Below are 51,045 nucleotides of genomic sequence, written 5' to 3' on the forward strand. Positions count from 1 at the left end.
ATTCTACCATTTAGATTACGTTGAAAAAAAATATCTTTTTTTTACACAATATTACTAAGGTTCTAAAAATTCAAATTTTATCCAGAGAAGTTTTAGTGTTATTAAGTAGAAGCAGAAATTAATTTTGTAAAAAAAAATTTTAACAAGTTCTGTTTAATCAGAAAATAGTGTTACTTATTTTATATTCTGTTACAAGGTTTAATGCGCCATGTTGTCCTTTTATTTTTAACGTTAACTTTATTAGGTTAAGGTGATACAAAGCAATTCGCAAAATGAACATGTTTTTTATAAATTTTAAAAAAAGTATTAATGTGTATTAATGTGTTATTAGCTTAGAGAAATTGTTTTAATTTTAATATTGATTTTCTATCAATATTTGATATTAATCTTTAATGATTTGTAAATTTACTCACCGAAAATCATGCAATTGGTCTCGTGCCACATTACAAAATATTATACCAATGTTTTTTTAATAATTTCACTGTGTAACATATCTTTAGATAAGAACTTTTCGATCTCACTTATTTTTAATATACCTTATTATGTAAAGATATTAGATATTTGTGGAATATTAAAATTTATACGTCTACAATAATAATACTCATGTAATACTATAATATATCACTAAACAAATATATGTATTAAGATTGTTTATGATTATTGTAAGTAAGAAAATCAAGTTAATATAATGCATGAGAGAGAAAAAACATTCACAATATTATAATTAACTTTTTATTCATTATCGTGACTTGACAAATTTCTAACTCGAGCGGGAATCTCGGGAAATTCTCTGCTCATTAGCCATTGTGACGTAATCAATCAATTTACTGTTATACAGTACGTGCTTATATATACGTAGTGTATCTAAAATTATAATTTCCATGTGCATTCAAACGAAAGCACCTTTAGTCACTTTAAATGTTCTCCATAGTCTATTTGAACAAACTTAAAACACAGTGTCAATTAACTGCAATTTATTTCAAGACTGTGATGTGATTGATGTTTCATCACCGGAACAGTTGATATTATCACTGGAATATCTTCGTATAAAGCTAAATGAAATTTGAAAATGACTTGCACCTGTAACGAAATATATAGATTTAGATATAAGTATAGGAAAACGTTTGTGTAGATGTTTGAGTGGTAGAGAACTAATTCGTTTAAGCACATAGACGCCCACTGCAGGACATAGGCCTTCCCCAAAGATATTTATAGGCGACATGACCGCGCCACGCTCGGCAGACGAGTTGGCGATCGTACTATGGTCGCAGAGGACGTTCCTTCCCATTCTCAGGAAACTTGTTTGTGGGCAGGGGCAATCCTATTTGATTAATGAACAAAATTTGAGTTATATATAAGATTATTACCTATCATACCAGCGACGTACAAAAGCAAGTCTCAGTTATCTACGGCTAGGCTACCATTCTTCGAGTGGGCTGTCACTGTAGAGTACTAAATAGATAATTCTAATCGACGACTCATTAAAATAAAACTGAGGAGTATCAGTCTAAGAAATTTACAGAAAATAATAAAGATTTATTAGCATTAATGTAGCACCAGATATACGCGAATTCATTGCAGCTCTGTATCAGCTATATCTATTGTCAAATTTTAAACACCAAACGCGCAGCGAATACGTACGTTGGAGAACATACAAAAGGTACCAACATCGAAAACGTACACAACTTTCGCTGCGAGTAATTAACTCGAATACTCTTGCACGTAAAATATTTTATTGTACAAAAAAATTGGAAACAAATCTACAATATTAGGTTAAATCCGATTCAGATAAACGACTTGTGAAACACTTGCGTATAAGTTTAGTTTTTCTAAAGTACCTCGATACTGCATTTCTGTGTACAGATATTAAAGTACAGATATTTTGATCAGGCGGGGAAATATTACATATTCATATTTTTACCTTACTCTTAAATATTGAAAGTACGGAATATTAAAATCCGCTTATTTTATTATTTAAAAATTAATGACATAATACCGACCCTTAACACATAAGAGATTTTTATCATTGGATTCGTTATGTTAACACTGGTTGGTGGTGTATAAGGTACATCCATACAAATTCGAACGAACTCTTTGATTCCTTTAGACAAGTCACAATGTTCCGCTTTGATTATTTTCCTCTCTTCGTTAGCAAAGCCCGTTGATACGGTGTACTCTATTTTCTGAAACAAAAATTAATGAAATCACTAATAAACTTATTTTGGTTAGAAATATTATAACCATTAAAATAAAACTGTATAGTTTGTCAAACATTCTAGACCAACTTATTTATTCTTGATCGAATATAACTCCAATCAATTCATCAACGTATTATTTTTTTTGAAAGCTATCTATTCAAATTTAGATATTTGATAACTGTTGGTACCTTACACTAAACATTGATTTGATGTTTAAGTTGCAAATGTCAGGACAGATCAAAGATACTTAGCAACATCATGTTGTGCTTTAAAGGACAGCATATTAATTCATTTTATAACTCTATTTATAAAAGATCGTTATTTTTCATAACACTACCTTATGTTTACCATGCTAATATGTATTTTAGTTTGAGTCTACAGAAACATCGATACTTAAAAGTAAAGACAGTTTTAAAATTAATGAATAATGCCAAAGTTTAATTATTAGTGTTAATATTCTATTGAAAGATAGAGTCTGGTAATAAACTGTATCATTAAGTTATTGTCAAATCAAAATTCACCAAATAATGTTACGATGTTAGATGTTAAATTTGAGTATTGAAAATCTTTTAATTTATAAACGACAACCTCATTTGCCCCCCCCCCCTTTAAAATAAAAAATCAGAGATTCAAAATAATAATGATTACCTGAACTAACGTAACGGTAATTTTTCTCATTTTAACTCCTTTTTCATTATTAATATCTATGTCAAAATTCAAACTTTGTTTTGGAGAAAAGCATCTGTTAGTTTTAAAATATATAACCAATTTTTTTTCTGAAAATGGGAAAGATCTAGTCATTTCAAATATCATAGGTACCTGTAAAATAAATTAATAATTATTTACTTAAACATTTATAATCTAGGATTTCGTTGGCAAATACCATTGTTATATATTACAATATAATAATTATTTTATTGACAAGGGGTCTTTTAAAGCTATACATAAATAGCACACTCGTTTAAATAATAAAAAAGAAATAAAAAATTCGTATAGTGTACTTTACACTAAATTTTAAATATTGAAACTTTTATACATGAAGACCCCAAAGTAATATTTGGATGGGCCGTATATATAAAAATAATTAAACATACCTTCATTAATTCCAGGTGATTCAAATCTACACTGTTCATAACGACAAGTGGTACATTTTTTATTTTTTTACGATTACAAGTCGCTTTACATTTTATTCTGATGAAATAGGATACTTTTGCTATAGAACTTTTGAAAGTTGATGGTAAACCATTCGGAAGATTAAAATGGAATTGAAAATTATTTATTCCCGGGTGTATTATTCCTAGAAAAATATTACCATTATATATTATTCATAGATATGATGTAAAATATATCATTCCGGCATAACTTACCATTTACTTCTTCGAACAAATTAACACTTATCTCTAGAACCATTTTTTTCTCAGCATAAACTCTTAAATAGGGAACAGTAGGCATCACTCTCGACCATCTTGCTTTGGTTATGCCTATTACTTTAAATTCAATATCTGGAAAAATATTAGTATAAAACATCTATCAAGAAACAATATTCCTGTTTTTAACAAAGCTATATGGTTTTTAGTTATCATTTATATTGTAAATTGTTAAAAATGTAATTATAGACAGGCTTTTTTGTTGATTTACGTTGGGGGCAGAAAATTTCAAAAATGAAAAAAGTAACTGATAAAATTTATTGAAATTTTTATGGGTCAAACTGTCGAAATACAATGTAATCTATGATTTTTTTTTTGTTACCGCGACGCCTCATGAGAAATTTTCATAAGTTGAGACTTGTCTAATAAATGAGCTACTTGTGCTTTTAGTATTGACGAAAAAATGATTTAAATTTGGGGACTGATTTAATCTTTATGTAGCTAAGTAAATTGTCAAGGAAAGTTAATTAAATAGTTACTACTACACAACACTAAAGTTCATAATTAATTTTTTACAAAGAAATGTTGTTATTAAACAATAAAGAAATAACTTCGATTTTTTCCTCAAAGCACAGTGGACAAGGGTTGAGCAGAGTACAAAATATTTTTTACTACTTTCGAGAATTATCGTCTATGGATAACTTCCGTCACTAACCATCACGATGAATTCTTATAAAAAGAATTTCATAGAATTCAGTTTGCGCCTGTTATATTATCAGAAGAATACTTTGTCTTTCTCACTTTTTAATTAAAAAATATTACATAGACTTTTACATTTAATTTTGTGCACTTTTTTAAACTCGAGGGTCAGAGCTCCAGTCACAGTATCCCCCGTATATAATATTCCACTGTCGCCACTGTTTATAGTTACATTACAGTTTTGCCACACCATTATTAATCTTAGACAATTATAAAATCAAAGAAATTCTTTTCAACACTGTTACGACAAACGTCGTTATTATTGTCTGACACGTTATCAAAAGATAATTTTATAATGAAAATAGATAAGACTATCAAAGATTTATATATTTCCATTTCTATCAAAATTGTAATAATTTACTATTTATTCTAGGTAGCATAAAGTATAAGCATAATTAAATGTGTTCATTGTCTTTAGCTGTATAGCTGTATCGGTTTACATATCAAATATTTGAATAAAGCAAGTAAATTATTATTTACAATAAAATATACAGATTGCTTACATATTTGGTCATTTTATTTCAATTCCAGAATTTACCTTCAAAAATTCTCACTACGGAGATTACTTCTATTGTAGAGTGTCAGGCCTGTCAAGATTTTTGTAAAAGATTTCTTTAGATATAAAATACTGACGAAATATTTTTTTCGTTTTGAAATCTAATGAATCGTTGAATCGACTTTATTAGCTTTTATTTGCGCGACGGCTTATAAAGCATCTGTGTACCACTGGTATAACAATTGCGTTTGCTTATATTCGGGGACCCCCGGAAGCCCACGCGCTTATTAAAAAAAGGTCTTAGGTTAGGCGCCCTCTACTCTTTAACGCTTCAAACCCGAATTTTTAAAAGCTATTTGGCAAAGGCAAGCCAGTAAAGTCCGGTCTATAAAAATCTTTTATTTGAGGAAGGAAGAAAGAAGTCTTAGTCTGGTGTTTGTTTCCTACTACGTGTAAAAAACGTAATAAAAATCCAAAATACCCACATCTGATGCTTTTACAAGCTGATGCTTCTCTCAGTTTATACGTTAAAGTTACCATTAGTAACATTTGCCGCAGTATTGATATTTTCGGGGATATATGTAAAATATATACCTAATAGGGATTGCGCAGTCCGATAATTTAAAATAATTATAATTAAATAATATACAAATTTTATAGCACACGTGGTGACGATGACATCTTTGGACAGTTACAGAAAAAACATTTAAGGCGTTGAATAAATTAGAACGCTGTATCCAAATAAACAAAGAAGCACAAACTAGTGCAATGCATGCGTAATAGGATCGGCGAAGTCTACGTGACAAGGCTACAAGTTATTACAACATAGACAGAAACCATATCAATACGAGAACTTAGTTAAGATTCGAACCCCCATTACGATTACTAAGTATATTTGATTATATCCACTCAACGGCTACGTAACTTTGTCGCAAAATTTCAAACCACAGCTGTCAAAAGTGACATTGGCCCACATTTTTGAACGGTAGGTATTAAATTGATATTTTATTTCTTGAGAATTTAAAAAGGCTAAAGAGTCGTTTACGAGATTTTATAATGCTTTACAACCGTTATAATATTATTAAAAAGGGAAAAAGTCCTGTATAGCAAAATTTTATCGTAATGGCAACATTATGCAATTGATATTCTATTTAATAAAAGTAATAAATAGGGTAGACGTATTTTATTAATTTTCATAAAATATTAAGATGGTATATGCTAACAAAATAGCCAGTTACACCCAGGCTAACACGGCGCAGTGCAGTCAGTATTCATTTTTTATTAAGAAGCTGTAGTTTTATTAAAAAATAATGTTTTATTTAGCAGTCTTTGTCGTACTTCTATTACATCCAGGTGAGTTTGGGAATATAGTATTCTTTACGTTAATACAAAATATTTATCGAACGTTTTATGAAAAACTAAAGTTGTTTTTTGTGCATTTAATTTTTTCTTGTTATGTACTGTTGGCAGTTGATAAGATTTTTTTAAAATGAAAATATTGAAAAATGTACAGTAAAATAGTAGCGCAAAGTTACCAGTGCCTTATTTTGAGCAAACTCTTTCGACTGCCATCTTTTATTTATTTTTTTGCCTACAAAATCGCCGAGCTCTAACTTATTATACATTTAGTATTCCATTGTTATGACACTCAATGAAGGCTTAGGAATTGAAAGAAAAGAACAAACCACAGGAGTTCGTTTTTACGAAAATGTTGATACTGACATTTTGACGTTTGCGTTAATTTAATATTAAACAAAAATTACCATTACACAGCTTTCAATTCCAAGACAAATCCGTTGGTGATTTAACGCCATTAAATTCGATGTAATGACTTGATAACTTAAGCTTCAAAAAATAATTTATGTAATTTAACTTATTAGCTATCTCAAGACATCTGCCACGACACGTGGACTTGGATGATGAAGAACAACTGTTGTACCGGGCTGCTTATGACACTCCATCGTACGACCACGAAGAGTACCACGAAGACGAAGACAGTTCCATGGTAAAACTGGATTTACTCAAAGACGCCTTATGGGCCATCAAAGCCAAGGTCAAGGAACTGAAGGCATTCAACAAAGCTCTTGCGGCTAATGTATTGTCTACGAAGCTCAAGCTAAAAGATCTTATTGCTAGCGGTTTGCTTGTTAAGAAACATGTGCATGGCGAGATAATAGATAAGAAAAAACCCACATATAACTATCAGGTGATGTACTCTATGTCATCAACTTATGTGTAAACTGTATTCTTTATCTTATTAAGTACAGAAACAAAATTTCTGATTTATAAATGAAATTTAAACCACAGAGGCCATTTTAAAAATAAATTTAAAACCTAAAGAAATTTTTTGGTGATCGTAATTTTTATTGTTGGTAACTCATTTAATCTGAATCGACTAAAAGAATACAGTTAACTTTAATAAGTAATTGACAATTAAATAATTACATAACATATATAAATTTTAATAAGTCTACGTGAGAATATGTGCGTATAAAACTACAACGCATGAATGTTTTTTTTATTAACAAACGTTGAATTGCAAACATTTCATTTAATGTATTAGTTGTGTCCCTATCCTATCATTGTTTTTTCTTAATTCTTGCAAAATAATTCAATTATAAATTATCCTTCCGAAAACATCACAAAGCTATGCAGCTATTGAAAGATTAAATAAAAAGGAATATACAATTTAAAATATAAAATATACAATTTTACTTACGACATACCTACAAATTTTATTTTCTTTAAAAGTATTATTCGTAATGTAAACGAATTTTACAGGCACCTCCACACCAGGAATATGAACCCTACGCACCGACACATTACGGGAATAACCCGTACTAAGAAAATTCAGCAAAAATTTTTGGCGCTGATCAATTAATTTCATCTTGTGATTTAATATTCAAATTATCTTTATGTTATATGTTCTTGTTATTTAAAGATAACTAAAGAAGCGGATCTGTAATAGTTTTTATAAGTTAGAGAAAAACTATTTTTTTTTCATCTTTGTTTGTACTTGAATTGTAAAATTGTATAAGAAGATAATAAAACGCTGTGCAGTTTAGAATTTTTTCCACCCTATTGAATTGAGAGCGCCCTACTTAAAGTCGGTGGCGGGCGGCAAGTTAACGCGCCGAACACGTCACTGCTTCGCAAGAAAGTGCATTACATAAATTAAATTGTTAATTGGGAAGGTCACCAGCGGTAGGTATTCGCCAGCGAGCAGTGCAGCGTAGTTAGAGTGAGCGCGCGCGCAGGACACACGTGTACTAGAAGTGAATCGCTTATTCCAGTTCGGAGTTCGAATCAGGATCAGAGGGCCTCGCTTAGTTTTACAGCGTGTCTGCAGTGCCGCCCAGACAGACCGAAGAGATAATGTTACCATAATACCATTCTCGTCATCGATAGTTCCCAACGAAACCATGTTCTGGACAATTCTCTATATTGTGGACATGTCCTTATCGATACAATAAATTAGCGGTTTGAGTGTAGAAATATTGTTTTGTGGCGAGATGAGGATCAATTTTATATGGATTTGCCTTTTGGTATGATTTTATATTCCATTAACAAAGCAAAAAAAAACTTTATAAACTGTTATTTAATTTTAATAAATGTAGTATTCACTTTGCCAATCTTTAAATTTTAAGCAGTAATTATTTTAAAATTAATCTTCTAACTGCATTTCTTATTCTATGTACGATCCAACGAGTGTTTCATTTATTAATATAAAATAAGAAACAAAAATTACTATTTTAAATATAAACACAACACCTATAAATAATCAATGTACCGCCCACGGCCCACACTTTATCTCGCTATAACTTTCAATGTCAAAGTTTGCATTTCATTATATGAATACCAAGCCACCTTCATTAAAAGGAACTGTTGGTTAAATAGAACTCAAACCTTGCTACAAAATGTTAATTATCGCAATGTAAAATGATCATTCAACTATATCATTCAAAACTAATTTGGAATTATCGCCCAAGCGGAGCAAAAGTTATAACTCTTTACTAAGTAACATATTCATCGATAACAAAAAATATAACATATATTTTTTTAAATATTAAGACATGTATCAAATAATAACAAAAATAACATATTTAAAAAAATATATTTCTTAATAAATAAACTATCATTAGTTCTTTTCAATATTGTTAAATATTTTAGAATAAAGGACAAAACGCGTAATTTTTTTTTAATTTATTGGTTTCTCACACTATTTTTCTAATATTTGTAAAGAGCCTACCAAGACAACCTCCGCCACTAGCATCTACAATATATCCACGGACTTAATTCCTCGCTCGAAAAAGACGTAGTAATTTGTTCTCCAGTCATTATGAGTAATTCATAAACATTTGAAACATCGACAAAATTGACGCAAAAAAGAAATTTCATACTGGAAACTAAATAAATCCCGATGACATGTAAAATTATTTTTTAGTGTTTATTTATCTTTATCATCATGTCAGTCAAAAAAACGCTGCATAGCACAGGCCTCCTCCCAAAATCGTTCCAAGAATCAATGGATTATTCAAAGCCATCTTTTCTACCAAAACGGTAGTAATTAAAAATGAATCAGTTGTTGGTGAGTGAGCTACGGCTGAGATACAAAGAAACTGTGAAAAGTTTAAAGAATAGTTGAAGCTATTTAAAACTTAAATCTTTTAGAAATGAGTGAGAACTTACTGTATCACTTAATTTCAGCAGTTAAATAAAAAATAGTGATGATAGAATCAAAGCAACTTTGATACATAACAAAAGGATAAATCGAGAGATTTTAAGGTCGAAATAAAAATTTCATGTTATTTATAGGTAAACAAAACAGATTTAGATTCCAAAGGTACAATCGCATTCGAAAGTTTATTTAATTAATTTTAAATGTCTTCTATCAAAAAGGTGCCAACCATCGACCTCTATCAATTTGTTAAAAGAAATTGTATATAAACGTAAAAATGATTTAAATTTTCGATATGTTTAACCCAATTATCAAAGGTTTTCAATTAATTATTGTAAAAAAAGAGCAATGCCGTGTGAGGCATTTCCGTTAACAGTCCTATTGACTTAAAATCTAAATTTTCACGGGTGATTCAGCCGCAATATTTAATAGTTTCAATATACTAAAATAACTCAGTTTATTTCAATTAGGTTCAGACAACTCTGACCGTAGACTTATATTCAGCAAAAATTTCGACAAAAACTTATTTAAACACAATTAAATTTACATTATAAGCATTTTTAAAAAATGGATGATTAGTGAAATAGATAAAGATGACAATTTTGTTTTACCAGAGATAACTCAAGAACCGATGCAGAGGTTGAGTTGATACAAAATATTGACGAGACGGATGGGTTTGGCGTCTTTAGAGATTTTTTTAAAATCTTATAAGTAGTTTAGTACAGGACGAGACTTTGTCTCATTTCAGTAAATTACAGCATTATCACAAACAGAGTTTAAGATTTGCGCTCTTACTTAAACTGAGAAATGAAACATGGGCGGGATTGAAAAATTTGTGGCTATTGTTTAAAATGGACTTGCCACAGGTCATAATATCAAACCCTTGTTACTCCTTATTTATAGTAGACTTCCTTTATTTTGTTGTAGGGAACCATAATTGTTTTACAACATAATTTTTTACTTAATGAGAATTGACTAAATGCGTAAAGTTCACGTTCTCTATGTACTAAAACTATTTACGACTCGTTACGTTTATATATTCAATAGCCTCAGTTTTGCAATAATTGCAGTTAAAAAATCCTCGAATTGCCAAAGTCACAAAGTCACACACAGTCAGTCTATTTTAGAGTTTTTTACAGATAATTTTTATGGAGTAATGCAGCTTATCGATTTAATTTTTCTAATACAGAAAAGAGCTTGCACGCATAACTCACAATCAAACATGAGAGACAAACCAAAGATTATCTTTGTGAAAATGGTCCCGCTAACAACCTGCCTGACGATGATTTCATTCGATCAAATTAAATATTCCTTCTCAAAAATATACCCATGTTATAATAGAAGGACATTTATGTAAAACTTTTTTACTCAAAGGCAATATTCTGTTTACATTACAGTTAACGACACAAATCGTCTTTTTATAGAGATGAAGATAACGTTCCTGATTGCTCTATTTTATGTAATACGGATTGACCCATTAAAGGTATAACTTTAGCCTAGAATATCGCAAAGCTACATTAGCAACAGGCTCAGCAAATGCGTCAGCGATGGTAGATAGAATAAGAGTCTTGGAATGAAAGGTGACGAACGCCCTCCTTACGGGTAGATCAACAACCTAAATAGGACCCATCCTATTCCGATTATCTCCGATCCTCGTGGACGAGGAGTTATAAGAAAAAGGCTAACAATTTTATTTAATTTTTTTTTTATTACACAAATTTAGTGGGTTACTAATTCTCTCAAAACAAGCTTCCACGTATACAATAATGATTAAGGTATAAATAAATGGAATAATAATTAAAAACAATGATCCAACACTAAAACGATCGAACTGTTTGTCATTCATGAAAGTAAATATATTTCCTTGAAGAAAAACCTACGTTACGATTGTTAGATGAAAATAAGCGAAATGAATATATCGCCTGAGTTTTTTTATCTAAGCGATGGTTGTAATGTATTTAGACTTCGTGACAACTATTAAGGGAAATGTAGATATCCATCATATTTAGTAGACGGATAAACGTTAGAGAGAGATAAGAGTCTAGTAAAATAGTTGTTATTATTTCAATCACCATGAATTAGAATCTGAATCAAAATCAACAAATTCTACTTCTAATCTCTGAAGGAAAGGTGACAATACATTTACTACAAAATATTGAAAGGTACTACAAAGATATAAAGGGATTAAAATTTAAGACAGAACTTCGGTAAAAAATAATTTTATAAATCTGTTTCTTATTTATCAAATGCAAATGATATTCCATTTTTACTTTTAAAATAAAAATAAAATTGTTTTCCGTACATTATAAAAATTCTTTTTTAACGTTTATTGCACTATTATAAATTGATTCCTAATCATAATAATATGCGAAGATAAAATTTAAAAGTATTAAAATATAATAAACGAGTGTCTTGATATTTAAAAGGCATTAATTATCATTTAAATATATCACGTACATCACAAAGGCGTTCATTGAAAAGAACGTTGTAGGTATTTTCAGGAAAATACCTCGCACAGCAAAACAAGTCACAATCGATTTTATGTTTGCGCGTAATAAATGTCAGCTTGATCTTTAAAGAAGTACTGGATCACAAGATCAGACTAATTTCGGTCCATATGAGGGCGAAACAGGTTTAAGAGAATTACTTCCTTATTTTTTATGAAAGTTATCTCCACTACAGGCGGCAATAAATAGTTATAAATGCATTGGGCGTCAGATACGTATTATCGCTTAGGAATAAAATTATTGGACAGTGTCTTACCAAGATAAAATTTTCTTTTACACACTGGATTTCAACTTTGTATATTAAAATAAAAGAGTAGCTTCGTCTCCTAACATACACACATTGTTACCAGAAACTAAATCTCTCATGTATATGTCTGTACATTTATTATAAAAACAAAAATATATACAGATAGATATGTATATATATATATATATATATATATATATATATATATATATATATATATATATATATATATATATATATATATATAAATGTATTCATATATAAATATGTATGCTGTAACATACATATAATATGTAACTTATGTGTAACCTATATAATGCTATATTTTTGATTTATTTAATAACATTTTAAGTTAAAAAATAAAGTTGTCATTGTACCAGTTAATCCTTTGATTAAATATAAATATGTAATGAATTTAATTTAACTATTGGGATATGTATCGGTGTATTGGTTACTTGTGTAGTTAATTTAAACTTATCGAAATTCGTAACATAAAATTTCATTAATATATAATAATATATTTGTTGAATGCCATTATAACATCTTACACTTTCTCTAAGTGTGTTATAATGAATGACATGATACACATCGTAAAACCATCAGTCGCCAAACTTTGAATCTGTTACCACTAAAGTTGTAGATCTAAATAAAGGCGTATTTAAAAACTTAAAGAAGAAATGATTAATAGCTGTTATAAAAATTATGCTAATGTGGAAGTACCTAATAACGAAAGCTACACATCTTCCAAAAATACATGACCATTTTGTACACGTACCATCTGTACCATTCACACTAATGTAAGTTAACATATCTATATTTTGGAAAAAGGTAATATAGCATAAAATAGCAGTTAATATTTTAAACGTTTTAATGTTTCAGTTAAAATGTTAATTGAAAAATCATTAAGCAAAAGGCTCGAACTTTGACCTATTTAAAGAAAAATACATTCGCACTAAATTACGTTGCATTTTCTTTGTGATCTCAAGTTCGTTGTCATCGTTCAATTTATTTGCATTTGACTTTAAAATACCGCACGATCTGGTAAATCAAAACTGGTTTTCTCGCCTCGCCCTGCTCCATCAATGTTAACCTTATAAAGATAAATGTATACTTTATAAAGACAAAGAACGAATAGAATTAATGCATGTTCCAAAAGCAGAGCTTTTTTAGTTAATTTCGCATTTGGTTGTCGCTGTGCGTGACCTAGACCGTGCCGTCCGTCCCTGTATGCTTAAATCGTGACGAAAGAAGCCGTTTTCAGAGATATCTGCGATCTGCATTTTTTATTGTCCTCTGACATAGTTGCGACAATTCCACAACGATTTCGCTTCGTGCTTCTCGTATTATTCGCAGCAGCATTTTCATAATTCTTGTTTGTAGCAGTTAGTAATAAAAAACCGTATGGATATTCAAAGTTTAATGTACAATGTACAACGTGTGTCGTATTTAAGAAAACTTGAACACCATTTTTAATTAGGTTTTTTTATAACTTTCAAATCAAACGTCACGGTACTTTTTAAGAGATAAAGCATGAAAATTTTAATATTTTCAAAATTATGATTAATTCGAAAAAAATATGTCACCAAATATGTATTACAAAAAAGAGATGACACCCAAAATTACATATTCCATGTAGTGGAGAAATCTTCATTATCTAAACGGGGTTTTAAAATCTTTATTAAGATAAACATACAGCATGTAACGTTAAATACAATTACAATAAACGTTTGTTTGTCACAGAAAATTAAAGATCGAGATAATAAAATAAATCAATTGCACAATTAATTATTGTACAAATAAAATATTGTTCTTGCACATGTAAATATGCGATTTACAAATTTTTTTAAAAACGACAATGTATAAGGCTAATTACAAAGATTAATAAAAAGTAGTTGGAGGTCACCATGTCCGTTTGCAATAAAGTATTCAATATAATAATAGAGATCTTGTTCAAGAATCGCATAGATCTTATCGCAACAGCTCTGTAGCAATAAAGGCAACAAAGAATAAATATTCTTTGAAATGTGGAGTTCAACTTTCATTGAGCTGGGTTAGTGTCCTTAAGGCGGACATGAAATAGTTTTAAAGTAATAATTTTAGTCGACAATTTATATAAATTGGTAATGTATTATTTAATATATGTTTTCGTATTTTTTCATTTTTTAAAGCTTTTAATAATCGTTAAATAAATACAAAGCTTTAACTTTATTATTGGTATATATTTACATATTTTTGTGAAGAAGAAATATTTAGAATTGTACTAAAATAATGAGTTTATTTTAAGGCGGATCAAAGGTAAACCTATGGATTTTGGTTTATTACCAGTAATCTTAAACAAAAGTATCTTTGTAAATGTCTATTACCTAAGTAATTGACGTAAAAATTTCTATAAAAAAATAATACATCCTTTCTTCAAAATTGCAAACATTTTAAACAAGTAAACAAAAAAAGATTTTTTTAATAATAAAACTTTAAAATAAAATAATTGTTACTGACTAGTACGTACTCAAAAGCGTTGCGGTCCAGAAAACTTGAGTAATGAAGTCTATTGTTATTGCATCACATAAACAAAGTATATGAGAATGAATGCTATTTTAACCAAGGATATGCGTCGTTATTGCCTATTTAAATGCTACATAACTTTAATATGAAATCAGGTAACTGATTGTCCATTTCCTTACATTATTGTGCATTTTCAATCATTACTTCAATATGCTAGGTGCATTAGCTCTGAAGGTATCCCCGTACAGACGTTTTCAAAGTATACACAAATTTTCTCTACAACTGTTATTAAATTGTATATACACCGTAATAAAAATAAATAAAATTATATTTAAATAAATTTTACCTTTATGAAGGATTTAAATTTAAGACCAAAATGACCTGTGATATGTTAATTTACCCATTCTAAAACTTCACTTATAATCATATTGTATTCAGGCTATTTAGTTTGATTTGCAGTTTTCTGCTTAACGTTCTCACAACGAGTCGTGTCACAATATTACAACGTACTAAAGAATACCAATAGTTATACGTAACATTTTACAATACATTTATTAGCATATATAAGACACGTAAAAGTGCAGTAATATTTAACAAATATATATTCTTAATAAAAAAATGAGATCCATTAATTTTGAATCTATATCGATATATCTTAAAGAAATATCAGAAAGCAGATCATAGGAGAATGTAATAGAATTACAAAACGGACAAGTCGCGCATGCGCAAGGCGCACAGCCTTGTGCTTTTCATTGTCACGGCGTGGCGCTGTTGCGTGTCGCGTAACACTCGTCGCAATCGCTCTATACTCGTATTTAAAATCAAATACAAAATATCTTTAAACCAAAATGGGGGAAAAAACACACACTTGAAACGTCAATTTTTTTATTAACATTACAAGTAGTAAACTATCACTGGCTCAGATGCTCATCTATTGAGAAGAGCCTGCCAGAAACTCAATAGTTACTCTTTTTAAATGAAATTTAATAATTTATGACCATGTAATGAGTCAACAAACCCAGTTCCATATATTTCGATAAATAAAAATTCTTGAATGCTGTTATAAAAATTATTTAATGTTATTCTTTTAATTTGAGATTTAGAACTAAGAAAAAAAAACTAGGATATATTGTGGAATATTGTTATACATTTAGATCCATGAACTTTACGAAACGAATTTTGGCGTTACAAGTTCATTTTTATTTCTTGTATTTATAATGTGTCTGTCACTGTTTAAGTATTAAATTTGTCTCGTATAAAAATAGAAGTGTTTAGTGGTCGTTTCAATTATTAACGACTACTAAACAACTACTACTAACGTACGTGTAAGTGAATTCTAATATTACAGAAATAAGTATTATACAAACATAATTTATATTGTTTGTACATAATGTATGCGTGCAATAAATAAAAACTTATACCTGTAATATCATGTTGAGGCGCCCACTTTTTGCTTCCACATTCCGATCAAGTAATTTTTTGCGATTGAATTGACATTTACAACTTACCCAGTAACTTTGCCTTTTTCCTGAGGCAGAGTACAAGTTTTTTGTTATTTTTTAATTACTTAAAACCGTCTCGTATTAGCCTCACCAATTCTATTCCATTGATATCTGACACGGGTTTGCAGAGATGTTTACAAAAACTTTAGTTTTAGAGTAAAACAAATCAAAACCCGAAACGATTCTGTTTTTAAGATATAACTGTATATCCTGACTGAATAAATCGAGAATATTTGGTATTTCCTCCTTTAATAATATTTCAATTAGTAAAAATGTAAAAGAATGCACTTAACAAAGGTTTTAAAAAATATATATATGAAATATTATTCAAGACATATTTTTTAAAATATTAATAATCATTAATCTGATGATTAAGTCAATAAAATCAGATCAGTCTTTTGAGTTTCTACATAATCATTAAAGTCTAATTAGTCGAGAAAATAAAATTCGAGCAACCGTAGCCAACGAACGCTTTTTCAAATTTGGATCGGTACCTTCTTACTTTTCCAGTCATTACTTTAAAACTTTGTTACGTACTTTCATAAGATAAATTAAGATATTTTGTTTGTTACACAATTAACAAATACAATTGTAACTATTTTGGAATTTATATCAGAAATGTCCTTAATTAATTTCTTATTTCAGAAATTTTAGACGTCTGCGTCCATTTAAAACTTTTCAGAATTTTTTTTAGAAGCCTCTAACGCTAGTCTTTAACTCGCCCCAATTTTTTTTAAATGGTTAAAAAGATGATTATTACGGGATCGTAAGTGCTAGTCGGTGGGTGAGGCAGTAATCAACCTAAGTTTTCATCGCCTTGATTGGTTCACCGCGTCTGAGCGCGCGATCTTTTTCGTGTATTGTACTTGTATACACGATCCAATTTTCACTCCAATGAACCGCCTCAATCGATTTCGTTATGCTTCAGCTAAGAAACTAAGTCTACAAATCGCTTTGGAATTGCCTTTTGCATTAATTCCTATATCACCTATATAAAGAGCTCCTTTTTTTAACCTGGCCTTTAAATAATTTTTCATCTTTTTTTGGTCCGGATCAACTCTTTTGCCTTATTGTCATTTAAAGATTCCGCGAGCTAGAGAGCGTAGAACACGGTACGTGCTGAGCCTAAACCTTGCTTCGTAATTTAACTGGAGGGCATCCTCGGGAACCATTGTGCAGGCCACGTGCTTATGTGGGGGCTTCGTGGAAGGATTTGACGCATAGACCTCCGTGTTCCTAACTTAGCTCCTCTTTAGTTTGGGCTCAATACGCGTTTAATATCCTAAGACCCAAGACCCAAGAGCGTCCCAAAGAGCTGAACCTACCTACTATGGAAATAATTAGTTCTGGGAGAAGTGGCAGAAGAAACTCCTGCAATGTTTCTACCTATAATAGACCAACCCTGTACAGGTTGATCTATTCAAAATAGTTTTCTGGTTGATCTTCAGTTCTTTTATCAAATTAAACCATTTCTATAAATTTATAAACATTTTTGATGATTGGCCTAACAGAAAATTTATCATCTTCGACGTATATATTACCAGTACAGTGTCCCAACAACCGCTGTTCTGTTTCATTCGATGTGTATCGAATCCAAAACTGCACAAATTTCTTTGGCCGTCTACTTCGTTATATCCCTTAATCGTATTGGTATTGAGGAACCGATCCAGTTTTCTCTTTTGATACCTGTTTATAAAATTTTAACACACAAGTGTTCAGTGCATGGCGGCCATTGCTAGTAAAATACTAATGAGTCCTACCATTTCAAATATGCAAGAGGTGAGCACAAACGTGATACAAAAGATATTTTGCTATACAATCTTGGCTGAAGCCGCATTGTCACGGCCGGCTGTGTTACACAACATTAGGTGATCGGCCTCCTCGTCTCGAGAATTAATCCAGACAAATTAACACATCTTATCATACACAGCTGGCTATATATAACTTAAACGTTTCATTATTGAAATAAAAGACGAAGATCACTTATCGAACCTAGGTTCCCTGCAATTTGTTATAATAATTAATTACACATCTTATAAATTGTCTTTAAATTTACTTATAGTAAAAGAGCGGTCATCGTGGTAATCTTTGGAAGAGACCTATGTCTTATAAAGGGTTTCTAAAGGTTGAAAACAATTAAACCCGTTAAAATATTTAAAAACGGCCATACTATTTTAGATTATTCCAGATGAACCATCAAGTGCAAACATGATAACCGACTCCCGAATTTCAATACGATTAATCTTTTTACTAATGTTACTGTTTTTTTTTTATTGTGGTACTGATACAGAGCTCGTCAGGTCCGTCAAAATTTATTAAAAATTTGCTCGATATTCCGCGAAAGCTTAAGGCGGCGACTAAGCAAGGTCGCTTGCGCGGTCACTGACAGCCGTAAGCGCTTACCGAGAACCGTTTCCGCTCCGATTATCAACGCTCCGTCGCCCCACAACGCATATCAACAACAAATCTATAACGTCGAATACTTATTACTACATCTTTGACCTGTCTTTTTGTTGTAGTTTATACACCGTGCATTTTTTATTTAAAAAATATTAAACTGGTTCTAAATAAATTTGCCTCGATTAACTATTTTTATTAGTCGCTATCCTAATTAATATTTAAAATGTTAACTTGAATTTTAATTATGTCCATACTTTCAGCAACTTTTTCTCTTATAAATAAATAACCATGATTGATCTAAAACACAAAGCAATACTCTATATCAATGTACATATATGCGATTAAATAAATATATCTGAGTGCGGTTTAATATATGACCGTGAAGAATTTACTTATTCATTACATCAAATATACTCTGACAATTACAATTAAATCCGGAATTTCTCATTTTTCATGAATGGTGGGGTAAAAAAGAGAACGTAAATGGTATAATAATAAGAAAATACTAAGAACGTATGGAGCCCAATGCACTTTTTAAGCCTTCCAACTACTTGGTTAGTGACAGAGAAAAATTGGTCCTTACACATTTTATTCATACGAATGAAAGCAGCAATAGAAAATATTTAGAGAAATCCTGTCTAAAAGGAAAATATCTTACCTGCAAAAATTACTGTAGCACCTCGAACCTCGCCATTTATTTAAAAAAGAACTCGGCGGCTATAAAAAAGGCCAGGTTATTATTTAACTGAGAATTCAAAAATGTATCATTATCATCATCAAGATTTCAGCCATAAGACATCCACGGCTGGTTGGAAGCGGACTTCATCCAGCGTCCGACGTGCTTAAAAAGATCGTCTCTCCACGTTGTGTGTGAACGTTTTTCGCTGTGTTCGCTAGTCCGTGGCTTCTACTCCAGAACATAAAGGCCCCAGTGACCATCTGTTCTGTGCGCTGAATATAATAATTAAAAGAAAATTGTAGCAAAGGTTAATAAAGGTTTATAATCAAAACAACTTCACAAACGGTACGGTGGTAGACAAAGGAAGATCATTGAAACAATATTTGCTGCTGATAATATAATTACTGTAAAGCAATGTTTTAATAAGCAACATAATCTAATTCGTGGTCATAGTAGTCAGCACGTATAGAGCGCGGTAATAATCAGACTTTATTAATAGTTTAGTAGAGCGTTAGCTAACAAGGAATAGCTGAGCCGTATTTTTTTAAACAATGATTGTCAAAACAAGCTTGGGTATCTAATCTTCAAGTGTATTAGATTTCTGAGGAAGAAATTACGCCATGTTTCGTTAGCGAGAATGATCATTTCGGCAGGAATAGGTTTCTGGTCAAAGAGCTTGATCTACCAAAGCAAAATTGGAAATCAGTGTTTACGACTTCATCAGAACTGGGCATTATCTAGTCCCAATCTTATGGTCAATATTAGTCAGTGATTTTAATATGGCTTACTCTAAACGCCACGAAAATATTATGTTTCTGTAACAATCATAATACTGGCAGTTTAGAATTTTGCTGAGCAGAGAGGGCGTGACTTTAATGAATCTGGCTTCAACATACACTACTACGTAACATACGCTACAATAACAAAACTTTAATGCAATAAATAACTACATTTTCTTATATCTATGTTTTTATTTATTATGTCTATGTTTACATATATATACTTATATATATGTAAACATACATATGTAATAATATATTTATTTGTATATTATTTCAATGTAAAAAAGAAGGCATGAGAAACGTATTAAAGTTTGCAAGAATAAAATTTATTGTTTATAAAAACTTTTAAACGCTCTGAAAACAATGTTTGAGCGACCTTATAATGAGATTCTTCAACTGAGTTCTAAAAGCGCCCTGATTTGAAAAGAGCTCATAATATACTCGGCCGGGTTTCTTTGTGAATACGATCGTGAATGTCGTTAATAGAGTAGCTAAAGCTTTATGGTCATAATAAATAATTGAGAATAATAATGCTTAGCCTTTCAAAAGGGTTTTTTGCTTGTTGTAATGTATGGTTTATATATATGGTATATATATAAGGTTTGATTATTCAGAGGATAATAATAATTAGTAAATCTTAAACAAATTCACTAAAAATATATTTAAAGCTTCATCAAAATACAATAAAATGGTAAAATTTGATATGAAATTAAATTATATAATTTTATTACTTAAAAAATATTCTTTTACCTTTTTTGCAGATCTTGCCTAACGCGCTTGTATCGAGCCAATCGGAACTAGAAAACCTCGAACAGAACGACAATGTAGAACACGAAAACAAGCGTATAGACTCCTCAGAAGTTAATAACGAAAAAGTTATATCCGTAAGAATAACGTCATCAGTAGCTGTGGGCAGAGGGAAAGGAAAACCTAAATTTCCAGAACATCAACATACATTTAATGTTAACAGCACGTTACCTCCAACCGTAATAGCGCAGATTGCAAATTCAACAAATCCGACAACAATCGAGGACATTGAAAACGAAACTGTTACTGATGCAACAACGTATAATATAGGCGCTAACATAGATTTTATCAAACAATTACAAGCACGGAAAGAAGTAAGAGGTGTTAACCATTATGAGCAGGTAAATCCTTTCGAATCAACTAAACAAATGAATCACAACATTTCCGATGATTATACAACTGAAGTTTCTGGAAAAAACACAGCTGAAATAGATTCTGTTGGGAGTGAAACTAAAGAAAATATTGAAAATGTTCCTCTTGCTAGGTCAATTTCATCATTATCGGCTAGAAGCTATGTACAAAGAATAACCGATGATACGATCCAACAACGCGACAGAAATACGCGATTGACTACAGTAAGTTTTAATATAGTTCACGACAATCCTAAGATTTCCAACAATTACGGTGAAACCAATAATGGCTTTGATCAAAATCAAGCTTTCTATAGCGCACCAGTGAAAGTTTACAGTCAACCCGCTCAAGTTTATAGCGAACCTGCCAAATTTTACAGTGAGCCTGCAAAAATTTATAGCGAACCATCTAAAGTTTACAGTGAACCTGCTAAAATATACAGCGAACCAGCAAAAATTTATAGTGAGCCAGCTAAATTTTATAGCCAACCAGCTTCTTTACATCTCACACCCGAACCTTTACCGAATCATACGCCTTGGCGTCCACGTTCACAAACTGCACGTGCAACGTCCCCCACAATTAATTCTGAAATTAACACAACTCCTATCACGACAGTCAGTCAGACATATAAAACTAATACCGATATATATAATGTAGAACACCAACCCGAAAAAAATTACGAAGTGGATGAAAAAGTTAGTGTAATGACTGACGGTCGCAGTCACGGCGTACAAAAATCAAGCAATGAGAATTGCAAACAGGAAAACTGTAAAGTAGGCTATGTCGTAGAAGGAAGACAATACAAAAAATATCGCGTTGAAGAAAGAACACCGGATGGCTTCATAGTTGGAGAATATGGTGTGGTTAGAAACGAGGACGGAGCGTTAAGGGGCGTCAGATACACGGCAGATAGTGAAGCTAGCCCTCGTCTTATACAAGACGCACTTATGAAGTTCCTGCAGCTCAAATAGATATTACATATTAAGTAAAAATATGCTCATTATTGTTTATAAGACATACACAATCAAATCGATGCCCATAGCACAAAATACATACAAGTGAATGTTTGATAAGAATTTTGTTTAATCAATAATCAAGACTGAATATTTTGATATCCAGAAATAATCACATTCCTTATACTAACACTCTGATGAATATTTTCCATTTCCTCTATTTTTATGGTATTGTGCTTTCCATAAGCTTTTAGTAATCTTATAATTTGGAGCTTTGTTATAAAAATATATCAACTATGAAATGTAAAAATTTAAATATTTTTACTTGATTAAAATACAATATTCCTTCATTTTTTTGTGTTTTTTATTGTCTTAGAAGTTAAATGTGTTATATCCGTTTTACTAAAAATATTTTCATATTATAAAATAAATAATATACTGTGCCATTTGTTTTTAATACCTTTGCCTTTGTTATTATATCGAATTTCACTTCATGATTTACATGTATTTGTGCTGTGAATAGCAAAAATGTACATATTTAGCGATAAGAATTAAAGGCTTGCAAACTTAACCATCTATTTTATTGAGACTGTCATCAGTGTCCTACCTAAAAATGATTCATTATTTCATAAATAAATAAATGTTTGACTCGAAAAAAATTATGGAAGGCTCTTAAATCGACATTGCTTTGATTGATGATTACAGCTTCGCACTAATTGCGCAGTATAACGAAAGACATTATTAATGTCAATTATAATAAGTAAACGTCAACTTTATTTAATTAATTTACAAATGGTGAAAATAAAAGGAACTGAAAAAGGAACAAATGCATTTATTCAATATTTAACATTATCCAAGCAATTACAACTCTTACTGAACTATTATTAACTTGTGACCCAACGTTTTTAGTTTTGTACAATCAACAATTGAGAACAAAAGTATATTCTAGAATTAAATATGAAAACGAGCTTTGAAAGTACAATAGGTGGTTTGTACAAAAATACATTTTTTATTTAAAATGACAAAATGTGTTCAATATTTACCCGATAGCTGCACATTCGGCAATGTTATGCTACTCAGTTTTAAATGGTTAATTCTGTACAGCCAGTAGTTGTGCTGGTCGGAAGACAATGGTGTTACATCGATGACAGTAAAGTAACCATCCACAAGATAAGAATTCTACACAAATTTTTTTTCCTTAATGCGTTCTTCAATTAGTAAAAAATGTGTGTATGTAGTCATTTTGAAAGTTTTTGATCGATTATCATACAATATTCTGTGAGGCATATATAACCTTTTTATAATCATTAAGTAATGATTGTATAACGTGTATATTTTAAAGATATTTATTTTCTGAAATAGTGATTATGTATTTTAATAAAATTGTTCTTCAGGATGATATGCCTTTTATCCCATAATAAATTATTATAGCAGAACGCTTACACCATGTGAATTTTCTCATTTAATAAGTTGATTACATTCTGTAATGATTCAAGTTAATGTAATTTAAAGAAAAAGCAAGTGCACTGCTAACAGCATAATATTTTCTTCTGACACATTTTGAAGGGTTTTTTATTTATACTGCAATTTACTACGTATATACTCTTTTAAATTACTTATCTGGTACTAAACTACATCCAATTTTGTCAGTTATTAATATTTATTTAGTTAGTTAGTTATTTAATTATTATTAATTTTCTTCATTTACATGAAAAATCAAAATGAAAACACGAATACCTGATTCCAGAAAAAAAAACATTATCCGAAATAGGAAGGTTACTTGTATCTACTTAGCTGCCATCAACATATTGATAATAAAATTAAAATGTACGTACATAATTATTCTTTTCTGTAATATACTATTCGATACTAACAACATTTATTTTTCTTTATTAATATGAGAATGAAATAATGCAATAGAATAAAAAGTTATTGCTAAAGGGATAATCAGCAATTTATTTCATCCTTCACTATTTCATATACAATAACTGAGAAAGTCCTCAACTGTTAATTAAAGTATACGTAACAAAGTGTTAATTTAATGCTTACTTGTAATTAAATTTGAAAATGAAATGATTAAGCATTTTTTAAAGTATATCGTTATTAATAATGCTACCGACACAAATGCGTAATCACAACTTAAAAAACAATATACACTCATATCTAAGTAAGAAAAGGACCAATATTTAGCCACTTCCGCACATGCAGTGGTAGTGGAAGTGGCTAAATATTGGTCCTTTTTTTTGTTAGGATGGACTTCCGCAAGGTAACGCCTGATTCCATTAAATATTTACGCTCATATCGTTTAATAATCTATTAGTTTCATCTAAGCAGAACTTTTAAAAATAATTAATTGTATTAATACCATATAATAATTTAGTCTAACGTCGTTTAAAACCAGAGTCAACACCTTGCCGATATCACTACGCATACAAGTATCAAACATTTTGTTGTGGAAGCACTTTAATTATCCAGACGACCAGCTTTTTAATTGGTTTTTATTAATTTTACTTTATAACACTGCAGTGCAAAATGATTATAAAAACATTTTATTTCTACATACATATTTTTTTAGTAAAATCTTGCCTTTGTGCAGCAACTATTCGATGTACAGTTTTGAAAGATTATAGTAATCACAATATAATGTGTTGTGTCACAAACACTTCCTTTCATGTGGTAGAGTTCATACAAAATATTTTTAATGCAAATCTAGTAATACCAATAAAAAGCAGGTTATCTGTTATGGTCCATACACGTGTATAATACATAACTAATGTAAAATTTATAATCACAATACTCAAAAAAAATTCACAACAGTGAATACGTTTATAATTGTAAAAAAAACGATTTCTTCTACTAAACACGTTTAATAAGGTTGAGGTTCTCAAATTGCAACTAATTCAAATAAAAACTAGTCATATTAAATAAAAAATGTCATATATAAAAGCTTGTGGCTTGAGAAATACGACGCCGAAAACACTGTAAAGGACTTTTCAATAGGAGATTCTACATTACATATATTATACAATAGTTCAGAAGATTCATAAGTAATTTTATACTAATAGGTTACAGTTTAAGCGTTAAAACAGAGCGTTATAGAGTTTTATAAATAATTTGTTATACATTTGATAATTTTTCTAGGAAATATCTTGACGAATTAAGTAAACAGGTACAAATATTCAAAAATAATATATTACTAGCTTAAAAAACTTTATAACAACGGAGAGCATTACCACTAAATGTTATAAAGGATTGACTTTAAGAGCAAGAGTATATAATTGAAAGTAATCGATCATAAACTGGAGCCTTTAACAACCTTAGTATATGTAAGTTTGTATCATATTAACACACATCAACGTACAGTAATTATGAAACTTTGTATGGGGTAAAGTGTATTGTTAGGGATCAAAAGTCATAAAGATTTAATTTGACCAGTTAAAGGTAAGATATGTAGTAACCTCCAAGAAGAAACAATCTACTAAAAGTTTTTCTTATTTAAAAATTGTTCATTTTTACTGTAAATAACTTTTAATCTTTCTGTGTATAACATCCTTATCTTTTACATTATATTATTTATGATTCTTAAATATACCATTTAATAACAAACTTTCGTAATTATATCACTTTAAAAGAATAATACAATTATAAAATTTAGGAAAATTTTCTTTAAAAAACTTCATAAACTTTTTGTCAAAATCTAATCGTCATCGAAAATTAAAAAATAATTAATCCGTAACGAATATAAACTGTTCAAAATATAAAGTACCACAGATATGTTTATTGGGTATGTTTTATGAAATTCTCATTTACAAACTAACTTTAAAAAATATCTTCACCGAACTTTGATACGAGGGTTTCTCTTCTAAATTTTTTTATTAATTTGACTAAAATAATGTAAGTTAATTAAATAAGGAATGGTGAAACATGAGGTAAAATTTTCACGAAACAATTTTTTTTTTATTTAAGTAATGGCTAAAATTTTAGTCTTAAAAAATAATATAAATTAAACATATTATTTTTTGGGGAAACGAACATATAATATGAAGCTTACCGGCAAAGACCATTATTTAATATCATTATTTTGTTGAGAAAAATATACAACGAATTTAAAAACTTGGATCATATACAGAAAGGCAGAGAAAACAAATATTTTACGCTCAATTTAATTTAAAAAATTAATTAGACAAGTTTAATTCAAGAGATTACAATAAGACATGAGAGCTATAGCAGATGCCATTTTTAGTTAATACGGTATTTGTAGTAACAATAATTCGTTCATTTGCATATTATTCCAACCGCTTTATTTAAAAACCTCATAACATTGGAACTCATGATCCTTATCATCGATGGCACCGTCTGAACAATCAAATAACAAGTACACACATGTTAATCATTTGCTTACATAAAACAAACAGAACAGCAACAAGCTACCTAATGTCATTTCACACAAACGTTTTCTTTCATTTCGATGAAAGCATACATTGACCTTAATTAAAAGTTCAGCATAATTAGAGTTAGTCGTAGTTCTCGGATTCCTGCTGCACGAGTTTGAAACGACGCGGACTCTTGACCGCGATGGAACCATGCCCCTCCAAAGACAGACGCCCCTTCATTTGCAAACATCTACAGAAAATATATACCATTATTAAATAATAACTTAAAACTAACACACGAGGACATCAAAATTTCACAAATAACTGTTTTAACTTTAACTTTCCACTTGTGAAATTTTTAATTAATTTTATATTTAAGAATCATTTTATTTATAAAATGTTATGATCTTACGTATCCTTACTTTCATGTTTTATTTTTGAGCTTATTTAGACCGTCGACAGCGCAATAAAATTTAAGCAAATATTATTTAAAAAAAGTTATTTAATATAACTTTATAGCAGTTTTATAAATAAGCTCGATTACTAGCAATAAAGCCTTTCCATGTAACCATTTTTAAGAGCATCGGTTATTATTTAAGTAGTTAATAGCTTTGTAAAATGTTCATTTGCATAATAAAATAAGCGAACCCCTGTGGCCGACTCAAGTTACAATCTCTACCCGGATATGTAGAAATTGCGATAGAAGTCTCTTTAGCAAAGTACTCCAATATATACTTATTGACTAGACTAAATTTATTAAATTGAGATATCTTCAATATTCAAAATAATATCAAAAGGGAACAGCTGAGCATGAAATTCACACCGTATTAAATGACCTTTAATTTTTTTATAAAGGAAATTTTAGTAAAATCGTTATGAAGACACTATGTATGCAGGGGAGTACCTCTGCGGTGCATTTCGAAAACTTATAAGATGGAACCTACTTTTTAATGTAACGACAGACAAGCTTTGTTGGACGCTGTTGCCACTCATCCAACACTTCCTTTGGCGCTAGAACCTAAAAGAAAAAATAAAAATATTAACGAAATTTTTTCTTATAACGAGAGGGCCACATTGAAAGATTTTTGTAAAACAAATTTGTATTAAGTATCAACATATAAAGTACTTATTGCTTTTTCAAAATAATCCCTTCAGCAATATTTGAATCCTGGCATTATGTAAAATAATTGTGAGAAACATTGAACCCACTCCTCTTTAGAGGTCTTTTCTACGACGTTTTAGAAGACAGCCACCGCTTTTCGGCGTCTTGAAACTGTATTCCACGATCTTTTACTTTTTACTTTAGACAGTAAGGAGGATGAGCAAACAAGTCCACACATGCCATAGTGGAAAGGTCGGTTTTTCCTTCTGACAAGTACGCCTACTCTATAATCTGGAGAAGAAGGGCACCAAGGAGGACACTATTGCGTCGACGATGTTCTAGAAGTTTTCCAAAACAACATGTAAGCAAATGCTAAGGCACCACTCTGCTATTATTGTATTCTGAACAACTGTAGCATAACATCTTATTTGACCATCTAAATCCATTTTTCTTTATAAGCAAAAGCTATTCTTCTAAGGGGTAACTGTGGTGATAGTTTCTTGATTTCAAGATTATAAGAATAGATAGAAGTTTAATCAAAAAAAGCAAACAAAAATATAGTTACGTCACCAAAACAAACCAAAGTCTATCGTGACTTCGTTGCTAATGAGATGGCAATGAAAATTGTAAAAATTCAACGAATACTTTAAGTTCATAATGTCGCTGAACGTATTTTTATGTTATCGCCAATTTACGAGTAAATAACAAAATGTTTTAATGTCCTTGAAAACATTAGTTTTCTAATTTTCTTTTTTTTAACTAGCCAATATCACCAACGGATTATCGTCATCTATCACTATCTTGAAAATTTTTTTTATGCCGAATAAATGCTAGATATACCAACATACCTGATCACCCTTGAGCCTGTCGAGGAACGTAACGCAAACCACAGCCGCTTTAATGCCAGCGTGATGAGTAAGGGCAGCAAAGGCAAGCGACTCCATCTCAATATTCACTACGCCCGCTTTGTGGATGCTCTTCAAATATTCCATCTTGTCGGCTTCAGTAAATTCACAGAAGGCACCATCCAAACGCCCTTGTCCTTCAAATGAGAAATTAATATTTTATGAGTAACACTCAAGTAATATATTCGATCTTTCCTCATCTGTTGACGAACGAAACATCATTCATTACCTATTTTAAACCTACATGCATGGTTTATTATCTTATGAGTCAAAGTAACTAAAGGAAATGCACGTCGACATCCATTACGAGAAATTTCTTCTCGGACGCCATGTCCGCCCATCGAGTACTCTGGAAAATTTAGCTTGACATGTGTTTGATTCAGATGTTCACGGAGTATGGAAGATACTCTTAGTACCTGTATAGGTTCAAGCTCAAGGAGAATCAATCGTGCATCAGTGACCCACCCAGAGGTGGATTAGACCGTGGTGCACATCATTACCGGCTGTCCTGTTTGGAGGACTGCGGTCTGAATCCAAGGTCAAGATGAGAAAGAGGATTGAAGACGGCAGCCTCCCTCATGGAAGGCAACTAATAACGCCCTGTATTCCTAGAACTCTCCAAAGCAGTAGTACAAAATACAATAGAAAATAATAAGACTCGGAACTAAGTCAAAAGAGCGAGCAAGATCACAATCTAGTCATAAATAGAGCAATATAAGTTTAGTAAAAAAAAAGATAACAGATTAGGTATAATTGGATAAAACTTGAAATGAAAATTGCTACAAATTGTAAAAACTGTGAAAATGTAGCATATGGAGTCTAGAAATGAAGGTGAGGGAATAAAGGTGATCATGAGAGGCGATTTAAATCCGAAGAAAGATAGAGATTGTGAAGGACACAAGAAAAATATATATAATTATAGTTAAGTTAAGTAATACTAATTTAAGTTTAAGTTGTATAAAAGTGAAATAAAATTATAAAATGAAAAAAAATATTTAAACGATATGTACCATCCCTGCCCCACGCATGACAAGAGGTCTCCAAAAAGGGGAAAAAATGCTGTCCAGAGTTTAAAACCGTGTAACAAATTTAACACTAACAACCTAATAAACCATCCTGGCCTCTTGGCGACATAAATAATTTATATTAAATTCCGATTGGCCATATAATCGTAATGCAACAAACCTTCATAAAAGTCATAGGTGCACATAGTTTTTCCAGTTATGGTGTCGTAAGGGTCTTCAGGGTCAGCAAGGTTTTTTAATTCACGTATCAGTCGCCGGTCTAACTTCGCCGGTCGCTGGATTGTCTTTCCGAGAACTGTCTGAAAACCATAACACACAATTATTTCTATTTAGTCAGTAACACGAGAAGATCTAACTCATCAACAAAGACCCATCAATCAGTAATGTTGTTGGTTTTACATCGCAACTTATTTGTTTGTTTTGTGCTTTGCAGGAATAAACTTTGTTCAAATTTAAATAAATATATTATACTTACTAATTCCAGTGCGTTTTTAAGAGTCCCATCAACAGCTTCTTCAGAAATGACGACCGTACCCCCCTCGTAGCCAACGCCGCCACATGTTCCTAGTCTAAAGAATATGGGATCGCGCACCTTCGCGTGATACATTAATTTGATCACCTCATGTAGTAAAATCCCTACGGAAGGGATACCCATACCGTGCTGTAAATAAAAATGTTTTATTTTTCATTTCGTAAAGAGAGTTATGCTAAAAAGTCCACCAAATGTAAAATAAATTCAAGACAATAATTTGTATTAATGGATTCTTTCTTACTAAATAATACCAGAAAAAAAAATATCTTTATGTTATATGACTTGCAAATAAAATATATGTTATATACTTATTTGTTCAATATACAATATTAAATATAAGATAGAAATAAAGTTGAACAGAAGTTTTTTTAATGTACCTAATAAGACATTTTTAAAAATTGAAATTGCTATTAAGAAGAATGAACGTTGTCTATAGCCATACATTAACTATACCGATTAACCTAACGTGTAGCTTGCTTTTTCTCTGTTGATGTTAATGCTGTTAGCCCTGAGGCTTTTACAGCTTCGTCGGAACTAAGTTCACAGAGCGTAAGGGTCCGTGAACTCGAAATAAAAACTAAAAAATAAAGCTGGTAGGGCGCCTACCAGTTTCACCGAGACGTTCGCACGTTGCTAAGGCTCTTCGCGGTAGAGCTTTGACGGGGTGCCTTGCTGGAGTGCGCTAGCAGTTTGGGACGGCAGCATGGACCACTGACGAGCCGAGGAGGGATACGGATCCAACCACGGTCCACCCACGCTGTTTGCGATTAGGGAACGAGCGGCCGCTCACTAAAAACGTATGTTGTGGCGTGGTGGGTAATGTTTCGTTTTGTTGTGTAGAACGCGGCGATCTGTGTAAAGTGTTGCAGATGCAGTAGTTGCTGATGATGCAGAGTGGTTTGCGCTTGTAATGTTATGAGTGTCTGCAGGGGGTGCGGTGTCGCAAGTGTTCTGTGGGAACCCTCTGATGGGCGTGAGGAGAACGTCTTTAGGACATCTTTTGGTCTTAACTGAGGTGCGCGGGGATTAGCGTGAGGCGCTAGCTATGAGGGGATTGGGATGTGCGGAGGCTGACTCAAATTAAGAGAGAGAGAGAGAGAGAGAGTCGACAAATTTGCACTTGATGACTGTCCTCCGGGTAGATTCTTGGGTTGCTGAGTGAACGTATTTGGCAAATGACTTTATTGCCTGTAGGGATTCCTCAGGCGAGTTACGTTTGTCGAGGATACTAGAGAGATACTGCGAGTTTATGTGCTTGAGTCTAGACGCGAGGGCATGCCAGTTAACGCTAGTTTTGGTTGTAAGAACCTCTGTAGCGCTTTGGCCCAGTTGCATTAGGACGGGACGATGGTCGGAGTCCAGTTCGTGAAGCGACTCGATGCTTTGAATTTGCAATGGGACGTTGCTAGACAGGGTTAAGTCAATAGTTTACGCCCTATGAGGGAGCAAGTTGTTGGGGTAATGAGTGGGTGATGCGGGAGCCCTTATTTCTTAACTGAGTTGTCGGCTATTGTGTAGAGATATCGCGCGTTGACACGCGAAAAAAGAAAGCGGTCACACATCCCTGATGTTAAGTCCTCCGTGAAATCAGCGGGCCCTGCGGAGGGTTCGGCTGGTTTTGGTTGCAGTTTAGAGGCAGCCTTAGTTGGGAGCGTTGGAGGCTCTACCGCGGGCTGAGGGGCAGCCGCTACCCGTGCGTGGCAGAGGGGTTTGGCCCACGCTGAGGCGGGCGAGGGCAGGGTGTTGGCCTCGGGTCTCTGGCGAAGGGCCTACTAGCCGCCGCTTGGGCGCCTTAGCGCAATCCCGATAGTTGGCGGAGTGGTCTGCCGTTTAGCAGGGGCGCATGCTGGTGGGCCCTCTGTGTTGGGAGTTTGGGAGCATTCTTGGGTGCCATGGCTACCCAGGCATTTGACGCACCTTGATCGTACGTAACAGTTACAGGCAGAATGTCCGTAAAGCTGACAGCGGTGGCACTGCCCGATTAAGCCCTTCTTATGAGGGGCTTCAAAGGTATGCCTGACAGGGCGCAGATCTGCTTACCCTCCGGGGTAAACTATATTGCGAGAATCACTAGCGGAATATTTTTCCGCGTGCGCGCGCTAGTCATTCTCTTAGCCGAAAAAGCAGGGATGTCTTGGGATTTCAAGTCGGACAATATCTCGTCTGTAAAGATTTCGATTGAGAGGCCGCGAGCGTTGATCCTTAATTGCCGCTCTTTCGGGAGGGCGTAGATGAAGAACGAAAGTTCCACAGCACAGAGATGACGCGTGAGCGTACGAAAATGATCCACCGTTGAAAGGTGGATTCTTATCCTCTGCGCGGTGTTCTGCGCTTTGGGGCAGGATATGCCTTGGCTGTCGAGCCAGGGCGAGATCTTTATCCAGACTCTCATGTTCTGTAAAATTAAGCGCGTTGACGGTTTAGGCGCCGGGGGGCCCTCTTTCAAGGGGCGGGTGTTGGTGCGGGGGGTCTGAGGCCACTAGTGGCTTTTTTGGCGGGTGTGGGTGGGGTAGGAGGGGAATCATACCCCGATCAGGCCCCGTCGGAGGCGCGGACCTTCTTGATCCTCTTGCGCCTGCCTTGTCCAATGTTATGGAGGCAGTATCAACTTACATTTCCAAATCTAAGCAGGCATCGCTAGGGACCACGGTAGAGCTAGGGCATGGAAGTATAGTAAAGTTCAGTTTGGGGTGACGAGCCGTAAAATCCAGCGGTTGCTAGTGCGACATAGCGGAAGTGTGTGGGTGTGTAGATTGGTCGAGTATAAACATTGAAGTGTACTTACCGTTATCAGGACCAGTACTAATCACACGCAACCTCCCTGCTAGGTGGCAGGGAATAAACGAACTTGCTCACGGGAGCCGAAAGGTGGAGCGCGAACGGAACTTTCTAATCTAAATCGGTTTCTTAACCGTACTGGGTTCCCCTTTGCGAACACCGCTGGTGCGCGCGACGGTAAGTGTGTTACGGGAAAACCGGCGTGTGCGCACCTCTCACGCGAGAGGAGTATCGGTACAGTGCGCGAACGATCGGCTGGCTGGCGAAAAGTCAACGGGAGAACTCTAGCGAGCAGTGCTGGTCGCGAGAAGGACGCGGACGGAGCCTGCAACTGCTTCGAGCGATCGGAGCCTCTGTCACGCGTAGCTAATCACTTAACCCACTTATGTACTATGTAAGGTCTTACTAACAAATGCTGATTGCAACTACAATGATTTACAAGAGAAAGCATATGTAAGTAAGTTTTCAATCAGTACCTTGAACAAAATACTTGGAATAAGAACTTCTACCTTCATCCGCAGCGTAAATTAATATTACGTAAATTGAACATTGAGAGATATTTTTAAAAATTTATTTAAGTCTCATCGCAAGAATTTAACTAAAAAAACATAGGTTCATGATAAAATTTAATGTAGTATCATAAGCCTGTTATTTCCAAAGCATATTTTAAAACTAATAATTTGTAGATTTAAATTATTTTCAGAAATTTTTTTATGTATATTAATCTAATAAATTATTCTTAAGTATAGTCTAAAAGAATTTTAAAAGACGTTCAAAGTTTCGTATTTTAATATTTTTACCACTAAGAGGCAAAACTATAAGTTGTCTGAGAAGTTATCAATTAGAAAAATCGTTTATTTAACGACAATCACAAGCGTGAAATAAATCTACACTAATTTATTCAATTGTTTCAATTGAACGACGACGCACGACGCTCCAATACTAAGTACTGCAATTTAAATGTATAAACTTGTTAAACTTAAAAGCAATAGAATTAAAAAAATATTTCCTGTACTCTAATTCGTGGTCATACAGGGTGGTAGGAGGAGGATGAGTAAATACTTTAAAGGGGTGAATTTATAACATACTCGTATATTGCAGCAAAATGATTTAAAGCTTTTTAAAATTCTTAATGTATTACATGAATCTATTTTTCCATAAGGATGCGACAGGCCAATAACTTCTGGCAGTACAAAGTCTATAGGAACAAATAGTAAATAATAATTATTTATAATATGCAGGAATCCGAATTCTGAAACGGCCATTTCTTACTATATTATCAGTCCAGTAGTTATTATTTCTGAGACCATTGATTTTTGGATAGGGGGTATCATACATTAAATTGGCAATTTCATTCACCCATTTAAAGTTTTTACACCTATAACCAATAATCCTTTATAAAACGTCTGCAATTATCACCAATTGCAACCTAACCTTTTACTAAACTCGTCTTATCCTATTTGCTGAATGTGATGGGTCGTACATATGAAAAATGGTTAGCAATTATATTTTAACTTGATAAGTCGGTATAGAAAGATAGTAGATGCCGCACTTGCTTTGTCCATAAACTAATTCACTAAAAAGTAACGAAAAAGTAGAGCGTTTGAGCGTTGTATCGTTTTTAGCTTAATAAACCAGTCTTCTCGTTCAATATATCCGTAGCTTAGACGAACGTCTACGACTAATGTATGTTACCAGTGGTTACTTACGGCACAGAAACGTGGTCTCTTACTTATGGCCTCATTGACAAGCACATAGTCGCTCAGCGAACCTTGCAGATGACTATAGTAGAGAATCGAGGTGAGGGCTCGGAATTTCTCTATGAGATCGAATGAGCACATCCATAGAGGAACGAAATTATCCGACAAAATCCAGATGATTGGCACGTTTAACTAACAATAGGCAGGCCACATAATGCGCAGGACTGACGGTCGCTGGGGTCTTGAGGTTCTGAAGGAAGGCCCCACAGACTGGCAAGCGCAGCGTGGGGTCGCCCTCAAAGTGGGCAGACGACCCTTAATGTCTTCGGAAGTCGCTTGATTTTAGCTGCTTTGAACTAATCCTGTTAGAAATCTGTAGAAGATGGCCTTAAACAAACAATGGACGTTCTGCAGCTGAAATTATGATAAATGACAATGTACGGTATTTCAATGGTGCATAGCTTATAGCAACCATACAAAAGAGGAAACAGTCTACTCAAAAAATACGGCGGAGGGAACTACTGCACCTTTCGAAGTAACAGCAGCACTTTAATTTAAGAAAACAAGGAAAAAAAATACAAAGAAAACCGGTAGTCTAACTAGACGTTTTTATTTTCTTTCTGTAAGGTAATCTTCACGATGTGGAAATCCATACCTACTGTACTCACTTCATGAAATTTAAATTCAAATATTGCGAAGAAGTTATGTCCTATGCCTAAAAATGTCCTTTTAATCAGAAGTATACATTTTTGACTTAAATGAATAAGAAATGTTCTCTTAATATTTCTATTTGTCTATGACGGCAATATATAATATTAAAAAATAAATTGAATATCGAGATTATGCTTTACTACAGATTCTTAGCGCACGTTTATACTCACGCTTATAGAGAGGACGGGGCCAACTTTGTACATCGAATATCGGTAAGAGAACTGACTGATATCTTGCAAAGTGGTGCCGCATGGCAGTTTGTGCCCAATCTCTGCCATTATGGTGTACGCAAACTGCTCCACACGCTTCGGTGTGCCGCCTATGCACACGAACTGAAAATAACATTAAGGAACACAAACTTTTAACCCCAGGTACATTACTTTTTTGGTCACAAATCATATTGGTTGTCGACGAGAATTTAAAAAAAATAATATTCGTGTAGTAATCTTTATAAGCTAATATAATGACTGCAATACTACTAATTTAGCCTTCTTTAGTAATATGCTCTAGTCTAGTAAAATGAGTATTAACAAAGAAGGAAGTTGTAATAATCCGGCCACTGTCCAATTGTACATTGTACTTTTATAGTAACTAAATAGTCTAAATATTTCGCAAAATAAAGGAAATAATATAAAAAAATACGTCAAGAAAAATGACAAGGAATTTAAATTAAAGTTTTTTTTTCATTATTTCGTTCAAAATAACTGTGCTCCCATAAAAAACAGTTTTTTAATGTATATCATGTGTAAAATTGACTTATATTGTATACGAAAAAAATTAATTTATAATGTCGAAGGAGAATGCCGTCTATGTAGACATAAAAAATAAACATCGATGAGTACCCAATGCCTAAATATATGTACAAATAAAGAATATATTAGTTGTTTGAACACTTATTGTTATATTTTACTTTCACATCTACCGCATTCTCCTGCACCACTCAAGGTTGACTAGAGTTAATGCCAATAGCATTAAGTCCGCTTGTATGCGGACGTGTATTGTTTAATAAATAAACAAACTTTTTAATTATTGAATGCAATAAAAAAAGGTATATCTCTTACTTGGACATCACCAAACATTTCAACAAGGTCATGCGACCCGCTCCCCAGTGCCAGATGGTAAAGGATATCTTGGTCCATGAGCTCGATGTGCGGGTTACGCAAGCGCACAGTGCCATCAGGATATCTACGAAATTCAATGTGTCTTCATATGTCGACAGTTTGTAAGTTTGGAAAAACCCTACTCCGCACATAATAGGATGAAAAACATTAATCATACAATAAAACCATATGTACAGAAAAAAGTTAAAATTATATGTAATTTATACTATATAATATACAGTAACATTTGGCTTTTAGGGTTATTTATTTATAATTAACAAGATTAAGACACATAAAAAATATTTTTCTTTATCAATATCACTTCACATTAAAACCAGTAACATAAAACTACACAAAATATTGTTGACCCTAAAATAAACAAAATGAATACAAAAAAAATAAGATAAATAGCATTTAGAACCTTCTTTCATAATAAACTTTATTTAAAGCGATGACGTTTATAATTAATATTTTATTCCTATGTGGAAAGATACTATTAACACAAATATATATTTGATAATAAATCATCAAATAAGAAATGTCGAATGCGTTACGATCGTACTTCTGCATTATTTCAAAGTTTCTATGTTATGTACATGATGTAGAATAAAATGATAAGTAGATACCGCAAATGTTTTATAAACAGATAATATTTGCATCGAACTTTGTTTTTAATTTAGTTATCAGACACTATACGTGTACATAACAAAACGTAAATTAGTATTTTACCAATGATATATATATATATATATATATATATATATAGATATATATTATATTTATATATATATATAATTATATAATTATATATATAATTATTAATATATATATATATATATATATATATTTGTATATATAAAGATCAGGAATTTTAGTTCATGTTATATTTATTTTATTCAATAAGACTTCTGGAAGAAAATTATTATTCTAAGGTATTTTTAGCAACTCTTCAAAGTTTCAGTGTGTAATATTTGTTGTTTTTTTATAATAGTACTGAACGTTGCACTTCTAATAAAAATAATTCCCTTTACAAATTTAGAGGAAAGTAAATATAACTTAGATAATATCTTAAAATAAACAACCTAACTGAATTGAGATCCTCTTCTTCGCGTAATTTGCTTCCATTTTCATATATTCTTTTGTTATAACCAGTTTGTAGTTCAGTTGAAACAGAATTAACCCTCGGCTGACACCCGTTTTGATGCACTGGCTGTTCCTTATCTTCACAATTGCACGACATTATTTAAAGTTTTGAGTTTGTAAAAGAAAACAAAAACTAAAACAAAATAAAACTTTGTCGATATTAATTTAGTAAATGCAATGAATATCGTATTTTAAAAATATATTTAAATCAATAAAAAGGAAAAGGATTTAATTATGTCTAATTTTTTTTTAATAAATTTACACTTATACATATAAAAAGTACTTACAAAAATGTATTTTCAAAAGTTGTGTTTATTGTATTCGCAAATATAAAACACAATTTTTAATTATATCGAACCATGCTTAATAGATTTTTTCACAAGGTTACGTTTAAATTGCATTATTTGATAAACGAGATCATTGTTACAGGTTTTAGAAATGATAGGTTATGTGCACAGTGATATAAGTTTTTATCAAATAAATATTATTAAATACATTTTTATATTATTTTTTCTAAGAGACATGCGATTGTATACCTCAATAAAATGTTTAAAATTGTAGTAATATGTTGTAGAAAATACTATATACCTAAGTATTGTATAAACGTGACACAGCTCTTTTTACTGCTTCCAACTAAAATTATAGAATAAATTTTTAAGTTAACACAAACGTAATAATGACTACTAGGAAACGAGTTAATCACAATATTCACTTCCCTTCAAAACACAGCCACGACAACTCTCCACAGCAGAGCAAATGAGACTGACTAGTGCAAATTTTTTTCACAAGCTTATATGTGAGAACAAACAGACTACGCTAAACTTGCGTTTTGTTATCTGATCAATACTACCATTGTATTGAATACAAAACTCTTTAGTTCAGTTGTCATAATTTCAAATGTGCTATTTATTAAGCCAACTCTTATCGGTGTGTTGAAATATATAACAAATGTGTGTAAATAAATCGGTTAACTAAATCGAAAGTGAATAAAGATAACAAAGTTTTGTTGTTCGACAAAAAATCTCATACGTCATCGCCTGACCTTTACAACATACGTATGAAATTATGATGTTATAACATTAAGTTTGTGTAACATTAGTCCCGGCTTACGTAACATAAATTACTTAACTTTCTTATTCCACAGAATTAAATTAAACAGAGGCAAACTAATATCGAACCTTAGAGACAAATCGCCAACAGACAGGTCTATGCGTAATTTACTTTATATGCACATCAATATTAATAAATATAAGAGAAATAACAATTTATATAAAATTTGAACTGGAAACAATAAGGAGAGACCTTGCTTTCCTTTGTGTAGGATTCTTAAAATTAGGAACTAACTCTTTTGTTGTTAATCAACTATGTACGGTATTACTATATAATTACTGTATTATCATGTAATTAATTTAACAAACATATTAAACACAAAACTTTTAAAATTCTAAAATAGTGTAAATGAATTTTGAGTGCTAATATATCTCGGGTATAAATTGCTCTACAGCTGTGTTAAACATATTTTGAATGCGACTACAAAAAATCTCTTTGCATTTTCTTGTGAGCTCGTAGCTATAAGTTAAAATATGCCATTATAATGAAGTAGAATGTACATCAGGTTCTTTCTTTTAAGCAACGCACTTCTTACATTCTTCTAATGACGTAAACGAATGATCATTGCAGATAATCTTATATGGGTAAAATAATCAAATCATACAAAGTAATTTAATATCTATGAACTTGATATTAACTACTGTAAAGTTAAAAAAAATCATTAGGTCAATAAATGTGTTTTAAGATTTACAGTTGGATATACAGAACACCGGATATTGTACGACAGGAAAACGTATCTACATCTATCGTCGGAAAGACAGATGCGCCATTTGGTCTCATTACTGACTGCGACACACTGTATTAATGACATTAATTAAATATTTCTTTATTCTCCAATTGATATAATATTTTAGCTCTATATTATCATAAAACTTAACATGTTACAGGTCATTTAATTCACATAAAGATGGATTTCAATTACGGTTATAAAGTTACCGCGAGGATTTCTTTGACTTAAGCGTTTACCTTGTAAACACACGTATATTGGCTAACAGTCCGTTAATTCCATAATATATCTGACATAATCATAATTTTGAAGTAAATTGGTGTAAATTCTACGTAAATTTTAATATTTATTTCAAAAAAAGAATACTTATTATTAAAAAAAAAAACAATTCAACTCTTGAACTAAAAACAGTGTGTTAAAATTGTAATTTTCTCCCTATTTGCGTTTAATGTGTACAAGGAAATCTTGATGTATGTAAACGAAATTGATGTATCGCAATGGATGAAAAAATCAATAGCACCGTAGTGGAAAGTATCGAACAGTTTAGAAGGACAAGTTCCGCGATTCTATCTGAAAACAAATTTATTTCCATTTCCACAATGACGTTAGAGTTGCTCGCAATTAGCACATGACCTATTTTTGTTACGATTACTCCTTCATTTATCATTAGAAATTACTTTCATTTAGTTTATACAGGTTAATGTATAAATTAAATGAAAAGTTATTTCTTGTGATAAACTATAGACTAACCGTTATAAAAAAAGGTCATTGCTTCTTATAATCATCACCCCTTTAAAGCTTTTATTACTCTGAATATAATTAGAATATTTTCATTAATGGATTTTTACGTAATTTATGCAGTATAGTTTTTAATACTGCTAATTCTAATTTTATCCTTAACTGTAATTTTTACTAGCATTATTCGAAATTCTACAACATTTAGTTAGTAAAAAAATACTTATGGCATAGACTTTAAATGTGCTTACGCGGACAACTCTCTTAGGAAGAGGGGAAAATAGCGAAAGAAAAAATATTACCTTAATTAAATACTCACTTTTAGTTAACAGTCTAAAGACTTATAATTAGGTTAGGTCTATTTGTTCTTAATAAAAACATCTAATCGAAAAATTCCTAGAGTTAGTGAAACAAAATCTCCCGCAATCAATAAGACTACATGATTGCTAATGCCAGCACTACACGTACGTTACATTTTATACTACTTATGGCTAATATACATTTAATGACGTTAAACAAAACAAGAAACAAGAGGATCGTACTACCCTACTAAAAGCATTGAGTTATTGTAAAGACAAATACAATATTCTTGAACCCGAATATAATATTTATTCAACGATTTCTCAAAAATTATAACCTTTACAGTACATGTTTCTTGTGTAGTTAATGTCAATAAATGTTCTTGTTAACATCGAATTTTATATTTATTATTATTTGTAAGCAAACATGATATTTTAACTATTTAAAAAGCATTATTTTATAATATTTATGCACGCTTCAGATATATATATATATATATATTAACGCATAACAATACATGTACGTTCTCAGATCACGAAAAGTTTGTTTATTTATTTATTTACTTTATTGGAGATAAACAGTATATATAAAATTTGTTACAATGATTACCTTATAACTATCTTACTAAGAACATTTAATGATTTAAAGTTGAACAATGACAAAACAAAGAAAAACATGACTAAACAGGGATCAAAGATCCAGCGCATTCTGCAGATCGCACCGCAATAATTACGAGTCACAGCAAGCCGTCACGTTTCAATGAGGTTTAAATTGTATTGTGTGTATTTAATAATTTCAAACGAAATTGTCTTTTAAAAGATACGAGACAGCACGAGAATATATCAATACTACTAATATATGAATTGTGGAGGTCACACATCTTGTACAAGGGTGTACGTTTACCGATATTTGTCTTAGCCGTTGATAAAAAGAAGAGAGATCTAGAACGCGTTCTTGCTGCAGGAATTCAAAAGTTTACCTCGGACAACAGTTCCGAACAGTCAACATGGCCAATTACATAGTTTTCGCGACTGTACCTTTTTATATTAAAGATAAGACAAAGAAAGTATGTTTTGATAAAAATATTTATTGAAACTATTAATTAGCAATATATTTATCTACAAATTATAGTTTCAGATAAAATGAATGCAAAATTATTAGAAAGTAGGTTAACCTGAGCTTACTCCGATTCTCTAAATTTGCCCTATTTTATTTTGAATCCCTTTAAGTTGACGCAACATTAGGGTTATTACGTAAAAACGTAAATAATACTTAAATACCTGTTATATGATTGGATGAAGAAGGTTCAAAATGGTATATATTCATTTAAAATAAAATGTAATTGTTTAATTTAATATTTAAATCTTTATAATAAGTTTTTGAGAATGAAAATAATTTTAATATATTACTTAGATAAGAACAATATCTGACAGTCCTACATATATACATATACTTTTGCTTTTACCGTTTTATAGTAATGATTATATTAATTTATTAATTCCAAATAAAAAAAACTTACTCATCAAGGAGCTCATCTTTGTCGAAGGACATTGTAGTAAACACTGACAGTCCGCACTGAACCTATTAGGTAATGTATATAAATTTCTTAGTTGACCCGATGGATCGATGATAAGCAAGACTAGCGCCTCACCAGTGTCTAAACTCTACTATTCACGCTTTCCACTGCTAAAGCAGGGCGCGGACAGTGCGCGTCGAAAGCTTGCGCAGTAGCTTTAAAAATTGTACCAACGTCAGCAATGTTCCAGATCGCATATTTATATTATGTGTCAAAACGTGCAGATAAGAAGATATCCAACATTTATCTAACATAAACTATTGTGCTAAGCATTATCTAAATGTAAACTCCGTTTCGATGGAGATTATCAAAATAATACACAGTTTCAACTACTCTTATCGAGCATTCTTATCAGGAATCATACAGTATTGACATAGTATACAGAAGTGTACTACGTCGCAATATATTATATTATATATGTGCTTAACAACTGATGTTAATGACTACCTGAATCAATTTTAATATCGAAATACCGATATTTGATTTTTCTTTTAATTCATTGACAGAGACTATTACTTTTTAACAGCGAAGTATAGTGAAGTCTAAAATATATGTCTTGTGAATTATGCATTTTATTTAAAGCAAACGTCTATTTTTATCCTTTTTCACAAACATCATATAAGCTTATCTCAAAGTAAGCCACACCAGTTATTGGAAATATAACCTCATCCATTTTTGTGGTAGAACGTTGCTGTTTGCCTTAGCGGTATTTGTATAGTATCCACTGATTAGACGTGAGTACTCTGAGGGCGATTAATCTGAATTTTTTTTAAGCAATCATTACCAGATTGAAAGGCCGCCGAACTCTTAGTTCACTTAGACGAATGCTCCGTTACGTAGGGGTAGAATAGAAAGGTACCTTCGTTTGGGGTGTTATTTAGTGCGCCTTTTACATTCCGATTCAAGAATGCCCGAAAAGGCCAAACCTTTTTCAGAAACCTTGTTTTCTGTTGACAGGCTACCATTACTTCCTGTTCAGAATGCATTTGGGACGAGATGCGGCGGAAAGGACTCTAGTAACACTTCTAGCTACGGTGGAAGAAAACCTGTCCAATTCGATATTTCATTTGAAGCCGGCGGCGGGATTGGCGTTTTTGGCATCCCGTCGTAGTTATTGCAAGTTACAACACTGGTAGCATCCTTTTTTAAACTCTAGCAAGGACTACGCATAACAGTCATCACTCCATATCAAAGGAACATTTCTATTTTTCATCACATCACACATCACACACATACCTGGTATAGAAATCAAATGCATATGTACTGAAATTCTTGAATTAAATTCAGGATCTCGCTTTTATTAATTACTTCCTACTTGCACTTACATCCCACAATAACCAACCGCATCATAGCTGCAGAAGTGGTTTAGTAGATTTAAAACGTCGTGTTGTATTTGTAGTATGAATAACGTCCTCTCAGATTGACTGCTGTAATAATGGGTCCATACATTCAGATTTAAAAAAAAACTTTCATTACTAATACAGTAAATGTTTAAACCGTTACAACAAATGGAGAAAAAAATAATATCAATGTGATTTTTTTTACCTTATCGTTTTGAAATCTCTAATTTACATTAAATTACTGCTTTTTTTAAAATATAATGTTTTAATTACCTTTTTTAGTATTTTTGAATTTCATGTTTAATGAATAACAGATTATATTGTGAAAGCACAAATAAAACCTCATAAATTTATTGATCAACACACTTTAATCACGAAATAGGAAGATTATACACGTGTATATAAACAGGAATTGATTATCGTCACAAACTTCTGAAATTATTAATTATATAAGGAATAAAAAATTATAATAATAAGCAAGAGACTGAACTCAAATTGTAAATTGTTTTAATACGTGTATTCAAGATTTGCAAAAAAAATTATTTATACAAACTGAAACTGTTTCAAAAACTAAAGCACACCTTTACTATAGCACAACAAAAACTAATTAAAGCTCTATGTATTTAAAGTTAAAAGATATAGACTTAAATAGTAAAAAGGAGTCGGCACAACAATGAGTACATTATGTCTTTTAATATTATTCCATCAGAATCATTATTCAATAATTCATTAAAAAAAATGGCAGACGAGTATGAGTACTTAAAATAAATTATTTGACTAGCAGATAAAACTTGTAACTCAGATCACTGGTCACCTTTTCAATACAGCCTCTTCCTTAATTTTAGATATAATAAAATGATTTTAGACACGTCAAATAATAAAAAAATGAAAGTTATCCTTACATACTGTATTGAACATAATTTACTGTTCCCAGATATAATTGTACTATAAACAAACCACAATGCTGACAAATATATTCCAATTGGTATCAAACTAAGTTTATTATTCTCTGTAAAGTATATTAAAAATTAACAATTTAAAATTACCACTAAATGTGTACCAAAAATTACCAAGGTAACAAAATAATTAAAAACCGTTTGTTAATACCAAAATAGGCCATTATTATATCAAAATATACTTAATAGTTGTTTATTTTACAACCAAAAAATTATATTTCATTTTATTTCACATTTAGTCAGCTGGTTCAATCATTGTTGCTTCTCATAATAATAGCTTTACTACAATAAGTGTATCACATTTCGGGAAAAAAAAGTGTGGTTAAGGCTAAAAAATGTCGTTACGCACTAGGATCTCAGGTTATATATTTACGACAGTTTCGTGATTATTTTAAATCATCAACTTGAAAATTTTTCATTACTTTTCTAAATCAAAAATTTGGCAATTTCATTACTCTGATTACAACATGTCATAGATTGTACATCATCGAAACTGACTTTCCAAGTATTACGATTTCTTTTCTTTAATACACAATGCGTTGAATATAGGTTAACAGAATTTGAACAAATATGACCGCAAAATAAAACATTCCAGTTATTTATGACAAAATTATTTAGATCTTGTAGAAGTATCAGTTAATATGCACCTAAGTTACCCTCATTTCTGAGATAGTTATAACAGCTAATAAAATATTTGTTTAGGTTTTAAGAGTCGACCACTATTGATATTTGAAATTCTTTCTTTCTAGCGACATTAATTCTAAAACCAGTCATTTGGAACACTACATTAAAGCCTACAACATTGCCTACGATAAGAACAAGTCAATAGAGATAGTTCTTTCTGGGAAAGATAGCATGTGGTTCCTTGTAGTTAGGGTCAGGTTGGTTGCGATATCGTCGGGCGAGCCAAACAGCGAATAACTGCAAAAATGACAACTCGTAAAAATTTACATTAAAAATTAAAACACATCGAAAACCATACAGAGCTTATCTATAAAAAAGTAAATATTATTACATAAAAATATTTTACATTAAGGCACTAAAACATGGCATATTACCAAAAAAGCATAACCTATGAAATGAAAAATTATAGTTTTTACATGAACTAAAAACATTTATAAAAAATATTATTCTTTACCAGTTTTCTCTAAGAACAAATTATAATCACAAATTTGGCAAACTCTAAAATAAATGAAAACTGCCTTTATCTTTTAATTAATTACATATAAAATAAATTTAAGTGCATAATATAATATATTTAATAAAGTCTTGTTATATACTATGATTTATTAGAATATGTTTTGCCCTGGAAGATTATTAAATAATAATAATAATAACTTAAATTTAACTGCTCTAAAACACATTTTCGAAAGCAAAACTCTCTCTATGTCTCTACTTCTTTAAGCGCTCTTGCAAGGTCTACGATTATATACTTTCGTTAAACCTTATCTTAAAATTCAAATTATTGTTGAAAATTGCAATAAATTAGTTAATGATCTATTGATGCATTTTTAATGTAGGAAAACTTCATTGTATACAAGACAGGACACGAAATCGTGTGTGCCGTCAATTATGCTGTTTTAAATATCATTTAAAAATAAATGTTAATAAAAACATTATTTTCACTATAAATATAGATTAAAGATAAATAACATATTTATTAATCAAATTAAGAAACATGAATTTAATACACCTAGATGAAGAAATCATAATTTTTTTTTTATTTGTGGCATTAATAAATCATTGAAGTCTAAGTAATGTATATGATATAATACAGAGTTCACAACCGCCATGTAGACATTTTTTATAAATTGATCTTGCAATTTATGTTAAATATCCATAATGCGCGAAATTAATTTAAGCTACTAATAAACATATAATATTAACTACACACAAAAAGTTTATTTTCATGCTTGTTAGTGAGAAATAACATTGACAGTAAGAGCCTATTTTTTTAATTTCATTCCAATGTTAATTTAATATTGACATAATTAATTTCCACATTTTTATCAAAAATACTTATCTTTATATAATGCAGTCACAGAGTCAGGTGTTTTTCGGTACATGTAAATTCATATATAAGGTATCATGTAAATTCTTGTACTTTTATTGTACATGTAGATTATAAATAGGGGTAAACGGGGTATATTACAATTTACACATTGTAACATCAGAGCCATCACCTCTATATAACAAAATCTCATACAGGATATGTGATACATGATGAAATTATTATAAATTGTTGTGTAGATTGTTCCAGAGCTTTTAATATATATTCTAAGCATTTATACTAATTAATACAAATATTTTGTTTAAAAATACAAAATCTGAATATATGTTTGTGTACATTAATATTTATGGAGTTTGTAGTTTATGAATTTTAATTAAATGAATATAACATTGTTAATTACACAGATATGAAATACTGATCATGAGAACCTATTATAAAAAGATAGTAACGGTCCTACCGAATAAACCCGTATTATGCTATTGCTTATTTTAAACCGGCATCTACAGATAGTATTACACTGAGATTTTTTATTATGTAAAATGAAGGAGATTTTTTAATACCAATTTATTCCACCATTAATGTTTCCTACGAAAAAAGCAATAACAGCCATTTACGAAAATAGTTCAATGAAGTACAAATTGCGGTATAATTCGGCAAAGAAATTCTTGCTTGTAGAATCTTAAGAGCGAATACGATATTATTATTAGCGATTATTTGCGGAGAAAATGTTCGATAACTTTCCAGTAATGGATATTACTTGCTACTTTTGTATTTTTTATGAATACATATACGGTAACGTCTTAATACCATAACCTATTTTACAGAATCGATCACAAACTAAACCAATGCGACTCAAAAAATACTATAAAAAATTTAGCGGTGAAGGAGTTGGCAGAAATGTACACATGATAATATCGTATTGCAACCTTACTGATGACGGTCAGTTTAAAATTTCGCACGAATAACTTCGTAAAGGACATTGCTCTCAAATACGTTTAAATTGAACAGTTGAATCTATTTTCCGTAATAACTCTGCTAATTTACAAAATATATAATCAGAAATTAGATACTTATAAAAGATAAATTCACACAGAAAATATAGCTTTGTTTAGGTATATAAATGACCGATGCAGGTTGAATATAATGGAAGTAATTAAATAAATTCGGTTTTTTGTTTATCCTGTAGAATTTGATTTTTGCGATAATGGGCTTATTTGGTGGAGGCGAGGATATAATACGTGCATTAAACAACATGCATTAAAAAGTGTCCATATTATAAAAGGCAAAGCATTCAAAGCACACCAATATGCAATCCACCTTATAATGCAATCTCCATTTAACCAAGATTATTCACAGAAATGCACTTGGGTTAGCTCTTGGATCCTTTTGATTACGATATCTTACAGTCAACCAAACACCCAGAAACTGTAAAACAATTACCAACAAAGTTAGTTCAAAAGTATTCCCATGCTATTAATTACTTTTCATTATAACCAATGAGTAAAATTAGTAACAGACTGTGAAAACAAGGTTAGTGCTATAAAATCGATAATTGTCGATATCCATTGTCACTAAATATCTTCTAATTGATGTAATTAAAATTATGTAGATAACGAAATTTTTTGAATTGTTTAAAAAATAAATTGCACATTTCCTCTTTCAGTCCAGATCTAACCTCTCTGCATGTAACCATTGTTCTAGTAATATATCTACTATAAACCATTTACTGAAACAAAATTTAGACAGTATATTAATAACTATTCACATTAAGATTGCAATGAATTATTACAATCCAACAGTCTCAATGTAGACCAGAATCTGCCATGCAGGCAATTGATTGGGGGATCAGCAACAGATGTTGCACATACCACAGAGTTTTTTTCCAAGATATGTTCAATAATTTACTTACTGTAAGTATCAATAACTGATTTGCAACTTAGTTGCAGGTTGCAGTTGTCATCCACAGGCTCCCACTATCCTTCTTTAAGTTTTTAGTCTTTATAATAGGGTTATGGATGTGTATGGTACTTGTAAAAGTTAATGTATGACTTTATGTAAGTATAAACTTTTTATTTGTTCCGCTAAAGTGTTCTTAACACAACAATAACTAAGTCACATAATGAAAAATTATGTCAATATAAAGTGTACTCTGTTCTTAAAATACAATGCAAACCTTGGTTTTTATTAGTGTTTTTATTCTTGCAGTGAAGGTTAATAAAGGTAGGCTTTCAAAAAGTTTACATTGACCTCAAATGTCAAAGTAGTTGTATATCAACTTATTACATGTGAAAAAATCATTCCACATAAATACAAGACAAGGAAAGGTAAATGCATGTATTCTATCTACAAATTGAATAAATGTTGATATTACAAATTTCACATACTTCTGTAAAGCTGAAGAAAAGTCCAATCCCACCACAAAGTTTAAATGCATTATCAATTGTTTCTTTCAACTTTTCCATGCAAGGTTCACATGGGCAGTTTGGTGAAAAATTCATATTCTTGCAACAGGTTCTCTAAAAATTAAATGAGTATTATAACGATAAATGCTTTATAAATAATAGAGGCTGTAAAAAGTGGCTTAACCCACTTAATTATAAATTCTTTAACACAAAGAACAAATTTCATAGAATATAAAATATTTAAATTAACAGAACAAAATATTGCTTACATCTACAATATCACATGAGGGATAGTCTGCGGTACCATTCACTGGAATCAACCTATTCTGAAAACCACAGCATTGAAACCTTTCTTGAACCTGTTCCTTTACATCCATGTTCACTTTATTCCAACCCTGAAATAGATTAGATGTTTGTACAGATTCTCCATTTATGACTTTCAGTGCTTTATTTTACCTAATTGATTCTCAATATAAGTAAATTTGGGAAATTATTTACCATATAAATGAAATTATTGTAAAAAAAAAGTTTAATAAATAAGTTAACAAAATTTATTTTACTCATCCAGGCTTTTGCAATCTATTTGAAACTCAAAATATCATTTTAGTTATATTTTTCCAGCTGTTAAAATAGTTATTACAGTAAAGAAATAATTATGCTTACCTGTTGTGCTAGCATTTCTTGCTGGTCAGAATTAACAGCAAGACAAGCACAAGCCACAGAAAATTGAACAAGGAACAGCAGAAACAGAATCACCATATACTAATAAAGCGAGTTAAGGGTTCATAAAAATTTTACCATGGAATTACAGAGGATTTGCCTAATGTTCAACAATGTTATAAATCACAGTTTGTGCATAATGAGGATCATTTATATTCTATCAAACATACTATATTGAGTTTAAAAAAAACAATGAAATATGAAATCTACAAAAAACATGATTTGAATTTTTGTAGTTTGCAGTCATATTTAATTATTATCATATGCTAAAACATTACAAAGCACACACGGAACACTTAGTGAAGTAAAAGTAAAATTTCCTTGAAAATATTTTGATATGACAACAAAGAGAAAGTATATAACTATATACTGGATTACAAACACGAAACATTAATTTCAAAGGATACAAAGAAAAGCATAACTTGATGATGTTTAACAGCTCCAGCTAATCCCAATAATGATATCAAGATTAGAAATACTCCACAAGCTAAAATTCCTCCGACTATAGGCAAATTGGTGACCAAAGACGATGCTTGTCCGTATACCGCAACAGATATGAGAATAGATGCAACAACCTATAAATAATTAAAAATCAGTATTTCAACGAGTTCGTTCTTAACAAAACTCGAGTAAAATAACGTTTGAAGATAAAAGAAACTTACCACATACAACACATTTAACGCGATTAATGCGTTTTTAGAACAAGTAAATCCACCACACATGTTGGTATATTATTAAAGTATTGTAATGTACCTTTATTTGTGTAAAACCTTCTTTATTGTCGTTTCATAAAACAAAATTTTCTGAATACACCGATTAAATGTATACTCTTTAAACTTAAGTCCGAAACTGATATTTAGACTATAGATAATAAATAAACATATGAAATAAAGGTAAAAAATAACGTAGTAATAACAAAGTATACGTTGCATAAAATTATTTTTTTTTAAAAATGTAATGATATATTTAATACATCTTAATTAATGAAATTATCGATTTTTATTGTAAGAAGTTTTTAGTGTATAATAATTACTTGGTGTAAATGCAAGGTATTGTAAATAAAATAGGGCAAATATATTATCTCGGTAAAAAGTATTCGAAATTAAAATAGTAATATAAATAGTTACAATTTTTAATAAATCTATAGAAAAGACCAAGAAAGAAAATAGAAGCCTATTCACGAGGAAGATTGGCAATATTTTATAATAAAAATCAGGTTTGGCCCTAATTTGAATTTTTCATTTTATATTTCCCATAAGTTCGCTAACTCAGTAACTCAGCAATTTTTTAAATTGCATTCCCAATGTAAGATAATTTTTACAATAATAGCGTTCTTATGTTAAAGCCCTTCCAGCAAATCCTTTATTTATTGTTAAGTACATATATTGTTATATAATAATTTCGAATAACTACATGCTTATCTGTTTTTAGACTAAATGTAATCAATCATTCCTCAAATATAAATTATTGTGTAAAAAACAATCACCTCAGCAAATAATCTCACAATTGGTTACTGTTAATTTGTTCTATATATCTATAGAATTTTGTTAATTTAGAAACAAGAAATAGAT

At 31.2% G+C, this 51,045-nt stretch overlaps 5 protein-coding genes across 10 annotated transcripts; 2 read left to right on the forward strand and 3 right to left on the reverse strand.

The window, feature by feature from the left end:
- Positions 1-752: 752 nt before the first annotated feature.
- On the reverse strand, positions 753-4,547 carry LOC137933016 (arrestin domain-containing protein 5-like). 2 transcript variants are annotated; one of them, XM_068776742.1, is made up of 6 exons: positions 4,400-4,547; positions 3,566-3,700; positions 3,293-3,495; positions 2,847-3,017; positions 2,001-2,183; positions 753-1,080 (listed from the first exon to the last, which is right to left on the reverse strand). In XM_068776742.1, exons 1-6 carry the CDS (start codon positions 4,515-4,517, stop codon positions 964-966), a joined length of 927 nt encoding a protein of 308 aa, XP_068632843.1. In that variant the 5' UTR covers positions 4,518-4,547; the 3' UTR covers positions 753-963. The 2 variants fall into 2 exon arrangements, with proteins under 2 accessions (XP_068632843.1, XP_068632844.1); XM_068776743.1 differs by lacking the exon at positions 4,400-4,547 and adding an exon at positions 4,281-4,350.
- Positions 4,548-5,998: 1,451 nt separating this feature from the next.
- LOC137932793 (uncharacterized) lies at positions 5,999-7,904 on the forward strand. The gene is made up of 3 exons (XM_068776467.1): positions 5,999-6,173; positions 6,701-7,026; positions 7,602-7,904. The coding sequence occupies exons 1-3, from the start codon at positions 6,131-6,133 to the stop codon at positions 7,662-7,664; spliced, it is 432 nt and encodes a 143-aa protein (XP_068632568.1). The 5' UTR covers positions 5,999-6,130; the 3' UTR covers positions 7,665-7,904.
- A 147-nt stretch (positions 7,905-8,051) lies between these two features.
- Positions 8,052-22,485, forward strand: LOC137932792 (uncharacterized). The gene is made up of 2 exons (XM_068776466.1): positions 8,052-8,365; positions 20,879-22,485. The coding sequence occupies exons 1-2, from the start codon at positions 8,333-8,335 to the stop codon at positions 22,244-22,246; spliced, it is 1,401 nt and encodes a 466-aa protein (XP_068632567.1). The 5' UTR covers positions 8,052-8,332; the 3' UTR covers positions 22,247-22,485.
- A 3,485-nt stretch (positions 22,486-25,970) lies between these two features.
- Positions 25,971-42,123, reverse strand: LOC137932622 (uridine phosphorylase 1). Of its 4 annotated transcripts, none has more exons than XM_068776233.1 (9): positions 41,989-42,015; positions 37,537-37,730; positions 36,416-36,539; positions 35,525-35,686; positions 30,109-30,294; positions 29,794-29,932; positions 28,552-28,745; positions 27,546-27,619; positions 25,971-26,851 (listed from the first exon to the last, which is right to left on the reverse strand). In XM_068776233.1, the coding sequence occupies exons 2-9, from the start codon at positions 37,692-37,694 to the stop codon at positions 26,743-26,745; spliced, it is 1,146 nt and encodes a 381-aa protein (XP_068632334.1). In that variant the 5' UTR covers positions 37,695-37,730; positions 41,989-42,015; the 3' UTR covers positions 25,971-26,742. The 4 variants fall into 4 exon arrangements, with proteins under 4 accessions (XP_068632334.1, XP_068632332.1, XP_068632333.1 ...); XM_068776231.1 differs by lacking the exon at positions 41,989-42,015 and adding an exon at positions 38,186-38,337; XM_068776232.1 differs by lacking the exon at positions 41,989-42,015 and adding an exon at positions 38,134-38,337.
- A 1,656-nt stretch (positions 42,124-43,779) lies between these two features.
- Positions 43,780-50,310, reverse strand: Tsp97E (Tetraspanin 97E). Of its 2 annotated transcripts, none has more exons than XM_068776328.1 (6): positions 50,137-50,310; positions 49,882-50,049; positions 49,418-49,516; positions 49,024-49,149; positions 48,737-48,868; positions 43,780-45,262 (listed from the first exon to the last, which is right to left on the reverse strand). In XM_068776328.1, the coding sequence occupies exons 1-6, from the start codon at positions 50,194-50,196 to the stop codon at positions 45,164-45,166; spliced, it is 684 nt and encodes a 227-aa protein (XP_068632429.1). In that variant the 5' UTR covers positions 50,197-50,310; the 3' UTR covers positions 43,780-45,163. The 2 variants fall into 2 exon arrangements, with proteins under 2 accessions (XP_068632429.1, XP_068632430.1); XM_068776329.1 differs by lacking the exon at positions 43,780-45,262 and adding an exon at positions 47,165-47,777.
- Between the last annotated feature and the right edge of the window lie 735 nt (positions 50,311-51,045).

Source organism: Battus philenor, unplaced genomic scaffold (genome assembly GCF_028537555.1).
Source record: "Battus philenor isolate CCGP_79_NKW_IND1 unplaced genomic scaffold, ilBatPhil1.0.hap1 SCAF_12, whole genome shotgun sequence".
NCBI lineage: Eukaryota > Metazoa > Arthropoda > Insecta > Lepidoptera > Papilionidae > Battus > Battus philenor.

Bases quoted from the DNA above. Each gene is read 5' to 3' on its own strand.
- Tsp97E (XM_068776328.1), bottom strand. From the start codon at position 50,196: ATGTGTGGTGGATTTACTTGTTCTAAAAACGCATTAATCGCGTTAAAT. The intron at 49,517-49,881 runs GTATCCTTTGAA...TCGCTTTATTAG, and splicing joins ATCAAGTTATGCTTTTCTTT to TATATGGTGATTCTGTTTCT. The intron at 48,869-49,023 runs GTAAGCAATATT...TTTAATTTTTAG, and splicing joins CCTCATGTGATATTGTAGAT to AGAACCTGTTGCAAGAATAT.
- LOC137933016 (XM_068776742.1), bottom strand. From the start codon at position 4,517: ATGGTGTGGCAAAACTGTAATGTAACTATAAACAGTGGCGACAGTGGA. The intron at 3,701-4,399 runs GTAAAAGTCTAT...ATATTTTTCCAG, and splicing joins AAAAGTGCACAAAATTAAAT to ATATTGAATTTAAAGTAATA. The intron at 3,496-3,565 runs GTAAGTTATGCC...ATATTTTTCTAG, and splicing joins TTTGTTCGAAGAAGTAAATG to GAATAATACACCCGGGAATA.
- LOC137932793 (XM_068776467.1), top strand. From the start codon at position 6,131: ATGTTTTATTTAGCAGTCTTTGTCGTACTTCTATTACATCCAG. The intron at 6,174-6,700 runs GTGAGTTTGGGA...TTAACTTATTAG, and splicing joins CGTACTTCTATTACATCCAG to CTATCTCAAGACATCTGCCA. The intron at 7,027-7,601 runs GTGATGTACTCT...CGAATTTTACAG, and splicing joins AACCCACATATAACTATCAG to GCACCTCCACACCAGGAATA.
- LOC137932792 (XM_068776466.1), top strand. From the start codon at position 8,333: ATGAGGATCAATTTTATATGGATTTGCCTTTTG. The intron at 8,366-20,878 runs GTATGATTTTAT...CCTTTTTTGCAG, and splicing joins TTATATGGATTTGCCTTTTG to ATCTTGCCTAACGCGCTTGT.
- LOC137932622 (XM_068776233.1), bottom strand. From the start codon at position 37,694: ATGTCGTGCAATTGTGAAGATAAGGAACAGCCAGTGCATCAAAACGGG. The intron at 36,540-37,536 runs GTTGTTTATTTT...TGAATTTCGTAG, and splicing joins GAGGATCTCAATTCAGTTAG to ATATCCTGATGGCACTGTGC. The intron at 29,933-30,108 runs GTAAGTATAATA...TATGGTTTTCAG, and splicing joins TTAAAAACGCACTGGAATTA to ACAGTTCTCGGAAAGACAAT.